The sequence below is a fragment of the Podarcis gaigeae genome, assembly GCF_964106915.1.
Source record: "Podarcis gaigeae genome assembly, chromosome: 13".
NCBI lineage: Eukaryota > Metazoa > Chordata > Lepidosauria > Squamata > Lacertidae > Podarcis > Podarcis gaigeae.
In genome coordinates, this window is record NC_139689.1 from 41,335,610 (window position 1) to 41,406,761 (window position 71,152).

General features: G+C 45.7%; 2 protein-coding genes across 4 annotated transcripts; both read right to left on the minus strand.

Moving 5' to 3' along the window:
* Positions 1 to 22,971: 22,971 nt before the first annotated feature.
* Positions 22,972 to 25,548, minus strand: HEXIM1 (HEXIM P-TEFb complex subunit 1). 2 transcript variants are annotated; one of them, XM_083709772.1, is made up of 2 exons: positions 25,212 to 25,548; positions 22,972 to 24,531 (listed from the first exon to the last, which is right to left on the minus strand). In XM_083709772.1, exon 2 carries the CDS (start codon positions 24,456 to 24,458, stop codon positions 23,532 to 23,534), a length of 927 nt encoding a protein of 308 aa, XP_083565898.1. In that variant the 5' UTR covers positions 24,459 to 24,531; positions 25,212 to 25,548; the 3' UTR covers positions 22,972 to 23,531. The 2 variants fall into 2 exon arrangements, with proteins under 2 accessions (XP_083565898.1, XP_083565897.1); XM_083709771.1 differs by having other exon boundaries at positions 22,972 to 25,004.
* Positions 25,549 to 32,254: 6,706 nt separating this feature from the next.
* ACBD4 (acyl-CoA binding domain containing 4) lies at positions 32,255 to 58,211 on the minus strand. 2 transcript variants are annotated; one of them, XM_083709827.1, is made up of 10 exons: positions 58,085 to 58,211; positions 54,710 to 54,850; positions 52,724 to 52,844; positions 50,238 to 50,322; positions 49,459 to 49,579; positions 42,210 to 42,304; positions 41,032 to 41,128; positions 35,934 to 36,076; positions 33,736 to 33,789; positions 32,255 to 33,279 (listed from the first exon to the last, which is right to left on the minus strand). In XM_083709827.1, the coding sequence occupies exons 2-10, from the start codon at positions 54,789 to 54,791 to the stop codon at positions 33,169 to 33,171; spliced, it is 909 nt and encodes a 302-aa protein (XP_083565953.1). In that variant the 5' UTR covers positions 54,792 to 54,850; positions 58,085 to 58,211; the 3' UTR covers positions 32,255 to 33,168. The 2 variants fall into 2 exon arrangements, with proteins under 2 accessions (XP_083565953.1, XP_083565952.1); XM_083709826.1 differs by having other exon boundaries at positions 35,934 to 36,072; positions 41,013 to 41,128.
* Positions 58,212 to 71,152: the final 12,941 nt, after the last annotated feature.

The window sequence follows — 71,152 nt, forward strand, 5'->3', positions numbered from 1 at the left end:
GCCTGGTTTTCCTTCCCTTAAAATGGAGGACACAAGTACGAAAAGGCCTTATGACAGACAGATCTGAGCATCAAGGCTGAGTCTCATCTGCCACAGGTCCCTTCCCTTCTGGCTTAAGGTAGCTTTTTAGCAGCAGGGCTTCCTCCTGCCTGTGATATTTTTTTATTTGGAGTGCGAGACAGGATTGATCCCAGAGTCTTCTTTCTACATGGGGAACAGGACACCTGAGTTAAATCCCCCCCTTCTTCCATCACCATCAGTCCTGGTTATACCACTTAGGATCACGAACATGCTCTCCCATGTGCTCTATTATTATTATTATTATTTAATTCTGTTTTTATTATATGCATGGTTTATTTTGTGTCGTTTGCAGGCCGATCCCTCCTCCCTGAGGTTTCACTCCGAAGCTTAGCAACATCTACTGCAGCATTTCACAAACCTTTACTATTATTATTATTATTAAAAAGGAAGAAGATACTTTGTATGTGACTGGGATTTCCCTCCTCCTCACCCCATCTCCTCTTCAGGTCGAGCCACCTCCCGCCCAGTTTGGCAGTGCTCCCCTTGTACCTTTCAACACAGCTGCACGACAGGCAAAAGTCCAACAGGTGCAGTTCTTTCCTTTCCCCACCCACTTTTTTTTTTTGCAGTTTGGGAGATGTTGCAATGGGTTAAAAAAATATTCTTTTTTTAAATTCTCAACTGTTGCAAGTTCTCCGTCGTAACAGCTGCTTAAAGGGACAAGGGGGGATTTGCAAAAGCTGCAATCTGATCGGGTGCGTGGAGAGACGGCGCAGGTATCTCAGCAAGCTACAGCCTAAGGCTTATTTGCAAAAACATCAATAAATTAAAATGCAAAAAAATGCAAAATCTGTACAACCTCCAGACTTCCGATCCCTTCGCTTCCCCCCACCCCAGCACACTCGGTCGTCCAATATGGCAGACAATTATTGATCTCGTCTCCTACCTGCACCCCGTTCCCAACATGCAGCTCTCGATGAGCTCAGGAGCGTCGCACTGCATGCTGGGACTTGTAGTCTCTGAATGGGCTGCGGGCTGCAAGGAGGAGAGAGGCGAATTCTCTATAAACACCGCTTAGCTGGCAAGGTGCACGGCGCAGGGTTGGAACGACTTCCCTGGGAAATCAAAAATCACCAACCTCATGAAACAAGGAAAGGTGTTTTGCTGCAAAATGTTTTGCAGATGCGTCATCAAACCATCAACTCTAGCGCCTCAATGGCATCTCAGTGATTGGTATTATTAATTGTATTATAATTTGGCCTTGTTATAATGAAGCTGTTATTGGATTGTTGTAATTTAACACGAATAAAAATTATTATTAAAAAAAAACCCAAAACGTTTTGCAGATGTGTTGCAACAGCAATTTTTTTAAAAGGGTGGGAAGAAACGCCAACATGTTGCCAGAGCAGTAATTGGTTGGTTGATGATCGTTGCTGTCTATATATATATATTATGCATATAGCAATTTTGCATGCTAATTTGGGGGCTTTGCAGAGAACCAGGATTGGAGGTTGGTTTGAAGTGGAATAAATGATAGCATGTTGTCATCGTTTGTACCCGTTTGGCCTCTTGAAGATTTGATGCATCCATCCATCTGCATGAAGGGACGCGGGTGGCGCTGTGGGTTAAACCACAGAGCCTAGGACTTGCCGACCTAATGGTCAGGGGTCCCTTTACCTTTACCTTTATCCATCTGCACAATTGGAATGTCTTCCATTGAGGTTGCTGTTTTGCAGATGACTGAAGCACCCAGAGCAATAATACTTTTTATGTTGGGGAAATGCAATACAGTGGTACCTCTGGTTAAGTACTTAATTTGTTCCGGAGGTCCGTTCTTAACCTGAAACTGTTCTTAACCTGAAGCACCACTTTAGCTAATGGGGCCTCCTGCTGCCGCCACGCCACCGGAGCACAATTTCTCTTCTCATCCTGAAGCAAAGTTCTTCACCTGAAGCACTATTTCCGGGTTAGCAGAGTGTGTAACCTGAAGTGTATGTAATACGAGGTACCACTGTACTGGGGCAAGGCTGTGATTGAGGCAGCAAACCCGTGTCTGGGCTGCACCACTGAAGAGCAGGGCTTATCCCGACAGACTGCTTCTCTATATCAACAACAAATAATTAAATCCTCTCTCTCTATATATATATATATCACTCATACACACACAAACTAGCTGTGAGGGAGAGAAATTCAAATCTAGGCTTACAACCCCTGACATGCTGGTTGAGTTTGTGCGGGGATTTTTTTTTTTTGGCATGGAGGAGCTCTCTTATGTGAGCCACAAATCAATGCAGATAAACCACACACAGATTTATCTCCTAAGAAAAATGCCTTTGGCACAAGTTATTCTTGTTACGGCCATTTCTAGGTGGAGTGTGCTTGTGGATTATCGCTACTTATTGGACTTTCCCGGCAATAGGGTTAGTGACGATACAGCCATGGACCACTACCACCTGCAAGATGGTGTATAATGAACTAACTGTTCTCGGAGGGGCTCGGTGGCTCACTGCAAATCTAGTGCTTGTGTACTCATCTGTTGTCGTCATTGCTATTCATTATTATGATGTACAGTAGCAGTAGTAATAACCAGTGCTGTTTTTCTAGAAGAAGAGGCGCCGGAACTCACCATGAACACCTCCCTCGTTCTCTTATGGTGACCATGGTTCCCACCTGAGAAGAGCCAGCACTGAGTTATTTATTATTATTATTTATTGAATTAATATACCACCCTATACCTGGAGGACTCAGGGCAGTTCACAGAAAAGATCAACATAAAACCCACAATATATATAATTAAAATAAAAAACCACCAATAATACCCCCCCAAAGAGCCACATTTTAAAAAGGTATAGGATGTCATTCAGATCAACCAAAGGCCTGGTTAAAAAGGAACATTTTTGCCTGGTGCCTAAAGGTTTATAATGAAGACGCCAGGCAAACTTCCCTGGGGAGAGCATTCCAAACAGGGAGCCACTGCAGAGAAGGCCCTGTTCTCGTGTTGCCACCCTCTGGACCTCTCGAAGAGGAGGCACAAGAAGAAGGTCCTCAGAAGATGATCTCAGGGTAGGTTCATATGGAAAGAGGTGGTCCTTGAGCTATTGCGGTCCTGAGCCATTCCAGCTGGAAAAAAAAGCCCTGGTACAGTGGTACTTCAGGTTAAGTACTTAATTCGTTCTGGAGGGTCATTCTTAACCTGAAACTGTTCTTAACCTGAAGCACCACTTTAGCTAATGGGGCCTCCTGCTGCCACCGTGCCACCACTGCACGATTTCTGTTCTCACTCTGGAGCAAAGTTCTTAACCTGAGGTACTATTTCTGGGTTAGCGGAGTCTGTAACCTGAAGCATATGTAACCTGAAGCGTATGTAACCCGAGGTACCACTGTAATAACAACTGTGAAACAGCAATGAGCTTAGGAAATATGGCCCAGTGATTTCTGGGAGCTTCCGATTCTGTAGCATGGTTGGATGTGAATTTGATCGACGTCTCATGGATAACTAAACCATAGTGAGCACCATATATGCTGCCTTGAGAGATGTGTGCGTGTTAATTGATTAAGCGGCTGCAAAGTGACTTATCATTTTCTGAAACTTTCATTTAACGTGTTCCAGATCTGCTCTGTTAAAGGCCCCTTTCATTTTATTCATTCGAACGTACACTTGTGCACACTAAGGGTGCAAACCTTAGAGGGAGGTTCACCTGGTGCTGTGGTCTAAACCACTGAGCCTCTTGCGCTTGCTGATCAGAAGGTCGGCGGTTCGAATCCCCGCGACGGAGTGAGCTCCCATTTCTTTGTCCCAGCTCCTGCCAACCTAGCAGCTGGAAAGCACACCAGTGCAAGTAGATAAATAGGTATCGCTGCAGCGGGAAGGTAAACGGTGTTTTCATGCACTCTGGTTTCTGTCACGGTGTCCTGTTGTGCCAGAAGCGGTTTAGTCACGCTGGCCACATGACCCGGAAAGCTGTCTGTGGACAAACGCCGGCTCCCTTAGCCTGAAGTGAGATGAGCGCGCAACCTCATAGTTGCCTTTGACTGGACTTAACTGTCCAGGTGTCCTTTACCTACATTTTATTCCCCAGAGCAGCACTAGCCGTTGAAGACAGAACCAGGCAAGGTGCTCTTGAACTAGGGCCGGCCCAGCCATGAGGCAATGTTGGGCAACTGCCTCAGGTGGTCGAGCCAGAGGGGCGGCAGGTCCTTTCTCCAAGGAATGCCTTGCCTTCTGCTGCAACGGCTCGCTTCTCAGAGGCCAGATCTCCTGCCTCCTTGGCAGAGTTCCTGCAACGCCATCTCTTCAGCAGCCTTGGTGCAAAGAGAAGGCGGTGTGAGGTCTCTTTCCTAGGGAGGAAATGGGGCTGCCCTCCTGTGCTCTGCAGCTGCCTGCTGTGATCCAGAGTGGACCCCTTTCACACCGCAATGGCCTTTGATTCCTGCTTCAACCTTGTTTCCAACGTAGCTCTTCGCTCACACCTTCTCCCCTGGTAGGGAGGGGAAGCGCCATTTTGTGGTTCGCCTCAGGTGCCAAAATATTGTGGGCCGGCCCTCTCTTGAACATTCAGTCCTAAGCAAGGTTGTCTGCCGTTGTCACTGGGTGGCTATTCCTGGACCCCATCTCTTCCAGAACCATGCGGGGTGTCAAAACCCTTTGCTGTCTGCTTCCCCCAGATTTTACCGCAGAAGAAAATGGGGGAAGATTGGTTGGCGGGACTCGGAAGAGGTGACTGTCTGCTGTCCGCTGTTCTGCATATAGTATTGTTATGGGGTTCGGGTGTGGCAGGGCCAGTCTAGATGATATCCTTGGATCCCTTCCAGGCCTGTGATCCTATATCCACTCGGGGTTAGAGAGAGGAAGACATGTCTTGCTCTGAGGTGGACTTTGTAGCATCCCTGGAAGCCTAAAGGGGAAGTGAGATCTGTTGGGAGGGTCAATGTTGTGAGTCCCGCCATTCTATGCTCAGGTCGTATATATGTGTAAGATGCTTTTAAATTATGGTGCTGCAGGAGACTCTTGAGAGTCCCGTGGACTGCAAGAAGATAAAACCTCTCCATTCTGAAGGAAATCAGACATGAGTGCTCCCTGGAAGGACAGATCCTGAAGCTGAGGCTCCAATACTTTGGCCACCTCATGGTTGGATAGTGTTCTCAAAGCTACCAGCATGAGTTTGACCAAACTGCGGAAGGCAGTGGAAGACAGGAGTGCCTGGCGTGCTCTGGTCCATGGGGTCACGAAGAGTCGGACACGACTAAAGAACAACAACAAAGCCATTTATCCTAAAGACCCTGCAGTCTCTGCCAGGGCTGGCCCAAGACATTTTGGCACCTGAGGCCTGCCAAGGAAGAAGAAGTGTGTGAAGATTGACATCAGGAACTAGGGGAGGATAAAGATCTACATTGGGAACTTCATTTCCTGTTTGCCAAGAGGCCGCTGTGGAGGTCTGGCTTCCAAGAAGAGTGCCATAGCTGTCACTGCCACCTCAATAAATGCATTTCTTGCAAGCAGGATCTGCTACCCTGCCAACGTGGCAGTTGCCTCACCTTGCCTTATGGGTGGGCCGGCCCTGTTCTCCACTGACCTTCATTCCAAGGAAACCAAGCCCGGCTTAGCACAGGAACCCCTGGAGCCTCTCACCACATGAAAATTGCATACCCTCCAAGTGTCCCTATTTTCCAGGGACAGTCCTGGATTTACAGAAGCTGTCCTGGTTTCTGAGTTGATCCCGAAATGTCCCACTTTTCCCAAGGATGTCCGTATTTTCATTGGAGAAATATTGGAGGGTTTGGGGTTCTGTAAGGGATGAATCTCATTCCCCACCACCCTGTAGAGCTTGTGGCAGATTCAGGGCCATCTTAAATATATCCGGAGCCATGGTGCAAAGATCCCTCCGGAGCAGCTTGGTGGGGTTGGAGGAGGCGGGCAACGGCTGGAGGACAGCTCCTCCAGCGGGGAAGAAGCGGAGGCTCTGGGTGTGGCGCTGCTTCAATGAGGAGAGCGAGGGCTGTGAGCTGATGCCGGGTGGTGCTGCACCCAGCCTCCATCTCTTCCCTGGCGCCCTCCAGAATAGGCGCCCTGGCACCCCACGCCACTTGCCTCTATGGGCAAGATGCCCCTGGGCAGATTCTTGAGTGGCAGATTTCCCCAGTTTAATTAGTATTTTTGTGTCCCCACTCCAGCTGCTTTGTAAGAAGGGGAGGAGGGAAAGGAAGGAAAATACAGCGGTACCTCAGGTTAAGTACTTAATTCGTTCCGGAGGTCCGTTCTTAACCTGAAACTGTTCTTAACCTGAAGCACCACTTTAGCTAATGGGGCCTCCCGCTGCACCGCCAGAGCACGATTTCTGTTCTCTTCCTGAAGCAAAGTTCTTAACCTGAGGTACTATTTCTGGGTTAGCGGAGTCTGTAACCTGAAGCGTATGTAACATGAAGCGTGTGTAACCTGAGGTACCACTGTATGTTGGAAGATCCCGTCCGAGATCTCCTGTTGGTCCTGCTTACTGAGCTCTCCTGAGCAAACGGAAAACACGAGAAAGTAGTTCCTGCTTCAAGAAATTCCAAAAATTCACTGGAAAGCAGAACCAAAGCCAAAAGGCTGGGGGAATCCCATAAGCCAAAATGCTTCTGACTCAATAACTTTGGCTCCATCAGCCCTCAGGAAAATCCAGCCAGCCAGTACGCAAATCCGCAGGCCTGCTGTGCTGAAAAAGGAGGAAAGAATCCTCCTCCATTCTCCTAGTTATAAATTGGTTTTAATACCGTATTTCTTATTGTTCAATGCCCAGGGACCTTATGGAAAAGGGCAGGCAAGAAATCCAATAAGTAAACAAACCAAACAGATAGGTTCAATCACTGTGATAAATTGGGAGTGAGGAAAGAGGAACCCAAATTAGTCACTTGAAGGAATAAGCGAACTCTACAGTAATAAATTTTATTGCATTGTAACCAGGGCTGTAATTCTGGTAAATGTAGTTTGTTAAGGGGTTGCTGGAAATTGTAGCTCTGTGAGGGATAAACTACAATACCCATAATTTATTTGAGAGCAGGAATGTGCTTTAAATGTATAGTGTGTACACGGTTGAAGAAACTCAGGCTGCATATACACAATGCATTTAAAGCACATGACTTACCCCAAAGAATCATGGGAACTATAGTTTTTCCAGCATCCTTAAAAAGAACTACAATCCCCATGATTCTTTGGGGGAAGTCATGTGCTTTAAATGGGTCTTAAATATATGGTGTGTACACAGCTTGTCAGATTATTTAACTGCACGCAGTAATGATTACACAAACTTGCAGAATGTTGTATTCTTGCTGGTTTCAGGGTTGCCAGCTTTCATAAAACAAAAAAACCCAGACCCTATTCCTGCACAGTTAACAGCTGCCTGGCTTGGAGAAATTAAGTGGGCGATGTTTTCCTCATCTCCATGCCAGGAAAATCTTCCTCTATTACATGTCAGTGTGCTATTTAAAAGCACGAAAACAGAGTCACTTGAGAAAGCTGGCCACAAAAGCTTTTCCCTTTCTTCCTTTTTACCGTGAAAGCTAAACTATTGTGTAAAATTTGGCAGGAATTGGGAGTGGGTGAATCTTCCCGAAGCAGAGGACGAGGCAGTTTGGAAATAAATGTTTAGAGGAAAGAAGTAGGGAGAAACCAGGGTGGGTTGGGGAACCCACCTGTTTGAAATCGGGCTCAAGTAGATCTCATGATTGTGGGATCTACATTTTCTTTCTTTCTAGAACTCCACTAGTTGGCACCAGGAGAAAAAAGTGGCTTTTGGGGTAGGTAAAGGTAAAGGTAAAGGGACCCCTGACCATTAGGTCCAGTTGTGTCCGACTCTGGGGTTGCGGCACTCATCTCGCTTTATTGGCCAAGGGAGCTGGCATACAGCTTCCGGGTCATGTGGCCAGCATGACTAAGCCACTTCTGGCGAACCAGAGCAGCGCACGGAAATGCCGTTTACCTTCCCGCTGGAGCAGTGCCTATTTATCTACTTGCACTTTGACGTGCTTTCGAACTGCTAGGTTGGCAGGAGCAGGGACCGAGCAACGGGAGCTCACCCCTTCATAAGGATTCGAACCGCCAACCTTCTGATTGGCAAGTCCTAAGCTCTGTGGTTTAACCCACAGCGCCACCCGTGCCAGTTACAAAAGGGGCTGGAGTCCTACCGCACCCTATGAGCTATAGGCTGGGATGGCATGAAAATACAACAAACCATTGTTACAGATCAGTGAGGTTTTAACAGCCTAATTGAGTAAAAGAATTGCCAGCCCTTAGACTATGGCTAAATTAACTGTGTATGTAAAAAAGAGACACATAACTTGATTTCAATGGGGGCCTAACCCCATTTCTTCCGACGGGGGTAATTTTCCACAGCTCCCCCTATAAAAATAAACTTGTACAGAAAAGGGGAAAGGCTGGTTCACACATGCATAGGTGCATCTTCATATCTATCTTTAAAAAAATAATAATAATCTATGCTTTTCAGATATATACATTTTACTGATTTTACAATCATTTTGACATTTTAAAAATTCACTTCCCCCTTTTTGCGTTTCCTTAAATTTTTAATATATTCTGCATATCCAAATTCACTTAACTTACTCATTTATTTATCTTCTTTAAATATATACTCTTATGTAACTGCAGGCGATTGCATTAATCCTGCCAGTGTTTTTATCTGTTTACAATTTATCTGTAAATATTAAACAAACCACTTCCACTCTTTTATAAAAAGTTTGATATCTTGATTTCTTATTCTCCCGGCAAGTTTCGCCATTCCTGCATAATCCATACGTTTTTTACACATTCTTCTTTTTCTGGGACTTCTGGTTTTTTCCAGTTTTGGGCAAGTAACATTCTTGCTGCTGTAGTTGCATACATAAATAAATTTCTATACCATCTGTCCCTATAATTCCCAAAAGAAAAGCTTCTGGGTTTTGTTTTGTTTTAATAAAAGTTATTTTGAACATCTTTTTCAATTCATTATATATCATTTCCCAATAAGCTTTAAACTTACTACAAGACCACCACATATGATAAAAAGAACCTTCTTTCTCTTCACATTTCCAGCAATGCATGTGTGCGATCTCTTACCGCTTGATGACTCACAAAGGCATGAGCCGAGGGACTTCATTGATAAATATCGCCTTTGAGGTGACGTGTAACTGTTCTGTCTGTGGTTGCTAATTTACAGGTTCATCCAAGTCATTGACACCGTATCCCCCCCCGAGTGACAAAGGTACTTGTGTGAACCAGCCCAGGAAGAAAGGCAGCAGAGGAGCAGAGATTATCTTTGCTGATTATCTCAGAAAGCTAATTGCTCCTGGGGGACGGCCATAGGGATGTTTTGGTAGTTCTTGCAGAGCAATAAAACTGTACCATGGATGATCCGCTCCAAAGTACACTAGGAGACCCACCCTGATGGGAAAATAGTTCTGACATTAGCTTTAGGGCAGGGGAACCTTTGGGGCAGGGGTCAGCAAACTTTTTCAGCAGGGGGCTGGTCCACTGTCCCTCAGACCATGTGTGGGGCCGGACTATATTTTGAAGAAGAAAAAATGAACGAATTCCTATGCCCTACAAATAACCCAGAGATGCATTTTAAATACAGTGGTACCTCGGGTTACATACACTTCAGGTTACATATGCTTCAGGTTACACGCTCCACTAAGCCAGAAGTAGTGCTTCAGGTTAAGAACTTTGCTTCAGGATAAGAACAGAAATTGGGCTCCGGCAGCGCGGTGGCAGCAGGAGGCCCCATTAGCTAAAGTGGTGCTTCAGGTTAAGAACAGTTTCAGGTTAAGTACGGACCTGCGGAACGAATTAAGTACTTAACCCAAGGTACCACTGTACAGCCATACCTCGGGTTGAAGTAGCTTCGGAATGAATATTTTCGGGTTGTGCTCCACGGTGGCGCGAAAGTAACGGAGTGCGTTACTTCCAGGTTTCGCCACTGGCGCATGCACAGGTGCTCAAAATGACGTCACACGCATGCGCGGAAGTGGCGAAACACGACCTACGCATGCGCAGGCGCGCAGTCACGTCTTACGTTTACTTTAGGATGCGAACGGGGCTCTGGAACAGATCCTGTTTGTATCCAGAGGTACCACTGTAAAAGGACACATTCTGCACATGTAAAAACACCAGGCAGGCCCCACAAATAACCCAGAGATGCATTTTAAATAAAAGCACACATTCTACTCATGTGAAAACATGCTGATTCCTGGACCGTCTGCGGGCTGGATTTAGAAGGCGATTGGGCCAGATCTGGCCCCCGAGCCTTAGTTTGCCTACCCATGCTTTAGGGGGTCTTGAGACCAAGTGCCCTCTCTCAGTCTCTCCCCCCCCCCTTTCTCCCCAAGGCACTGCTACCCCCCTGGCTTGCCCATTCCCTCCTGCTGGGCCCAAACCATGAAAACACCCAGGTGAGCATAAAACAGGTAGAGGATGCTGCTGTTATCTCTGCCTCCTTGCCAATGTCTGCATGCTCAGAGCTGCATATTCAGAGATGACAGGAGAGCATGGGGAGGAACAGTAAACAGGCCTAGAAGCAGGCGTTTCCAGCAAGTTGCAGTGGATTCCTTGCAAGGGATGTGGACTTGGCTGCCGCCCAGTGCTGCCCACACCTGTTGGCAGGTGTAAACCAATGCTAATGCTGCTCTAGGCAGCATCAGCAGAAGTATAGTGTCCAGAACAAGGGAAATCAAAGGACTTCTGCTCTATCCTGCCTTGGTCAGACTACACCTGGAGTCCCGTGTCCAGTTCTGGGCACCACAATTTAAGAAGGAAATGGACTAGTTGGAATATGGGTGACCAAGAGGGACAAGGGTCCAGAAATCAAGCCTGATGAGGAACAGTTAAGGGAGTTGGGTATGATTGGTATGGAAAAGAGGAAACTGAGAGGAGATACAGTGGTACCTCGGGTTACAGACGCTTCAGGTTACAGACTCCACTATCCCAGAAATAGTACCTCGGGTTAAGAACTTTGCTTCAGGATGAGAACAGAAATCACGTGGCAGTTGGCAGCAAGAGGCCCCATTAGCTAAAGTTCAGGTTAAGAACAGTTTCAGGTTAAGAATGGACCTCCAGAACGAATTAAGTTCTTAACCCGAGGTACCACTGTATGATAGCCATCGTCAAATACAGTTGTACCTTGGATCCCAAATGCCCTGCAACTTGGACGTTTGGTCTCCCGAACACCGCAAACCCGGTTTGCGAACATTCTTTAGGAACCCGAATGTCCGGCGGGGCTTCTGCGGCTTCTGATTGGCTTGCAGCAGCTTCCTGCAGCCAATCAGAAGCCTCAATTTGGTTTCTGAACGTTTCGGAAGTCGAACGGACTTCTGGAATGGCTTCCGTTCGACTTCAGAGGTACGACTGTATCTAAAGGGCTGTCACATGGAGCAAGCTCATTTTCTCCTGCTTTGGAGAGTAGGACCCAACCCAAAGGCTCAAGTTACACGACAGGAGGTTCTGACAAAACATCAGGAAGACCATTTTTGACGATAAGAGCTGTCTGACAATGGAAAACGCTCCCTCTGAAGACGGTGGATTCTCCTTCTTAGGTGGTTCTTTTCCGCATTGGTTGGATGGCTCTCTGTCATTGATAATTTCGTTAAGATTCCTGCATTGCCAGGGGTTAGACTAGATAACTCTTGGGGTCCCTTCCAACTGGACAATTCTATGATAAGCAGGAATGACTATCATTTTCATGCCTTCCTTGTAAGATTCCTGCCCTGTATCCAGGGCAGCTGTTTACCAGCTCCATCTGGTACGTAGGCTAAGACCCTATCTGCCTGCAGACTGTCTCGCCAGAGTGGTACATGCTCTGGTTATCTCCCGCTTGGACTACTGCAATGCGCTCTACGTGGGGCTACCTTTGAAGGTGACCCGGAAACTACAACTAATCCAGAATGCGGCAGCTAGACTGGTGACTGGGAGCGGCCGCCGAGACCATATAACACCGGTCTTGAAAGACCAACATTGGCTCCCAGTACGTTTCCGAGCACAATTCAAAGTGTTGGTGCTGACCTTTAAAGCCCTAAATGGCCTCGGTCCAGTATATCTGAAGGAGCGTCTCCTCCCCCATCGTTCTGCCCGGACACTGAGGTCCAGCTCCGAGGGCCTTCTGGCGGTTCCCTCACTGCGAGAAGCCAAGTTACAGGGAACCAGGCAGAGGGCCTTCTCGGTAGTGGCGCCCGCCCTGTGGAATGCCCTCCCATCAGATGTCAAAGCGATAAACAACTACTTGACATTCAGAAGACATCTGAAGGCAGCCCTGTTCAGGGAAGTTTTTAATATGTGACATTTTAGTGTATTTCTCATCTCTGTTGGAAGCCGCCCAGAGTGGCTGGGGAAACCCAGCCAGATGGGCGGGGTACAAATAATAAATTATTATTATTATTATTATTATTATTATTATTATTATTATCATCATTATCATTATCATTATCATTATCATCATCCATTTATCGGCACCCTAATACAACAAAACCAGAATGTACGCTTTCTGTTGCTTGTGTCATGATGTCATCTTTTATTGTCTTAGCTTGCCCAACATTTAAAAATGTATGTTACTTGAAAGGATTTCTGCCAGGTTTATAGAAGCGTTGTTGCCTGAAGAATCTAACTCGCCCAGGTACTGCAAAACCACGAATCGGTTTGCGAAATATTTGTTTGTGCTAGCTTCTGCCATTATTGACCTGTTGCTAACTTCAGAATTGTTGTAAGAGCTACTCTTGTACTGCACCACTTCAAACTTCTGGTAGGGAGCGGTAACCTTATTTTTTATATACGATATCTTTATTGTCATTGTCCCATGCAGAACAATGAAATTGAAAAACTACATAAAACTACATAAAAACTACATAAAACTACATAAAACATTCAAAAACCCCTAAAAACTCTGAATCCCCATTTTAAAATACACTATACTATAGAGACCCCTTATTCTGCGTTTAGAACCAGAATTGCACCCCCTGCATGGAAGATATATATATATTGCCTGTATTTACTAAACCAGATCAGGAAGATGTTTCCTCCCTTAAGAGCTAGTTTACTAGATGCAGGGAGTTGTGCATGTGGATTTTTCTAAAACATACTGGAGCTTTCGGAAATATTTTTTAATTCGTCTTTCTGCAGAATACATTCTAGACAACTTATAAGGAAGGGCTTATCACCAATTGATAAATATTTTTTTTAAAATAAACTGAACTCTCAGCAACTTGGATAACTTAAGATGATGAAGTCATTCATCAAAAGCAGGGGTCAGCAAACTTTTTCAGCAGGGGGCCGGTCCACTGTCCCTCAGACCTTGTGGGGGGGCCGGTCTATATTTTAGAAAAAAAGAAAGAAAAAAGAACGAATTCCTAAGCCCCACAAATAACCCAGAGATGCATTTTAAATAAAAGCACACATTCTACTCATGTGAAAACAGGAGGCAGGTCCTGTAAATAACCTAGAGATACATTTTAAATAAAAGGGCACATTCTACTCATGTAAAAACACGCTGATTCCCGGACCGTCTGCAGGCCGGATTTAGAAGGCGATTGGGCCGGATCCGGCCCCCGGGCCTTAGTTTGCCTACCCATGATCAAAAGCTTAGATCTTATGAAGGCCAAGATACATCTACTTTTAATAACCTAGACATTGCCAGTGTGTGGACAACTGTGGAAAGTGTTTTCTTTTCCCCCGAAGGACACAGCTGGCACCCCAGCGTTTGTACAAAGACACCTGTTTGTGACAGATTGCACGTTGCCATCCATAGTCAAGGCCACAGCAGAAGACTCTCCTCCAACCACGATACAGAATTCTACCCCCTCCTTTTGCATTGTGCGCCGAACAGCTCCATCATACATCTCTAGAGGCGTTGACCCTGTTCCTTCCCAAGCTTCTCCGAAAAAGGGATTAGGAGATAAAGTACCCCCACGCTAAATGCATCCGCTTATTAAGAGATAAAACATTGTGCACTTTGAGAAACCTTGTTTCAAGGATATCTTTCCTCTTCCCATTTCAGCAAAGGATTAGGTGGTTACATTAATTTTTTTTAAGGAATAATAATTTTTTAAAAATGCATAAAACCCATGAACTGTCCATTTTCAAAGACTTTTGCAGAGCTGCAACTTTCCCCTTCTCAAAGTTTATTGCAATTTTAAGAAAGAGGTTGTAAACTGAATCCCGAGGAGGCGCTCTGTAATCTGGGTTATTTCCTGATCATGGGCCCGGATCCAATGAGCTCTGCTTCTTCTATGGCACTTCCTTACAAAATTCCTCTTTCCCCCAGGGAGACCCCATCAAGCTCCACGCTTTCAGGTGACACAGGCAAATATCAAGTTTCTTTTTACTGTTCTTTGGATGTTAGAGCTGGCTGCGGGCTGCTGTGGCCATTTCCCACAGTTAAGTTTTTACATTTGTAATCAGGGTGGATAAAAATCAATTATTATTATTATTATTATTTTAAACCCAGATTATTTAATCAGATTTTTTTTGTTTAAATTGGATTTTTTGTAAATTTAAATTGGATTTTTAAAATAAAATGCTTTTGGAGGAAAAATCTTTCTAAAGTTAGTTTTCTATTTAAGTTACCGTACATCACAGTCCAAAGGCTATTCGCTGGGAAATAAGGATTTGTTTTAAGTTTTTCATGTGTTCTAAAACTCAGTCTAAGTATTTGTTTTTAATCATTTAACCACATCAGTTAACAAACGTGGATGCATATGCTATAATGTCATTGTTTCAGTTAAGTAAATTGTTTAGTTATTAAGGAATGATTATTTTCCCCCTTCCAATAAAGTACAGCAGAAAAGTTGTCCAAACATAAACAGTTAACTTATTAAACCTCACAGTAATTTCATAATTATCGGTCTATGTATTTCTAATAGTATAACCAAATCGGTAATTTTTGATATAACTGTAAAAAAATACTCTGAAAATTTATTATTCCAAAAATGAAACCTTCATCTGGTTGTAAATATTAAGATTATACCAACAAGAATGAGTCTTTCTGTAAAAAACAAGAGATTTAAATCAAGTCTTACTGACTAGTGATTTAAATCGTGATTTAAATCCATTTGATTTAAATCAAATCCATCCTGTTTATAATTACTGTAACTTTGTTTTCTTCTAAAGGCTTCGTTGCAGGCAGTGAACCTTTTGCCCAACATGGGACTCAAACGCACGACCCTGAGCTTAAGAGTCTCACGCTTTATTTACTTACTTTCTATACCATGCTTCATCCAGGGATCACAGGGCTGTTTGCAATATAAAAACAGCAAAAATGCGTAACATAGTAACCACCAAAAACAATAACTTTGCCCCCAGTTTAAAGGGCCATCGTTTGTTGACATAGTCAAAGACCTGGGAGAGGAGGAATGCTTTTGCCTGGCGCCTAAAGGTATGTAACAAAAGTGAGCCTTGCTGTGGAAATGTGGAGCCACCACCGAAAAGGTCCCGCTCTCCTGTTGCCACCCTCCAGACCTCTCATGGAGGAGGCACATAAGGGCCTCAGATGATGATCTCAGGGTCTGGGTTGGTTCATATGGGGAGAGGCGGTCCTTGAGGTATTGCGGTCCTGAGTCATTTTAAGGCTTTATAGGTCAGTTATACCAATTATGCCACAACAGCATAACGAGGAAGGTGAGAGTGCGACAAGGCCGTGTCCTTAGCTAGAGCAGCTCAAGATCTATTCCATCACCCTTCTTCTTTTTACTGTGAGCTAATTCAGGGACAGACGAGGAAGTGGTACCTCAGGTTAAGTACTTAATTCGCTCCGGAGGTCCGTTCTTAACCTGAAACTGTTCTTAACCTGAAGCACCACTTTAGCTAATGGGGCCTCCTGCTGCTGCTGCGCCGCCGGAGCACGATTTCTGTTCTCATCCTGAAGCGAAGTTCTTTACCTGAAGCACTATTTCTGGGTTAGCGGAGTCTGTAACCTGAAGCATATGTAACCTGAAGTGTATGTAACCTGAGGTACCACTGTACCGGGGTAAATATTAACTATACCATTTGCTACATTTTTAGAAGTGGGTGTATGTTTCAATCTGTGCTTCAAAGGTATACATATACGGTGAAGGGGATGGCAGATGCTATCACCTGAGGGAGGCTGGAGGAACTTTGGGGGCATAAGTAGACTGGGTTTTCTATTCCCTTCCACCCCATAAACAGCAGGGCTTTGAAGGGAGAACAGCCTGCATTCACGAAGGAAGCAAGGAACCTACTTCCTTGGGGGTGAAGAATAAAAAGCAAGAACATGTGGTTGTAGGGGAAAATAGGTGCAACTTGTTCCATTTCCCCAACCCAGAAAGGGATGAGGAGGTTATCTCACCAGTGTTTAACATGCCCAATTCTCCTCTTTTTCCTGCCTCCTCCCCGCCTGAGAGAAAAGTAGCACGAATTAACCGACAAGTTAGAAACGTGAAAGCGTTCTGTGTAGCTCAAAACCTTGCTACTCCCTTCACTGCTTGTTGTTTTCCCTCGCTGCCGGCTCTGAAACATTCGCTCCCTCCCCGCTGCAGAAGAGGACAATGCTTTGTCTGTTTTTGTTTTTGTTTATTTTAAAAAAACCTCCCCCGGCTAAAAGGCAGAGAAAACAGATCAAGGCAGACTCAAGAACCAGACACAGAGAGAGCTGCAGTCAAAGTCTTAGAAAGGGAACCCAATTTTCTGCTGGCTTGGAAACAGTATTTTGGGTGACACAGAACTCTTCCATAGCTGCAGCTCAAAAACAGGCTCACACAGCCTCCATCAGAACAAGATGGGGAGCGTAAGAAGGGAATATCATTGCTTTAGTTTATGCGACTCCTGATACCCACAGGTGTATACAAGAAGGAATTAATTTGGGATTTGGTCAACCCAACAGCTTCTGCTGGGGGTTTATTTTCTCAGCAGGTCCAGACCGGGGGGGCGGGGGCGGGCATATTGGCCTGGGTTTCTGATTCCAAAGGGGGCCTCGCCAAAACCACTATTGTATATCTATATTTTCCATTTTGTCTTTATATGCAGATACAGTTCAAGCCTTGAAATAAAATTATTTGTCAGCATAACTTTTGTGAAAATTATTTATATACTTATTTATAAGACTTCAGTTATGCCCAGGGTAAAAAAAAAAAAAGGGGGTACATTATCTACCTGGCCCGGGCCTCTGCCTGGCTCTGTTTATCAGTTTTGCCTAGGCACCATAGCTGTCAACTTTTCCCTTTTCTTGCAAGGAATCCTATTTGGAATAAGGGGATTTCCCTTTTAAAAAGGGAAAAGCTGACAGCTTTGCTAGGCACTTACCAGGTGAGATAAAACACCGACCAACACAAGGCTTTCCTTACTGATGAGCCCCATATTCTATTGCTCTAGAAGCACAGAGGTACTCTTGGCATCTCTTTCCAGATGTATTTTTACGATGCACACAAGTGGTAGTTTAATGAACCTCTTTCTTTTTCTCTGGCAGTCGCAGCTGCAGCACCACCCTCTTTAGCCTTTGGTGATTTCTCTCTCTCTCTCTCTCTCTCTCTCTCTCACACACACACACACACACACACACACACGAAGGCCTCTGCCAACTTCTATTCCCCCCCTCCAAATAATAATTTTGTCTGCTTCTTAACATACTGACATTGCACCCCTATCTATTTGGAGGTTGTTCTTTGTGGGATGTAACATAAGCAGTAAAGTACACCACTTTGCCCAGACTGGATACACAGGGGGATGTTACTCCAGCCAGGAGGACTTCCTGTCACACCTGTTCTGGAGCCTCTTGCCCCTGCGTGTGACCAGGTAGATGGGCACACATGACCTGTGAGACCCCATAAAAGGGCTGGTCACACAGCCATCTTCCTTTCTTCTTTGTTTTATTCCATCTTGATGTACCGCATTTTGTGCTTTATAAGATGCACCAGACCACAAGACGCACCTAGTTTTTGGAGGAGGAAAACAAGAAGAAAAAAATTCTGAATCTCAGAAGCCAGAACAGCAAGAGGGATTGCTGCGCAGTGAAAGCAGCAATCCCTCTTGCTGTTCTGGCTTCTGGGATAGCTGCGCAGCCTGCATTCGCTCCATAAGATGTGCACACATTTCCCCTTACTTTTTAGGAGGGAAAAAGTGAGTCTTAGAGAGCAAAAAATACGGTATTTTGCTGTCTGCTGGCTCTCAGCCAGCAGCCCATGAGCTCAATCCCCAGATGGGATGAACTCAAACTCTATTCTGTAACTCCAAGCTAAAGCCTGCCTTCAGGGAACCTACAGTGAACTGAATGTCAGTAAACGTCTAACTGCTTTTTTATGTCTAACACCTTCCTTTTCCCGTCAGGACAGCCTCTTCTGCAACCTGGAATATTCCCTTCCTTTGGCAGGCAGTAAAGCAGGGGTGAAGAACCCGCAACCCCCCAGATTATTATTTCTGGGGTCTCCAGTTTCCCATTCGCTTCAGCCAGCAAGAAATTAATATGGACGGGCCGGCAGGGTTATTTAAAAACTTGTTGGGGTAACCCAGTCAGATGGGTGGCCTAATAATAATAACAACAATAATTACTGCAGCTGCTGCTATACACACTGAAGTACAGTGGTACCTCGGGTTAAGTAGATGGAGAACTTGTAGCCCTCCCGGGTTTTGATGATTAAATCCTCATCATCCTCAACCATTTGCCAAGTTGTCTGGAGCAAATGGGATCTGGAGTCCACTGGCATTGGAGTAGAACGGAACAGTGTTGCAAAAACAAGATGCATTTTATATTGAAATAATTACTACGAAATAATCCCATTTTGGAAAAGCAGTGTTGGCATAAAATGGGAGAACTAAATACAGTGGCACCTCGGGTTAAGTACTTAATTCATTCTGGAGGTCTGTACTTAACTTGAAACTGTTCTTAACCTGAAGCACCACTTTAGCTAATGGGGCTTTCTGCTGCCGAGGCGCCACCGGAGCACGATTTCTGTTCTCATCCTGAAGCAAAGTTCTTAACCTGAAGAACTATTTCTGGGTTAGCGGAGTCTGTAACCTGAAGCGTATGTAACCTGAGGTACCACTGTACTTAATTCATTCTGGAGATCCATTCTTAACCTGAAACTGTTCTTAACCTGGAGCACCACTTTAGCTAATGGGGCCTCCCACTGCCGCCGGAGCACAATTTCTGTTCCCATCCTGAAGCAAAGTTCTTAACCCAAGGTAATATTTCTGGGTTAGCGGAGTCTGTAACTTGAAGCGTCTGTAACCCGAGTTACCACTGTATTAGAGGAGAAGAGACTGCTCCATTTAGAGCAGGGATGGTCCTACAGATGTAGGTCAGCTGTTCCCAGTGCTAGAAATTAGCTTGGCGCATTTTGCGTCAGGTGTGAGTCCAATTGCGACCATACAGAGATCTCGGGATGCCGGTTTGGCGACTGACATCTCCATCACCCCTCCGGCTTTCTTAAGTAGCCAAGCAGAAGACCTTATTTATTGCATTTTTATCCCCACCTTTTTCTCCAAGGAGTGTTTTGGTTCAGCCCCCCTCCTCAGTTCAACCCTACGACGACCCAGCAAGGTAGGCGAAGAGGCTGTGACTGACTCCAAGGTCCCCCAGTCCGCTTCATGGCTGAGTGGCGATTTGAACCCTGATCTCCCAGGTCCTGGTCCAACACTCTAGCTCAGGAGTAGGCAAGCGAAGGCCCGGGGGCTGGATGCGGTCCAATTGCCTTCACAATCTGGCCCGCGGACGGTCTGGGAATCAGTGTGTTTTTACATTAGTAGAATGTGTCCTTTTATTTAAAACACATCTCTGGGTTCTTTGTGGGGCATAGGAATTCGTTGCTTTTTTTCTTCAAAATATAGTCCAGCCCACCACATGGTCTGAGGGACGGTGGACCAGCCCACAGCTGAAAAAGGTTGCTGACCCCTGCTCTAACCACTATATAATACTGCCTTCTTTGAGCCCTTCTGCTATGAGACAGCTATATAAATTAAGTTGGTAAATAAATATGGGGAAGGCAAAAGTTCACTTAGAGAAAGATCTTAAATATTTTCCTCGAAGCTTGAATTTTAGTCTGGATTGTTTTATCTGCTTTTTTAATATAAACTGTTATATTAAAAGCAGTTATAAACTGCTTTGAGATTTTTTTTCTTTAAAATGAATAAACACAGAAATATAATTAATTAAAATAACAAGAAGAAACTCCACAGGGGGTGGGGGATGTCACCTAGACATACTGTTGTGGTAATTTGTAACCCAGGTTTAAAGTGCCATTTTGAGATTAGCGCTCGCTCGCTCGTGTGTGTGTGTGTGTGTGTACTTTTCTACCCATGACCCCAAACCTTCCCCCACTATTGACCACCTGAAAATTGCCGAAGGTCTTGCTGGACCACTTAAATGATTTTTCTGTCTGTCGTGGAAATTGCAATGCACTGTGCAAGGCTCCATATGATTTTAATTGTATTCTTATTGCTTCTTGTATTTCTTAAACGGCATTTTCTTGGACTAAAAATTAAGTTCTACAGAACTCGTGATCGCATGCAAAGGAAAAAATAAAAGGCTGAAAATGCAATTTTAAAATCAATATGAATATTCCATGTGAACCTGACACAGAACACCTGAAAGACACTTGCAGAGCAGTGGAAGTTGGACTTGATCCTCCCTTGTCGGTTGACCACGCTAGCTAGGGCCGATGGAAATGGAGAGTTGAACTCTATCTAGAGGGCCAATTGCTTCTCACTCCTGCCCTAGATCTACCCAGCCCCATGTCAAAAGAGGCTAAAGTGTTAACCTCTCAAGTCTTCTGCTCAACTCTTTAATTAGGCAATAGCTACACACCACAGAAAAGGGACGCGGGTGGCACTGTGGTCTAAACCACTGAGCCTAGGACTTGCCGATCAGAAGGTCGGCGGTTCAAATCCCCGCGACGGGGTGAGCTCCAATTGCTCGTTCCCTGCTCCTAGCATTTCAAAAGCACGTCAGAGTGCAAGTAGATAAATAGGTACCGTTCCAGCGGGAAGGTAAACGGCGTTTCCGTGCGCTGCTCTGGTTCGCCAGAAGCGGCTTAGTCATGCTGGCCACATGACCCGGAAGCTGTCTGCGGACAAACGCCGGCTCCCTCGGCCTATAGAGCAAGATTAGCGCCGCAACCCCAGAGTCATCCGCAACTGGACCTAATGGTCAGGGGTACCTTTACACACCACAGAGGGCTGTGAGGGGCAGATGGGGCTTAACACCCTAGGAAGGTAGCCCACCTAGGAGAACTGATTCTAAACTGTAAGAAGGGGGTCTTGGCATCCGGGCAGCCCAGGATTACCATACACACTGCCTAGGCTTTCCCAGGTTCCTAAAAGCCTCGATTCTGATCTCACCAGTGCCCTTCCCAGTGTTTGTTTTTGCAAACAGATATCTGGAGTCAACAAACAGGCGCAGATGCGATCCAGAAGTATAGTTATCTTTCCAGAATCAAGGGGAGTGAAAATTCACATACAGGAAGGAAGGGCCACAATTCTGAAGAGCAGCCCAACTGTGGTTTGGAAACTCAACAGGGTTTTGTCTGTGCCAGGTTTATGTCTGCCATGCCAAGGGCCAGAACGAAGTACAGGTAGATGGAGAACCTGTTGCCCTCCCAGGTTTTGATGATTAAATCCTCATCATCCTCAACCATTTGCCAAGTTGTCTGGAGCAAATGGGATCTGGAGTCCACTGGCATTGGAGTAGAACGGAACAGTCTTGCAAAAACAAAATGCATTTTATATTGAAATAATTGCTACAAAATAATCCCATTTCGGAAAAGCAGTGTTGGCATAAAATGGGAGAACTAAATACAGTGGTACCTCGGGTTAAGTACTTAATTCATTCCGGAGGTCCGTTCTTAACCTGAAGCACCACATTAGCTAATGGGGCCTCCTGCTGCCACTGCCGCACGATTTCTGTTCTCATCTTGAAGCAAAGTTCTTACCCCGAGGTACTATTTCTGGGTTAGCGGAGTCTGTAACCTGAAGCATTTGTAATCTGAAGCGTCTGTAACCCGAGGTACCACTGTAATCCCGAACACCACTTCTTGACATAGTCACAACCACAGAAGGGACTTTGCATCCTCCCTGTGTTTATCTAATTCCACCCAAATCGCACTCCCCAAGCAAGTGTGCGTACAATCACATCGGCCGCACGCAACCCTCTAGCTATGGGCGAGAGAGGAACAAACTGGACACCAGGCAATCAAGTTACTGTCCATAGGCTTAAGTGCACTGTGCAGCTGGCTCAAGCAAGTGAGCCAACTTACATGAGCAAGTGCGAGCAAACAACTGAGCATGCACACAAATCCTGGCCTGAGGGGAAAATCCTTTTGTGGCTGAGCATGAAAAGCAAACCAAAACACTTCTGTAATGAAACGTCTCTGACCACACCCAAATTCTCCTATGATCTCTCGGGCCCCAGAAACAGGAGTGATCTTCGGCTTTTGATTTAGCCCAGAATGGGCTGTTTAACCTTTTCAAAAAGGCGACATGTCGTTTCTTCCAGCTCATAATGCCATGACTACTATTAAAGTGGAAGGATGTTGGCTGTATCTCCATAAACAATATTCATAATAAACACTTCCAACATTTGATTCAATATTTGGTTCAGGCAGCCAGTTCTGAGCTCCACCTCCTATCCTGGACTTCTTCTATATTGCCTTGGACAAATCACACCTCCCCTTACCCCAAACCTCTGTTCTCCAATTGTAAAAATTGGAACAATAGTAACCCAACCAAACAGGCGAGAAACAGTTTGCTTTGACAGCACATATGGTAAAGGAAACAATTGTAAGGTACTATGGACAAGTTAAGGGTGATCTAACAACTAATGTGCTTTCCATATTAGGAAGTCAAAACAATGGCTTAAAGCGGGCTGTCCCAATTAATTTCCCATTAAAACTTTAAATAATGGCATCCAAATGTCACCTGGAAAAATGATTCACAATATTCTCCACCTAGGGAGAATATCTTGAATTATTTTTCTAGAAACCACACCAGAATCATTACACTGACATGTCCTTCAGTTTATTAGAACTCTTAGCATGAATCTGTATATATCTTTTTGTCACAATGTGACTGTGTTTTCCTTTTACAACTCCTCGCCACTTCTCCCTCCACCCACAACTAGTCTTCCCTTTAGAAGACACTCAAAATAATAGTTTTAACAAGTCAGATGCAGTTTTGCAAAAAAAGAAGTTCTCCCATGAATGCTGGATATTGTTCCGTTTTGCTTTTTTAAAAAAGAACCCCACTCAGAGACCCCTTTGATTACACATAATTTAAAGAAAGAGCACACACTACATTAGAGCTATCTTCAAAAACAGTATGAGGTTTTGAATTTATTCTGATTAAATCACCGAAAAAAGAAAAGGTCCATTGTCATATATATATATATATATATATATTCATAATCTATATATATATGTATATACATACACACACACCCACACACCCACAAAATGGAAAGAACTTCTTGCATTCTGATTTCGGGGGGGGGGGGGGTTGGGGGTTTCTGTCCCATTCCACATGTCCTTAGGGAAAAAAAATCTCCCCTGTTCTTCCATCACTCTCCCAATTTGGGAAAAGCTTTCTCTTGTTGTCTGCTGAGTTCATTCTCTTTCAAGAGTTTTTGGTTCTCAGCTCTCAACCTGCCCAGTTCCTCCTCTAGCTGACTTACCCGGGGGTCTTCCGTCGAGTCCCCCAAGAATTTCTTGTTCTCCATCCGCAGGCGGTTGTTTTCTTCCTCCATCCTGGAGAGACACTTCTCCAGCTCCAGGTACTCTGTAATCAACTCCTGCTTGCTCATGTTCTGGAGGCTCTCGACATGGTACTTCTCGTAGGTCTCGGAGAAGTCCTTCTGGAGAAACTCGCTGCCGTCGCCTCCCATCCCGTCGCTGCCACCGCCTTCCTCCTCCACGAAGAAGTCTTCCTCGCTGGTGTCCTCCGACTTGGTGGCAGTCTTCTTGGGGAACAGGCCGGTCTTCAAGTCTGGTTCTTCCTGGTCGTGGTCCTCCATCAAGAACTGCGTGGTGTTGTACGGGGCGACGGGCTGGCCCTTCGCAAACATCTCTGCCCGCAGCCTGGAGGCCCGTTGGCTCTGCTTCTCATCAAACTTCTTCTTCTCCTCCCAGCTGAGCTTGTAGTAAGGTTTCCAGTGCCTCTTCTTCTTGGAAGGACGTCTCCTGTGTTTCTTCTTGACCAGCTTTTCCTCCTCCTCGCCTTCAGCTTGCGGCCTGAACCTCTGGCCAACAGGCCCGGAATAGCCTTGGCACTGCAAGCCAAGCTGCTCTCCATCACATGGCTTTTGGACGTCCGCAGGTGCGCCACAGTTCTGGTCCTCAACCTCACCACAGACGGCTCCCTCTGGGGCACCCAAACTTCTCCCAACCGGAGGAACCGCATGTTCTGCATCAAGACAAGCTTCTTCGCCTCCGCTCATCAGGCTGCCATCCTGCTGCTTGGTCTCTCTCGGCTGCCACCTACCGTCCATCGCTTCTCCTTGGAGCAGTTCTCGGCTGGCGGGTGGAGACACCAAAAAGGGCCCCTCTCCACTACTGGCATCCCTGCAGGGGGAGAAGGGAGAAGTTTTGCCATTGGGTTGCTGCTGGCTGGCAGAGAGGGCAGCGTCAGCCATTGTTGGCAAGCCAAAATTTGGATTTCGGGTGCTGTTGTTCTCAGTCCAAAGGGGCTGGTTCCCTCCTCTTCCTCCTTCAAACCTGCAACTGTCTTTAACTCTTTAGGTCCTGCTGTTGTGGCGGCCAGCTTTTAAAGTTCGCAGGAAACAAAGGCCCTTAACCCTTCACGCGCTGGCCTTCATTTATAAACCTTTGCAATCCTCTAGGGCCACTTCAGATCGGGATCTCACAAGTTGCCGCTGTTAACCCTTGCAGAAGGAGATCAGCAGCAGTCTTGTCCTCCGAAGGCCTTTAGGCCTGCATTACCCTCGCAGTGTCGGCCAGGGGCTGAAGAACCAGTTCTCCCCACCAGCTAGCACCCTGTCTCTTCACATCAACAGCTGCATGGCAACTCTGCACATCTGGAAACACAAAAGTTGGGGGTGGAGAGATATATGAGCTAGCACAGGACCCAAGGCAACAAGAATAACTATGCCCCCTTGAGAGCAACTTGCAAACGATAATAATAAGTTGGGGGGAGGGGGACAAAATCCTAGAGATAAAAAAGGAAACTGGGAGGTTAAGCAGCAGGCAACGAAGAGTTAAACTGTCTCAGTCCAGGCACTTACGGGTTAAAGGGGATCCAGTTCCAGCACCGCAGGAGTTAAGAGCTGTCCCGATGCCAAGTGTTATTCCTTCCTCTCACCAGTTCCGATCCAAATAATCAGCTCGAGGAGAAGAAGAAAATCCGGCCCAAGCTTTCAACAATTTAAAAAACTATCCCGGTACAGCATCGAAAGGGTTAAAAGAGAGCTCCACCTTAGACAGCAAATTGCGAAGTCAGCCCGGAAGGGGTTAACTTCTCCACGCACACCCAACGTTCGAACACCCACCCCCTCGCAGTTGGCCCCGCCCCTCCCCAGGCCTCTTTCCTCCCTTACTCGAGCGCCTTCTGCTCTCAACTGCTACTCCCCGCTCGCCGCCTCGCCTTATATAAACGAGCCAGCCCCCACGTCGGAGTGCGCAGCCGCCTCTCAGATCCCTTGTCCCAAGGTATCTCGGGATTTGTGGTTTCCCTTTCCGATCGATTGCACAGTTCGCTCTAGCCACAACGACTACGATTCCCAGAACTGCGGCGTGACGGCGTTCGTCAGCCAATCAACCATTGGGTAGGGTTGGACGAAGAACGAGACGCTCTCTGATAGGGCTGCTAAACAACGAAGGCATGAATGGCTATACTGGACGCCTTTCATTCGTGGCTTAGCCAATTAGAGGTGGATAGTAGGAGGCGGTGGAGGCGGTGGGAAATGGAATATACCATCAGTTTACGCGGGGGTTGAAATCTCCCCCGGGGGCCGAACAGCTTCAAATGGTCCTCACGGAGCACATATTAAGAGGAATATCACCTTATAATATTTATTTTTCGTAATGGGGATGGTGGAAAAAAGATTGGTGATTCTCCCCGCAGGAAAAAAAATGGTACGGCCCAAAAAGTAGTTCGAGGCTATTTTTGAAGATTAAGAGGATTCCGTAACAGCTCAGCGATTTAAGACAGCGGAATTTCAGTAACAGGTCGAGTATTTGGAAAGAGAAGAGATGTCATCGGGTGGCGAAAAGGATCTGGATGAGAAAGGTTGGTAGGAAGCTCCTGCAGGCGGAAGGACACTTCATTGTTTAAAGAAACACACGCTGCGTTAACCTATGACGGTGACTGAGCCGTGTGGAAGGAGTTGTAAACAAACCGAAGTCGGAAACGAGTTCCGTCTTAAAGGGACAACGCCAGCTCTCCCGTTAGATCAAATGATGTAATAGGAGGCCTGGGAAGGCTGTGTGGACTAGTGGTTAAAGACTTGGCAGCCTGGGCTCTTCTTCATGTTGTTGTTGTTGTTGTTGCTGCTGCTGCTTCCTCTGTAGAAGATCTATGTGAGTTGCAGCAGATTAAAGTAGAGGGTATTTATTAGCCAGATTCTCCTATTTCTGACAGCTGAGATGCAAGGGAAGGTGGGGAGGGGTTAACCTCCAGGAAGGTTCAGACCTTCAAGCCTTATTGCATGACGTGGAAGCACGCCCCTAATGTCCCAGATGTTTAGGAGCATGCAAAAGTCGGGATGGTAGTGGGAGAGGCAGCTGCACTCTGCACATGGTCAGAGGCCCCTTCACCTTCCGCGTTGCTTTGTGCATTTCCAAATCCTGCGGGCCTTCGGATTTAAGCAACAGCATTTGCAACTGAGCTAAACCTTGGAAAGCCATCAGCTCTGGCTCCGCCCAGCCCTTTCTTCCACACAAGCCACGATTGTGGTAGCAGAGTACCTGCTTTGCATGCAAAAAGGCCTGGGGTTGTTGTTGTTTTTCCAATCGCTGGCATTTTTCAGGTAGGGCTAGGAAAGGCTGGAACCCTGGAGTGCTGCTGCCAGCTCGAGTAGACAACACTAAGGTAGATGGACCCATATGGCCTGACTCAGAATAAAACAGCTTCCTGTGAGATCTGGACTGAGGGTTCTTCAAGAAAGGGTGTTATGGGTAGAGGTCTTCCTTTATGCACCTCGGCTGCTCAGGCAAAAATGGTATCCGAATGCATAGGAAACAAAACCTTGATAAAACCAAAGTCCCATTTTGATTTAATGTTATTTTAAATGCAGTTTTAACACGCTGACTGTTCTTTACTTTCCCCCATCATCGCAGAACAGTCCTGTGAGCCTGGGATGTTATAATCAAACCCAATTTGAGAGGCCATGCAACAGAATATCAGCCGCTGGGTTTTCCACCACAGGAACTTGCATCAGACAATAGGGATAAACTGAGTAGGAGGTTAGATTCAGCATATTTGATCTTTTAAAAACCGAAGGCTTGCTTCTCCTCTTCAGCTTAAAAACCCAGGCTTTTTAGAAGGCATGTTTTAATTAATTCGCAGGAAAGCTGAGAGCATGCAAAGTACTCTGAATGCAGCTAATACTGCTCTTGCACAAGTTTCTGCCGATTGCCCAAAACATCCCTTGTGCAACCTTACTGAAGATCGCCAGGACAAAGGTGTAGGCAGGAAATAAAATTCCAAACCAGCTGATCAGCCTAAACGCCTATGTTACAGACGGAGAAACTGAGGTTGGATAATTGCAGCTTGCCCGAGGCAATGGCGCCAGGGCAGAAGCAATGCTTCAGTCCAGGTCAGATTTCAGCTCTCTTGTTATTGAACCACATGCGTTTTCCCACACCAAGTCCAGTGAACCAGCAGCCTTGGAGTAACTTTAAAGGAAGTAAGATGTACTGATAGTGCAGTCCTAACTATGCTTACTCAGAAATAAGTCTCAGCTAGTTCAGTGGGACTTAGTGGCTTGTCAGCACATTCAGAACTGCAGCCTAAAACATTGTCAAACCCGCCAATGGCCTTTGACAGTTATTCTGTGTGGCTGTGGCAACCCTTGCTGGCCCAGGACGTATCCTGCACAGAGACAGAGTGGTCCTTCTGGGGCTCAGTAGTTGGATTTAGATCTGGGAGAAGACTTCCCTCTGCTCTGTAGTGGGATTGCTGTGCAGCCTTGGTTATCTTTCTGTAAAATGGGAATAACTGACCAGCCTCCTATGGGCCATGAGATGCAATAAAAACATTAATGCTCTGTAAACATTTTCAGTTGAAGGCTATTAAAATCCACCGCACCGCCCCCCTCCGATTGTTCCAAATAAATTACCGTATTTTTCGCTCTATAAGACGCACCAGACCACAAGACACACCTAGTTTTTGGAGGAGGAAAACAAGGAAAAAAATATTCTGAATCTCAGAAGCCAGAACGGCAAGAGGGATCGCTGCGCAGTGAAAGCAGCAATCCCTCTTGCTGTTCTGGCTTCTGGGATAGCTGCGCAGCCTGCATTCGCTCCTTAAGACGCACACACATTTCCCCTTACTTTTTAGGAGGGAAAAAGTGAGTCTTATAGAGCAAAAAATACGGTACAAAGCAAAATCAGCCCAGGTTTTTTTCCAGAGACAGTTCCTGCTTTTCAAAACTTGCTCCAGGTCTCTGGCTTTCCAAAGGGGCTGTTCTATTGCTATACCTGGCAGCAGAACAGAAAGTCTTTTCCTGATAGGCCGCTACTTTTTGGCTCCCTGAATTTGGCCTGGCTCCTGCTTGGACAGGCTGTTCCCTCTTTGCAGGGCGAAGGAACGCCAAGCAGACGGCTGAACTCTTCTAGGGAACCATTCCCCTCCCTCCTGCCGCTTGCTTTCAGGTCTTTTGTTCCTGAAAGGGAACATGGGGTCTCCGTCTTGCTGTTCCTTCCAAAGAGCCTCTCTTTGGGTTTTCCCAGGGCACTACTAGTTTGGCATCCCCTGTGCCCATCCTCTGCCAAGGATTTCTTGGTTCGTAGCAAGAGTAAAGCCAACTTGGTATACAGGAGCTCAGTCTAGGTCATAGCTGTCAACTTACAGATTTGAAAATAAGGGACCAGCAGCCTTGAAAATAAGGGATTAGCAGCCAAAATAAGGGATTTTAGTCAACCAGCAGCCAAACGAAGCCTGAAGTGGTGGTTCCCACAGCATAGCAACCCGGCAAAGGGGATGCAGCAAGGAAAACTACCGTCACCTCTCTGCTGGGAAGCGCTGAGCAAAGGCGAGTCCCCAGGCAACACGGCCAATTTGATTGGCACAAAGTATGCAAGCTCCATCCCCCAGTCGTTCTTAGACTCCTTATTAGGTGAGCAACGCAGCCAAGCAACACAGTTGGAGCCTCCCTCCTCCCTGGCTGGCAGGCAGGGAGGGAGAGGAGCTGCTTCCTTTGAAACCCGGGAAATTTAAGGGACATCATCAATAAGGGACAGCAGTGGGACACGGCACTGGAATAAGGGACTTTCCTGCCAAATAAGGGACGGTTGACAGCTATGGTCTAGGTAGATTCAGGCAGAGCTGACGGTGGAGAATTTAGTGTTTCGCATCTGGGACCTCTGCAAACACAACTTCACCTAGGGTTACAAACTGCCCAGGGAGAACCAACAGACCGCCTAGGTGTGCCTTGAATATGTGCAGAAATCGCCTGCAAAACTTTTTCATAGCTTGGAGATAATGAGCTGTACTGGGTGCTAAGCGAGCTGCTGTTAAAAGCGCAACTACGGAGGTTGTTTCGAAAAGCTGGCAACCTTGATCTGTTAGGTTTATGCATCCATGTCCAGTGACAGCAACCCATGTGCAGAAATGGGATTCAGCCTATGGACCTGTTGAATCAGGGGAGAGGGTGAAAAATTCCAATTCCTTTATGGCACACAGGTTTTGGATATCTGGATCCTTCTGCTGTGCTCATGGTTCCTTGAAGTGAGGTCTCGCATATAATGGTAAAACGGGAATAATAGATATTATTCCCCCTAATGTTTGTTGTGTGTTTCACCTTTTCCTGAAATCTCTGAAATGTGGCTCTCCTCTCTTAGCCCCTCCAAGTGTCCCTATTGCCCAGGGACAGTCCCAGACTTATAGATGCCATCCCGGTTTCTGATTTGATCCCGGAATATCCTGCTTTTCCTTAGGACGTCCCTATTTTCATTGGAGAAATGTTGGAGGGTATGGAGTTATGCAGCTCCTGAGCCCAGTAGATAAGTAAATCTACAACCTTTAGAAGACATCTGAAGGCAGCCCGGTATAGGGAGGTTTTTTTTTAAAAAATAATGTTTTATTTTGTTTTTATATATATTGGAAGCCACCCAGAGTGGCTGGGGGAACCAAGCCAGATGGAGGGGGTACAAACATATTACATTATTATTATTATTATTATTATTATTATTATTATTATTATTATTATTAAATAAATAGGGACATCCCTATTTTCATTGGAACATCCCAATATTAATATTAAATAAATAGGGACATCCCTATTTTCATTGGGGAAATGTTGGAGGTCTGCCCCTCAGAATTGCTCCCAGGCTGTCGCCCAGCTATGCACCCTGACTCTTTTTGCCTGCCTTGAATATGCTATTGAACTCAGATCATGCCACCTATTTAGTAGGTTTGTTGGGGCCAATTATAATCATGACTGCTGAGGATTAAGGACTTCCTTGTCATGATAAGTTCCAGCACCTTTCCCCCTCCCCTAGAAAAATAGCACTGGTTTTCTCCAATTTCTTTCGATATCTCACTTATTTACTTTTAAAGTTACTTTCCCGTTTATATCCCAGTTTATGAACAACTGTCCTCAAAGTGGCAGCTGTGTGTGTGTGTGTATACAGTGGTAACTTGGGTTACATACGCTTCAGGTTACAGATGCTTCAGGTTACAGACTCTGCTAACCCAGAAATAGTGCTTCAGGTTAAGAACTTTGCTTCCGGATGAGAACAGAAATCGTGCTCCAGCGGCGCGGTGGCAGCAGGAGGCCCCATTAGCTAAAGTGGTGCTGCAGGTTAAGAACAGTTTCAGGTTAAGAACGGACCTCCGGAACAAATTAAGTACTTAACCCGAGGTACCATTGTATGTCTATATATTAGTGTAGTATTATGCAGTTTTTCCTCCACCCGTGCCAGGCTTGTGAGTTTTTCGCTGTCCACTCTTGGAGACAGTGCACTGGGCTCCTTGGGCCTTTGATGTGCTCCAGCAAGCTGGCTTTTTATATTTTTATGGAGGCCACACCTATTGCTCCAAAAGCATACCGGCAGGTGGTGATTCTCAGCGTGGTGTTTCTCACGCAGTGGATCAGGACCCGTCTTGGGCCACTTTCAGGTGGGTCTCAGTGCCTGTTGCCCCCTTGCTTGTCTGCCCTGCCTCTTGCTTGGACCAATGCCAGCGCCAAAAATTCCTTGCATGCTGGTTAAAGGTGGCCAGGAGATGGAGATGTTCGTTGAAGAGGCCAGAAGGAAGGCTTACTTCCTCTGAGGGAAAAGGTCTGGAGGAGGTGTTGAAGGGAATTAGAAAGAGACGGAAAGTTAATATATAATAAGAATAGATGCAAATTAATCGTTACTTAAAACAAACCGGGGATAGAAAGGAAGATGACGAGGCGAAAGCTGTTCTAGGAGGAAGAAGTGAACATAAAAGGACGAGGGAGGAAAGAAACGTAGGCATTTTGTGGGGCGGGGGGGGGGCGGAGACATAATAAGGTAGAGGATGAAAGGAGAATGGGAGAAGAAATCACGGGAGATGAGGGGGGAAAAATCAACTTTGAGAGGCATAGAAGAAGCTTGGGAGGAGAAAATTAGAAAAGATCTCCTCCATTTAGAGCCTCTGGCTCAGCAAATTCTGCTGAGTCACAATGCCCCCAGAGCAAATGTCTGTGCTTAACTTGAGGAAAGCTGAGCTGTGGAACTCCTTGCCACAGGAAAAAAACGTTGCGGCAAAGAATCCGGCTCTTTTGATAGGGGGGATACCATCGGAAAGTGAGACCAGTTATTGCCCAACCCGGCCTCTACCTTCTGCCATATTCTGACTATCTCTGCAGATAAATGTATGATATGGGTTGATTCCTCACGGTCAAAGGCCAGACTCCAGTTTCTGGAGCAGATTGTGGGAGCCTGGCAGAGATAGCCTTAAATTTTATTTCCAGGTGGTAGAACAGACACTGAACGGTCCTGACCAGAGTGTTCCTTTTTCTGATCTCACTTGGTTGAGAATGGAAGGGCACAGGGCACAAAAGCATTTTTTTTTGGGGGGGGGAATCTTTAGTTCTCATCGGAGCTCCCACGCCTTTTGAGCTGAGAAAAAGGAGAAGAGGACTGCATTTTCTTTTATTAGCATCCGACTATTTCCCGCAGCTGGGAATACTTTAGGTACCCTGAGTTCAAAAAAATCCGCCCCCCCTCCTCTCCAGGTAGGGGAATTGCGGCAAAAAAGGCCCACCCCCTGGATTAGTTAATACAAGCCCTGCCTGTCCCCCTGCCACAAACCCCACAGTTCAGAGCCTTGCGAAGTCTCGTTTGAATGCGGGTCGCCTGCTCGAATTGTGAGCGCCAGCCTCGGTTTCTCCTTGCGTGCGACTGAACAAGCCCCGTGACCCTCGGTTTCTTTTTGCAGAGATGACCCCCCCATACTTCCTTTATTTAAAGGTAAAGGCGACCCCTGACCATTAGGTCCAGTCGTGACCGACTCTGGGGTTGCGGCGCTCATCTCGCTTTATCGGCTGAGGGAGCCAGCGTACAGCTTCCGGGTCATGTGGCCAGCATGACTAAGCCGCTTCTGGCGAACCAGAGCAGCGCACGGAAACGCCGTTTACCTTCCCACCGGAGCGGTACCTATTGATCTACTTGCACTTTGACGTGCTTTCGAACTGCTAGGTTGACAGGAGCAGGGACCGAGCAACGGGAGCTCACCCCATTGCGGGGATTTGAACCGCCGACCTTCTGATCGGCAAGTCCTAGGCTCTGTGGTTTAACCCACAGCGCCACCCGCGTTCCCCCCCCCAAAAAGCGTACTGGTTAGCACCACCCAAATTTGATTAAATATCTTCCCCCATCCACTGACCACCCACCCGCACCCCAAGATTGCAGCATTGGGGTTAGGCAAAAACCCTTCAAGGCGTGCCCATCCCTGCGAGGCTGGAAAAGTTGGCAAGCGTCCGAATGTTCAGAGTTCAAAAGTGCCAGGGCTTCTTTTGCTTTTTCCAAGGGGGTTTGTTGTCTTTGCGCAATTCACCTCTTCTTCCTCTGAAAATACCAATGCAGCCATTGGATGATGAAAGGCCAAGCCAGCAGGAAAAACCAGGTGCGAGGAGACAGCTCTGTGGGCCAACCTGGCGGTTCCTGGGGAAAGAGAGAAGAGGGTGGGGGTAAAATCCTGGACTGGATTGAAGGGAAAGCACTGCGGGCGGAATGGCACCTGCTGCTGCTGCTGCTTCCCAGGACGCAATAAGGAGTCCTGCTTTCTCTAACTGGCTTACATTATTCCAATTAACCAGTCAGGCGAGAATGCAAGTTTGAATTGGTTAATAAATGGGAGAAATCGACCGAAGCTTCATTCATTGATCAGCATTTCCTTGCTGATTAACAGGTTGATGGCAAGCGGATCCAGGCAGGTGGGCTGCTATTTAGGGTGGTCAGAAAAAACATTTTACACATGCCCAGAGGCACACTCTTTTTTGTGATTGCTTCCTGTGTTTCTGGTTTGGTTTTCTTTAATTAAGCCAACCCACTTAGATGCCTGGTTGCATCAAAGTGATAAAAGGCAGGGACCGCACTTAAGAAATACTTGCCACACACCTTTCCGTTGTGCGAGGAGGTTGGCCCACAAGGATTCAGCATCGACGTGTGACCCTGAAAGGCAGAAAAATCACAATGAGGATCTAGAAGCCTGTGCACTTTTCCAATCTATGATCTTTTAAAGGGGTTTTCTAAGGCCAAAAAGAGTATTATGTAAATATTTTTTAAACGAAAAATAAAAGGATCCTTGGCAGTTTTGCACAAAGTTTCATAACTCCTGCTGCCTACCATTAATCTCTCCGTTCTTTCTCAGGATTATTGTCCATTTTTATTTTACAAAAAAAAAAGTTGTGAATGGATACATTGCATTGTGAACTTGTTTTTTGGGGGGGGGGATGTGTTTCTGAACTGTTTTCTAATTTTCCACTAGTCTTTTCAGCTTCTTATGGAAATATTTTTCTAATGTTTCCTCCTCCTTATACTATGTTGTCTTGTATTTCAGCAGGGCTGAAGGGGGGACACATACATGGCTGTACAAAAGTTTGACAGGATCAGTGCTTTTTTTCTAGAGGGACGCATACCCCTATACATTTTATGAATCTAAATTTGGCCGCATTGAGGGGCAGTATAGTATTTCAATATGAGTAGGAAAATGAGAGTACCCCTAAACATATATTTTTTTTAGGAAAAAAAGCGCTGGACAGGATCATTACAAGAATGATAACAGCAAAGCAACAAGATTATACTGTGCCCCCCCCCCATGAAAAGAGACAAGCAAAAATGCAAGGTAATCTGGGTATAACGAATAGACTCGGAATAGATTCATCAAAAAACAACAACCCCACAGCTGAACCCCTCTGGACAGTGTCACAGCTAACACCGTCCCAAAGAATTTGTGTGGAACACAGTTAAGGCCATCTTCACGAAACAGCTGCACAATGAAGTTAAACAGATACAGGCCACAAACCATAAAATCCAGAATGGATAAATACAACTCTTGTTTCCTGCAACCGAAATATTTAACTCTTCTTATTGGTTCTAACTGAGTACTACTGCTATAGCACAAAACCTATATGGGTAGTAATGTGTTGCTCAGGGTTAAATAACCGCTTGTCGGAGTTACTATCGCCATAACATGGAACCTTATAGCCAGAAAACCTTTGCCTAAAGATTCTGAAACTTTTACTGGTGGGAAAGTTTCTCTATTAATAAAAGAACCCAGATCTTCTCCACTAGGGGGGCTGTTTGAAGTTTCTAAAACTGGGCAGTCGGCTGCAAATAAGAGAGAATCATTAGCAGTTATTGATCCTATTGGCCAAAGATCATCAGCAAGGGGACAAAGGCAGGAGGTTGCAGAGCAGGGGTCAGCAAACTTTTTCAGCTGTAGGCCGGTCCACCATCCCTCAGACCATGTAGTGGGCCGGACTGACTGTCTGTCTGTCTGTCTGTCTGTCTGTCTGTCTGTCTGTCTGTCTGTCTGTCTGTCTATCTATCTATCTATCTATCTATCTATCTATCTATCTGGGAGAAATGAACAAATTCCTATGCCTCACAAATAGCCCAGAGATGCATTTGAAATAAAAGGACACATTCTACTCATGTAAAAAACACACTGATTCCCGGACCATCTGTGGGCCAGATTTAGAAGGCGATTGGGCCTGATCCGGCCCCTGGGCCTTAGTTTGCCTACCCCTGTTTCAGAGTCTAGCTGCAGAAGAAGAAGAAGAGTTTGGATTTGATATCCCGCCTTTCACTCCCTTTAAGGAGTCCCAAAGCGGCTAACATTCTCCTTTCCCTTCCTCCCCCACAACAAACACTCGGTGAGGTGAGTGGGGCTGAGAGACTTCAGAGAAGTGTGACTGGCCCAAGGTCACCCAGCAGCTGCATGTGGAGGAGCGGGGAATCGAACCTGGTTCCCCAGATTACGAGATTCCGCTCTTAACCACTACACCACACTGGCTCTCTGGCCACTGAGCAGGCCCTGTCATGTGTCCTTGACAGATGCACCTCGGATGCCAGCGCAGCACAGAGGAGAATTTCTCCTAAAGATAATAATGCACAGACACCCTTGTATTGGCAAAAGTGATTTTGGTTTTAGGAAGTTCCTTGTTCCCAGATGTGTAAGAAAGCTAGGGACTGTAAGTTTTTATACAATGCATCTACAATGCTTTGCAGTATCTCAGAAAGTTTCCCCCCCAGCTGTGCTGAAAAATTAATGCATTTATTTATAAAAGAAATGAATGTGTCTCCCGACATGCCTGGAAAGCTGCCTGGGATTCCAGGTAGCCGAGTCTCTCCATCACTTTCTTCATGTCCTCCTGCAAAGCTTGAATGGCGCTCATCACGTGCAGGTCAACGTCTTGCTGGATCACGGCACCCGCACTGCTGCCGAGACCCCTCTCTGGAACATGGGACAGGGAGAAAGAGATCAGAAGAGATATGACTTAAAGGGTAAGGTAAAGCTAAAGGGACCCCTGACTATTAGGTCCAGTCGTGGTTGACTCTGGGGTTGCGGCGCTCATCTCGCTTTATTGGCCGAGGGAGCCGGCGTACAGCTTCCAGATCATGTCGCCAGCATGACCAAGCTGCTTCTGGCGAACCAGAGCAGCGCACGGAAACGGCGTTTACCTTCCCACCGGAGTGGTACTTATTTATCTACTTGCACTTTGACGTGCTTTTGAACTGCTAGGTTGGCAGGAGCAGGGACCGAGTAACGGGAGCTCATCCCGTTGCGGGGATTCAAACCGCCGACCTTCTGATCGGCAAGTCCTAGGCTCTGTGGTTTAACCCACAGCGCCACCCGCGCCCCTGACTTAAAGGGGTGGAACCTTAAAAGGCAGCGGCACTCAAATATAATCCCAGAAGCGGGAGTTGATTTCTAAAGCGAGAGCTCCCAGGCCTCAGAGGTCACACCCATTCCAGATCTACACCTGTGAGTGGGTGGTGGTGGTCGGGCAAAGGATTAAATCCTCTTGTGGATCAGGAATTGCTTAAGCGCTCTGCTCCTGCTTGCAGGTTTCCCATGAGCTTCTGGAAGGCCACTTGTAAGATGGGCCACTGGCCTGATCGGCAGGCTCTCCTTATTATGTTCTTAATCAGGGGTCACCAACCTTTTCCAGCTGTGAGCTGGTCCACCGTCCCTCAGGCCATGCGGTGGACCGGACTATATTTTGAAAGAAAAAAACAACGAATTCCTATGCCCCACAAATCACCCAGAGATGCATTTTAAATAAAAGCACACATTCTACTCATGTAAAAACACCAGGCAGGCCCCACAAGTAGCCTAGAGAGGCATTTTAAATAAAAGGACACATTCTTCTCATGTAAAAACATGCTGATTCGCGGGCCGGATTTAGAAGGCGATTGCGCCACATCTGGCCCCTGGGCCTTAGGTTGCCTACCCCTGTTCTTAATGGTTGTGGTGTCTAGATTAGAGGAAGGAACATGAGATAACTGGGGGGCATCCACTTGATTGTAGCCTTTTTCTCTTATCAGAGTCACTCCCCTCCTCTGAAAGCCACCAGGGCTTTCCATTGCATCAGAACTGATGACAAGCAAGTCTTGGTTTCTAAAATACGAGGTGGTAGCCAACCTGGAAATGGCTCCTTGTGTTTTAAAAGACCCTTGCCCACAGTCCCAAATGTTTGGGATAAACCAAGTAATAATAATAATAATAATAATTTATTATTTATACCCCGCCCATCTGGCTGGGTTTCCCCAACAGAATATTAAAACCAGGATAAAACATCAAGCATTAAAAACTTCCCTAAACAGGGCTGCCTTCAGATGTCTTCTAAAAGTCAGATAGTTGTTTGTTTCCTTGACATCTGATGGGAAGGCGTTCCACGGGGCAGGCGCCACCACCGAGAAGGCCCTCTGCCTGGTTCCCTATAACCTCGTTTCTCACAGGGAGGGAACCTCCAGAACGCCTTTGGAGCTGGACCTCAGTGAATGATGGGGGTGGAGATGCTCCTTCAGGTATACTGGGCCAAGGCCATTTAGGGCAGGCATAGGCAAACTCAGCCCTCCAGATGTTTTGGGATTAAAACTCTCACCATCCCTAGCTAACGGGACCAGTGGCCAGGGATGATGGGAACTGTAGCCTCAAAACATCTGGAGGGTCAAGTTTGCCTATGCCTGGTTTAGGGCTTTAAAGGTCAGCACCAACACTTTGAATTGTGCATGGAAACAGTTGCATGCAGAAGATTTCAGGTTTGGTGCTGCCGCCTCTAGTTAAAAGAATGAGAGCATCCCTATAGATTCACTACCAGTTAGTGCAGGAAGCAGTGTGACTCAGTGTGTGCTTAGTTTGCATATTCACTTCCTCAGAGACCATTCATTAAGGTCAGAAGGTTTTCTCCATTGCCCCAGATCTCCTGGAGCGTTTCTTCATTTTTCACAGGGGGCATCAAGGATTGTCTCATCAGAGACACAACGGTGAATGGCGTCAGGCCGGCACCGCTTGCCGCTCTCCCCTAATTCTTGTTTCTGTAAGCAAGACAACATCTATTCTGAGCATATGCAAAGGCTGGGCAAAAAGGGCCCAGCACAAAACCCCACTGGAAAAGTTAGGCCAAACTTCAGTGAGGAACACAGAAGGAGACGAGGGATTGGGGAATCGGTGGAGGCAAGACGTATGACCCATCCATGCTATGCAGCCTTATCTTCACAGGTATGTTACTAATTAACCTCTGAGCAGATGAGAAGAATATTCCGAGATAGTAGAGTTGCTATGGAGGGGGTGGGTGGGAAAGCACACAGGATATTTCAGCGCTCTCAGAAAAAAAAGATCATGAGGCGAGGCTAGAATCCATGCTGCCTGTCTTAAGTAATTTTATCGTGGGCAGCAAATCTTGGCTCCTGGGCACCAACCTTTCTAGATCCGGCCATTTGCAACGTGGAGAAGCACCCTCAAGATGGGCCATTTAGAGAGGTATAGAAGCACTCCAAGTGAATTTCCTTCAGCGATTATTTTATTAGGGTGGTACAGTCAAACCCCAGTTCCTGAACAGCTCTGTTTTGGAACGTTTCGGCTCCCGAACGCCGAAAACCTGGAAGTAAATGCTCTGGTTTTTGAATGTTTTTTGGAAGCTGAACGTCCAACGCAGCTTCCGCTTGAGTGCTGGAAGCTCCTGCAACCAATCGGAAGCCGCGCCTCGGTTGTCAAATGTTTTGGAAGCCGAACGGGCTCCCGGAACTGATTACGTTCAACAACCGAGGTTTGACTGTACCACGTTGTCCCAAGGTAGTAAATGGCTTGGAACAGCTCTTTCATCCCTCCATACCATGTGTATGCCTGTCACTATTTTGGAGATACTTCCTTTTGTCACTACAGGCATTTTTTATTTTCTGTTTTAAAAGGCCAGATAAATTGTCACTTTATATGGCATTAATCGTGTGAGTGGCCCTTGCGGGTTTCTTTACCAAGAAACAGCCAAAATGCAACACAGGAAGCGTATCAAAACATGGCAAATTTGATGCGACTCCTGTTCCCTTTTATTAGCTAGACCTACAGTAATGAGAAAGGGATGCGGGTGGTGCTGTGGGTTAAACCACAGAGCCTAGGGCTTGCCGATCAAAAGGTCGGTGGTTCGAATCCCCGCGATGGGGTGAGCTCCTGTTGCTTGATCCCTGCTCCTGCCAACCTAGCAGTTTGAAAGCACGTCAAAGTGCAAGTAGATAAATAGGTACAGCTCCAGCGGGAAGGTAAACGGCATTTCCGTGCGCTGCTCTGGTTCGCCAGAAGCGGCTTAGTCATGCTGGCCACATGACCCGGAAGCTGTACACCGGCTCCCTCAGCCAGTAAAGCGAGATGAGCGCCACAACCCCAGAGTTGGCCATGACTGGACCTAATGGTCAGGGGTCCCTTTACCTTTTACCTTATGGTAATGAGACTATGGCTAGGCCCCCACTGGTGTGGATTTATATTCAACTGCATCTTAAGTGACTTCGGCGTGTCCATAACATTTCGTTTGCTATTAAGTGGGCTCCCCATACACCCAACTCCGTAACCTTTTGAATGACTGGCATTTTCAGTTGTGTTTGTTATCATGGTTACATTTTTGGAATCTCAATAAAACTCTTTTTAACAAAATTGCCATGGGGGGAAGGGGCTGGCCTCCATTGGAAGCACAACACTGGGTGAGGTGGCTTTAACCCTTTGTCATAATCCAGATCAAGTCTCTCCTCTATGCCCCCCCCCCTGCAAAATGGAAGCTTCCCTCCTGGGCCAATAGAAGACCCAAGATGCGTGACCAGGCTTTGTATCATGGTAGGAGACAAGTTGATTAAAGTTAGTTAAAACGGTTTTACAGAACCCAATAATGCCCTCCTGGTCAGAGAATGAGATGCCCTTTTCCTGCCTTCTGCTCCCACTGCTTGCCTTTCTCTCAAAAGGTTTGTTTCTGTTATGGTGCCAATTGTACAGCCCCGACTCTCCTGGCACATCTGCCCTTTCTTCATAGCAAGAACTCCTGCTTCCTACCATTGCCTCACAGACTTATCTCAGGATCAAACTGAATTAATTACACTGGGGCTTGTTTGCACTCGCAGATCAGAAAATGGCCTTTCCTTGCCAACAGTGCAAGCTGCAATGATTCTTCAACATCAACTGCGCTGGACTGGTCATGTTGTGTGGATGCCTGATTATCGTCGTCCAAAGCAACTACTCTATTCCAAACTTAAAAATGGAAAGCGTAATGCCAGTGGTCAACAATAGAGCAGGGCTCAGCAAACTTTTTCAGCAGGGGGCCAGTCCACTGTCCCTCAGACCTTGTGGGGGGGCCGGACTGTATTTTGAAAAATAAATAAATGAACGAATTCCTATGCCCCACAAATAACACAGAGATGCATTTTAAATAAAAGGACACATTCTGCTCATGTAAAAACACGCTGATTCCCAGACCGTCCGCGGGCCAGATTTAGAAGGTGATTGGGCCAGATCTGGCCCCCAGGCCTCAGTTTGCCTACCCATGACAATAGAGATTCAAAGACTCAAGTAAAATATAAAAAAATGTAGTATAAACTCTGACAACTGGGAAACACTGGCCTGCGAGTGCTCCAGTTGGAGATCAGCCTTTACCAAAGGTGTCGTGGGCTTTGAAGACGCTCGAACTCAGGTCAAAAGGGAGAAACACGCTAAGAGGAAGGCACGCTTGGCAAACCCTCATTGTGATCAACTCCCGCCCGGAAACCTGTGTCCCCACTGAAGTGTGGATCCAGAATTGGCCTCCACAGTCACTTATGCACTCACTGTTAAAACTGTGTTTATGGAAGACAATCTTACTTGGCTACGAGCGATTGGACCTGTCTCCCCCTGTGTGTTTTTAAGTCAAAACGTTAGTCTCGTGTCTATACCTTCCCTGGTTGAAGATGCTGAAGTCTTATATCCAGTCTTCTCTCCACTCTGAATATTGTTCAGGGGGAGGTTTTGCATGGCTGATAGCCTCCTATCCTGTGGGGAAACGAGAGAGGAATTGAAATTGTATGGGCATGCCTAGACTGCTTTTTTTCCATTCCTGGCTCCGTTCCATTTTAACCGTCATGGCTTCCTCCAACAGATCTTGGGACAGTGGAGGTGCTGGTTGTTCACTGTAACATAATTATCAAGCCTTCCTTCCGCAGAACTACAATTCCCAGGGTTCCCTGGGGAGATGGAAGGATTGTGCCCCGAGGGACTGTTTCTAGTAATAGCTCTGAGCTGGATGTCATAATAGAGTTTCAGAGCTGTTGTGACTTGAATTACGGCAAGGCAAGAAGGCTCAATGGGCAGGGCTGTTCCTGTTTCCTAACAGGGTTGGCAAATGAAAGCCATTTCATTCTTCGCTAGGAAAGTATACCAAAGGTCAGATGTTAAGATGATGCATCGCGTTCCATTATTTTAAGACTAATGGAAAGTATTGCATTGTCTCTTGTTCTTTGCAGATTTGACCTTCCTTAGGTGAATTAATGTATATGTGTGTGAGTTAACCCACTAAGCTATTTATACAAAGCCAGATGGGCCAGTTATATATAATAAAATTGTTGTTGTTGCTGGAGTTTCGTTTCAGTTTTATCAATATTCCCAAGTCTGCAAACTTTGCCTCAATACACATTAATCAGTATATTTTATAAAAGTTTTTTGGGGGCAGGCAAATTTTACCTTTTTTTTTTTAATTAGCTACTTCCTTCAAAGCAGCTCTGGTTTGATTTAGCAGCTCAGTACATTCAGAACTCATCTTAAAACATGATTGCCCATCTCAATGAGGAGATTAAACTCATTTTCTTTTTTAGTATTTTAAGTTGTATGTTTCAAAATAGAGTTGTCAATTCTTCTTGATTTTACTGTTTTAACTTTGGTAAACTGCTTTGAGGCTGGGTTGTGGGTATTTATTTTTTTTTACAACCGTGCAGTGTATATTTTTTATCAAATTAATGTAATCAATTAATTAACAAGAGCATGTTCATAGCAAAAGAAAATCTAGATCTATCAAAAAGTAAGGAGAAGGCTCATAGTTAACTTCACAATTACCTCCCACCCCATTAGTCATCATCACCTCATCGGGTTCCCCGGGTTCCAGGCTGTCAAAGAAGACCTCGCTCTCCGAATCGCTGGGCACATGGATGCTCTTGCTTTCTTTGTCCGCATAGCCTAGCCAGCGAGATAAAGAGTTATGGCTCAGAAACGGAAGTACAGATAGGAGTTTGTGCAAGCCGTCATATATTGCAGTACAGTGGTACCTCGGGATGTGAACGGGATCCGTTCCGGAGCCCAGTTCGCATCCTGAACATAACATAAGATGCGACGACAGCCGTATGCGTGTGCGCGGGTCGCGTTTCGCCGCTTCCGCGCATGTGCGTGGCGTCATTTTGACCGTCTGCACATGTGCAAGCGCCGAAACCCGGAAATAACACGCTCCGTTACTTCCGGGTCGCCGCGGAGCGCAACCCGTATGCGCTCATCCTGAAGCGTATTTATCCTGAGGTATGACTGTATCCGAATGTCCAGATGTTACACACACACACACACACACACACACAATTATTATTATTATTAGCATTAATCTATAAACAAATTCAGTATCTTTATAGGGGTTCTTCTGACCCCTGGACTTCCCCCCACTCCTCTCCCTGGTTTTCAATAATTATCTCTTCTCTTTTCTGTGTCTAAATAGTTTTATACAATCTATTAAATCTCTTTTTTAATACCCTTTATCAAATTATATTACAAGTGCTAATCCAATCCTGCTAACATTTTTAAGTGTTTACGTTTTTAAGTGTTTATTATAAAGTTAATCCATTCTTTTTTACATTTATTGTCCTCTTGGTGTCTAATCTTCCTGGTCAATGTCCAGATGTGAAAAGAGTGTGGCTTGGGAGCCTCCATCCTTTGTTCTCAATATCTGACCCATGATAGATAAAAGGCCAAGAAAACCAGGTGTGCATATTCTGATCACATCCTCAAATGTGTGCTAAATCCAAAAACTAGGTGCTTCGTATTTCTTTCATGCTATAGTGGGTTTCTCTCTCTCTCTCTCTCTCTCTCTCTCTCTCTCTCTCACACACACACACACACACAAAATGAACTGGGTATCTTCTGTAACACGGTCGCAAAAGGTTTTGGATCTGGGCTGCGTAGCAACTTGTATTCAACATTTCATCTGATTTGCAGAAGAGAAGGACAAAGAGCTTAGCTTTGATCCCACTGCTTAGGCTATGCGCAGCTCATGAAGGCTCAAGAATCAAGCTGTCCTTCAGTGAACCAAGGAAATGGCACCAAAACTTAGATCTGGGTTTCCCAAGCATGGGCCTCTAGCTGTTTTTGGACTATCATGATGATAATTTATTATTTATTCCCTGCCCATCTGGCTGGGTTTCCCCAGCCACTCTGGGCTGCTCCCAACAGAATATTAAAAACATGATAAAACATCAAACATTAAAAACCTCCCTAAAGAGGGCTGCCTTCAGATGTCTTCTAAAAGTCAGATACAGTGGTACCTTGGGTTACATATGCTTCAGGTTACACACTCCGCTAACCTACAAATAGTGCTTCAGGTTAAGAACTTTGCTTCAGGATAAGAACAGAAATCAGGCTCCGGCAGCGTGGCAGCACCAGAAGGCCCCATTAGCTAAAGTGGTGCTTCAGATTAAGAACAGTTTCAGGTTAAGTACGGACCTCCGGAACGAATTAAGTCCTTAACCCGAGGTACCACTGTTTATTTCCTTGAAATCTGATGGGAGGGCATTCCACAGGGCGGGTGGCACTACTGAGAAGGCCCTCTGCCTGGTTCCCTATAACCTCACTTCTCGCAGCAAGGGAACCGCCAGAAGGCCCTTGAAGGTGGACCTCAGTGTCTGGGCTGAATGATGGGGGTGGAGACGCTCCTTCAGGTATACTGGGCCGAAGCCATTTAGGGCTTTAAAGCTCAGCACCAACACTTTGATTTGTGCTCGAAAATCTACTGGGAGCCAATGAAGGTCTTTCAGGACCGGTGTTCTGTAGTCTCAACGGCCACTCCCACTCACCATCATCCCTAGCTAGAAGGTCAAGGATGTTGGTGACTGGGAGAAACCCTGACTTAGATGCTGGGTTTTGGCATATCACATTGTGGGAGGAGGGATGGAAGGCTCCCACTCCCAAATCAACCACTTGTTGCTCAAAGTGGGAATATGAACCAACTTGGGCTCTGTCCAAACTTGAAGCTTAAAGAGATTTTAAAACTGGTTTAACCGACATTGCTTCTCTAGACACCTGGGTTTGTTTTCTTTTCTTAAAGCAAATTTGCACATCGAGATCCTCACCGCCACCGTAGGTTATGTCGAAATACACCCACAATAATTAAAAAAAGAGAACCTCTCCTTCCTAATTAAATTAGTTCCCAACGTTTCTGTCCCACTCTAATGTGACCAGGGAACACGATAGCATTGAACCAAAAAGATCAGGCTTAATTCTTAATGGCTGGTCATAAAGAAACCAGAGGTCTTTCTGTTAGGAATACTAGGAAATGAGATAAAAAGAGAGGGCTGTAAATTCTTTCAATATGCAGTAACAGCTGCATATTACTGTTACTGGCCCAAAAATGGAAACAACAGGAAATACCGACAGTGGAAGACTGGAGAATGAAGCTGTTAGACTATGCGGAGTTGGACAAATTGACAGGGAAGATTAGATATTTAAGAGACCGAGGACTGGGGGAAATTTGTGGAATATCTGGAAAATATAAGTGAGGGACAGATAACACTAGAGGGATTTAAAGAAGCACTGTGAAAAATTAAGAAGTATTGTCTAAAGGGAATAGAAAGAAAGATATAAATAATGTCAATATAAACCTAAGGAATGCGTAATTTAAATAATGACTATGGATGATTTACGGAAAAGCTGAAGGAAGTCCAGAAAAAAGAAGAATTTGTGAAAAATTCGATGTGAAATTAATATGTGTTTTTGTTTTTGTTGTAAACCAATAAAAATTATTATATAAAAAAAGAAATGAATAAAAAATAATAATAATAATTCTTAATGGCTGGTACCATGAATAGCAGGAAGCAGGTTAGCTCTCACCTCCAATGGTGTGCCTGAGTGCATCTTTTATTAGCTTCCCTAGAAGAGTGGATTACAAAGTGGGGCTGCTTTGGGGACACCTGAGGTTCCTGCAAACCCTGTCTGCTGGCTCCGACGCTGCACAGCTTGGCCATCACTTACAGGGATGATGCAGTCTGCTCAGAGTTCATAAAGATGCACGGTATCTTGCAGGAATTGCTGCAGGATTAAAACCCTTTCTCTGCACACATCCCACCTGTCATCATGATAGGCATTTGGCTAGAATATCTGTAAATCTTGCCTGTTTGATTGCACTCTCCGTGTTCTGGTGGGATGCTCTCAGCCGGTCCCCTTAAAGAGCCGTTGTGGAGCGGGGCAGAGACTGAGTCTGTTTTTACTAACAAGAGAAGGGAATGTCTATCAAATCCGCCCATAAGGTCTGGATTATCTCCTACGAACCTCTGCGGCTTTTTCAATAACTTTGATGCCATCTTTTCATTTAAACACGAGAGCATCAGCACCTTAAATTTCGCTGGCTACAATGCAAATAACGGCACCCCTGTTCTCTGACCTTAGAAATTTCCAAGGCCATCTCAAGATTTTAAGGTGATGACCACAACAGACCGCTTATAGAGTGTCCACCCAATTATTTCCATCAAAGTAGGGTCACCTAGGGGACGTGGGTGGTGCTGTGGGTTAAACAACAGAGCCTAGGACTTGCCGATCGGAAGGTCGGCGGTTCGAATCCCTGCGACGGGGTGAGCTGCCGTTGCTTGGTCCCTGCTCCTGCCCACCTAGCAGTTCGAAAGCACGTCAATGTGCAAGTAGATAAATAGGTACCGCTCCAGTGGGAAGGTAAACGGCGTTTCCGTGCGCTGCTCTGGTTTGCAAGAAGCGGCTTAGTCATGCTGGCCACATGACCCGGAAGCTGTACGCCGGCTCCCTCGGCCAATAAAGTGAGATGAGCGCCGCAAATCCAGAGTCGGTCATGACTGGACCTAATGGTCAGGGGTCCCTTTACCTTCAGGGTCACCTAACACCAACCACAACCACCTGTCAAAATGGCCTATGGGGTAGGATGGATTAGGTTAAGGTCCAGACCCCAAGAAGCATCTGACCTCAGAGGAGATGACCTCTGCATTTCTGAATGAGTTACTCTCCAGGGTAAACCGCTTCCACTCCAACCAGGACAGGTGATGTTTGTTTGTGACTGAATGAGTCACAATACCTTGATACGGCAGACCTACCCACCCTTGAATTAAAGCCATTTACAGCAGTGGTGCAGAACCTGTAGCCCTCAAGGTGGTCTCGAACTCAACTCCCATCGGCCCCCAGCCAACATGGGCAACAGTCGGGAATATCGGGAGCTGTAGTCCGGAAAGTTCTGGAGGTCCACAGGTACCCCCCCCCCCCGGTTTAAAGGATCAAATGTCCGGAGTAGTGAAGCATTCGAAGATATAGCAAGCAGTCTCTACTGCAGATCATTTTGAACTCATAGGAGCCTTCATTCATTTCCTATGGCACAATCAGCAATGACAAGCACACATAAAAAGTAAAGGGACCCCTGACCATTAGGTCCAGTCGTGGCTGACTCTGGGGTTGCAGTGCTCATCTCGCTTTATTGGCCGAGGGAGCCGGTGTACAGTTTCCAGGTCATGTGGCCAGCATGACTAAGCAGCTTCTGGCAAACCAGAGCAGTGCACGGAAACGCCGTTTACCTTCCCACCAGAGCAGTACCTATTTATCTACTTGACCTTTGACATGCTTTCGAACTGCTAGGTTGGCAGGAGCAGGGACCGAGCAACGGGAGCTCATCCCGTTGCGGGGATTCGAACCGCTGACCTTCTGATCGGCAAGTCCTAGGCTCTGTGGTTTACCCACAGCGCCATACAGTTTTGGAAATATTTCCTGTTCTTTTAGCCATTGTTTGAGCTTGCCCGGCCTCTGCTGAAGTCAGGCTAGCGTAGCTTTTGCACCAAGGGGGGCAAGCTCTCACCAGGGATATCCCCATAAGCATTGACAAGAGAATGAGGATAATTCCACAAAACTACTTCTCTTTCATAGTCTGTGGGTCTGGACACACACTTGTTGTTTCCAAGGGCCTTCTCTAGGAGCTGCCAGTGCCTTCGGTGTGGGGGTGTAACAGGAGGGCAATAAAAAAGGGAATCTGCCTGTTTCTCCCACCATCTTGATTACAATGGACTTTGCAGTCAATGAATATGATCAACTTCCCCTAAGATAAAGGAGCTGAAGTTCAATAAAAACTGGATTAGCATTCCTGGGAGGCTTGTCAACTAAACCGTAACTCGGATTTGAGGGTATTGGCTACAAATCCGGCTAAAATATTTAATCTACCACCAAATGACAGGCTCCATATAAAAGGCCCAGGAAGAGCAAACTGGTTTTTCTGTGAGGCTAGATCAGGGTTTCCCAAACTTGGGCCTCCAACTGCTTTTGGACTACAATTCCCATCATCCATGACCACTGGTCCTGATGATGGGAGTTGTAGTCCAAAAACAGCTGGAGACCCCAATTTGGGAAACCTAGAGCTAGATGAAACTGTTAGTTCAGATGGCCTGTCTGGGGTGCCGTGAATAGGTAGACGGTGCTGATGTTTACGGCACAGTCCATTAGGAAGTTCTCTTGCACAAGCTTTGCTGAAACAAATGGGCGTCCGTTCCAGCATCAGATACCTGAATCCCTGGGCAGCTGCAGTGGTCCCAGAGATGAGGGCGCTGATGACTGTCTCAGGCTCCCTGTACCCGGTAGGTTTGTAAGCCGCCATTTAAATTTCCCACAATGCTCCTGCTGTAAAGTGCCACTCTGGGGCATTGTGGGAAATTTAAAACCGCGGCTTTGAACAGTCTGCTGCTCCATGCAAGCCCACAGCCACGGGTCCACCAACATAGTAGAGGGAGTGTCGATGGGCACTTTTTGACCATGAAGCTAACCCCGTTGGCAGCGCTGTTATCTCCACCGATGACCCAGGCAGCAACAGGGCTTCTGTTTACACTGTAAGAAGAGTGATAACAGCTGGGAGGTGGGCCAGATCTTTTCGATGGGGGTGGGGAAGTCAAAAGTGCTCTACACTTTTGTAGAGTTGCGCATGCCAAGATTTTAGAATGAAACGGGCAAGGGGAGGGGAAGCTCCTGATATACATCTCACACAATATAGACTAAAATCCAAACCCCTTCCACTGTCCCAAGTTTCCCTGCTTTGCCCTTCCCATCTGTTATGTACTGAGTTGAATAGGACCCAAAATGCAGCAGTCTGATTGGTCCTAGAACAATAGGATCCAAAATGCAGCAGGCTGATTGGTCCTAGAACAATGCAGCAGAATGATTGGTCCGCAGGAGCCACCCAATCCAGCTCCAGGTGGAAGTGAATCCGCAACCTGATTGGCCTACAGGAGAATCCCGGAATTAGCCAATCACGTGCAGCCCATTGTGTAAATAATGTATATAAAGCAGATATTTTGGAGGAACATCCATTCCTCCTCACCACTACGAGCTGAATAAAGAGCATGAAATCCACTCTCGACTCCGAGTATATTTCACCAACTTTGAGAGGAAAAAACAAGGCCGGGACGGAAGTTATTCAGAGAAGGAAACCCATAATGCGCTGGATCACAAGTCTTCTTTTTTCCCCTCTCCCTTGCCAACAAAAATCCTGCAACAAAGTTGGGGGTGGGGGCTGTCTATGCTGCCCAATCCCTAAGCAGGTCCAAGCAGGTTGGACTGCTTCACTCCCAGCTGATGAATGCAAATTGGCACCTGAGAAATTTCAGGGAGGGACAAGGATCAGCTGAGATTAGGGATTCCTTTTCCTACAGTTGCACAGCTGGGGGATGACCTGAAAGCAGGTCATCCAGCCAAGTCTCCCTCGCTGCGAGGCTCCACTCTCAAACATGCCGAACAAGCTCTCTGCAGAAAAGACACACTTTATGGAGGCCAGATTAGATGGAAGCACCTGCAAAGCTCGCATAGGTTGTGTCCAAGAGGAGCTGGGGACAGTGGCGTAGCGTGGGGGGGTGCAGGGGGGCCCCGCCGCACCGGGCGCAACATCTGGGGGTTAGGGTTAGGGGGCGCAAATCCACGGGTTAGGGAATGCAAATTACTTGCCTTGCCCCGGGTGCTGACAACCCACGCTATGCCACTGGCTGGGGAGGTGACTTCTACATTCTTATTTTAAAAAACTGTGGTCTTGAAGCACACATCATAAAAGCTGGAGAACCCACGCACCCCTCTGTCACCGCTAATGGACATACCTGTTTTCTTCTTGAAGAAGGAGTCTGGGGGCCTGGGCATATCGTTTATCACTTCGTAGAGGGGTTCAAAGTATACAAACATGTCCTCCGACGACTCATCCAACGGCACGGTGTTGATGACCTGCCAAAAAGTCCTAGAGAGGATCCCGGGTGGTACAAAAACATTCCCTGGGATCCAGCAACCGCTCTGGGTGAACCTAACACTGCAGCAATGTTGAAATCTGGACCTAACTCCCCCCCCCCCCCCGGGTTGTGGACCACCGAGAGTCCCACACAAGGGACCCAAATTTTCTTGCAGAAGTGTAAATCTAACCCCTTCTCACTTGGATTTATTTTACAACATTGCCAGTGGAGTATGCTGTTGCATTTAGATGATTCGAAAGAGAACTCAGCCAATGTCTTACCAGGAAGTCTAAACATCAGGCCTGGTGGTTTGTGCATTTTAAAACATCTCTCAGGGATCTCAGCTGTACTTTCACTTTGAATCTCACAAACGTTTGACACGTTTTAAAACGGCACAAAACTTCGGTTCTGTTCAAAAACCCGCTGGGTTCCTTCATGCTGAACTCCTTCATTTCAGAGCCAAAGGCTCTCTGAAATCCCCCACCCACAGAGATTTGTTCAAGCCCAAACCCTGAGGTGCCTTCCTTGCCATTTCTGCCGTTGAACCGCTGTTAGGGTTGAGCTGCAGCCTACTCATATCTCATTGTAAGGAGTTTCCATGGCGACCCAACCAGGCAGACCAGGCCTGAATGAGGAGGGTGTTCCCCATTTCCTACCTTCTGAGCAGCCTTCTTCATCTCGGCGATATAAGCTGCCATGGCTTCCATTTTGCTCATCTTCCCCAAGCTGTTCCATGCATCCCTGCCAAAAAGCCAAACGTAACTTCTTACCTGGGGGACAGGTGCTTAATTTTGGGAAAGAAAGATGCCAAGAGTTCACACCGGCCTGAAAGTCAGGTCCTCTGAATTAGCAGCCCTCTATTATTCTTGCGATTATTGACAAAGTCTATGCATAACTCAGAGTATTTTTACTTCTCGTTTTGATTAATTTTAAACATTCACTTTCCCATACAGTGGTACCTCGGGTTAAGAACTTAATTCGTTCTGGAGATCCGTTCTTAACCTGAAACTGTTCTTAACCTGAGGTACCACTTTAGCTAATGGGGCCTCCAGCTGCTGCCGCGCCCCCACCACACGATTTCTGTTCTCATCCTGAAGCAAAGTTCTTAACCCGAGGTACTATTTCTGGGTTATCAGAGTCTGTAACCTGAAGCATCTATAACCTGAAGCGTATGTAATCCGAAGTACCACTGTATGTCCCAAACAGCACACACACACACTAGGCATGATAGCTCAGTTGGTAGCGCATAAAACTCTTAATCTCAGGGTTGTGGGTTCGAAGCCCCATGTTGAGTGAAAGATTCCTGCGTTGGAGCCCCGGGTACTCTCTAGCTCTATGATTCTAAGAATTCTATGTCAGTTTGCATTTCTTAGTGCCGAAAGTATTGATCTGATGTGTAGAGATCTTCCCTATTCTAATTAATTCAAGAGGGTTCTGGAAGCTTCTCTTGTGAAAGAAGCAAGCAGAGGGTTCATGATGTTTGGGTTATCCCTTCAGAGAAGCTGACTGCAGCTGATTTTAACTGGTTCTCTTATCTCTTTCTGTCAAGGTCATGCTGACTATAAAAGTAAGTCCAAAAGGAGCCTGAGTTTCACTTTCTCTTTCTATGTCTTTTCCTTCTGGTGTGGTGTTCGGTAAATAGTACAGTGGAACATAGTACAGGAGGCACATTCACAACCCACAGCGTTTGCAACCCACAGTGCTGAGTCTGTGCACGTGCATGACGCGATTCGGCACTTCTGCGCATGCGCAAAGCGTGATTTAGTGCTTCTGCGCATGTGCCAAAACCCGGAAGTAACCCATTTCAGTACTTCCAGGTTTGGTGCGCCCGTAACCCGAAAATGCACAACCCACAGCGTTCGCCAGTGGCGTAGCGTGGGTTATCAGCACCCGGGGCAAGGCAAGTGATTTGCGCCCCCTAACCCATGGATTTGCACCCCCTAACCCGTGGATCTGCGCCCCCTAACCGGTGGATTTCCCTAACCCCCAGATGTTGCGCCCAGTGCAGCCGGCCCCCCCTGCACCCCCACGCTACGCCACTGGCGTTCGCAACCCGAGGTATGACTGTAAGCTTAGTGTTAAGGTTTAGACTTACTGTTTAGACTTATTTAGACTTAAGTTATTGTAAGTTTAAGTTAAATCTGCTGCAACTGGATTTCCTATGGACAGTGCCAATCCTGAATGTATTGGATTTGTGACCATTATGCTCATTTGCCTTCAGTTGCAGTAAAGCTCTGCTGGATGAAATACAATTGCCTCTGGTCTATTTTTTGGGAATCCTGCAACGTGTTTTAAGTTTTGACTCTGCTAACGATACATTGGAATCTACTCTTGATCAATACTGAATAAAATTCAATGCCATTCTATGATTTGCACTACAGTGGTACCTCGGGTTACATACGCTTCAGGTTACACACTCCGCTAACCCAGAAATAGTGCTTCAGGTTAAGAACTTTGCTTCAGGATAAGAACAGAAATCGGGCTCCGGCAGCGCGGTGGCAGCAGGAGGCCCCATTAGTTAAAGTGGTGCTTCAGGTTAATAACAGTTTCAGGTTAAGAATGGACCTCCGGAACGAATTGAGTACTTAACCTGAGGTACCACTGTATTTAAAAACGGCATGGTTATATTATTAATAAATAACAACTGGCAGGTGGCCATTGTAAGAATAAGAGGCCACCAAATCAAATGATTGCTTGCAGTTCTTAAGGGAAATGGCTCGGTATTCGCTCCTGCTCAGAACAAAAGGCGGGGCATTCCAAAAGTAGGGGGCCACTGCAATGAAAGCCCTGCTTCTCATTCTTACAGTTTTAATCTCTTGCAATAAGGGCGTTTTTGTTTTGTTTTTCTTTCAAAGGCAGTGCTTGATCACCCGACTGCAACTTGACACCGGCCAAATACAAGGAGACATAAGCCTTTGTGGATCAAAGCCAGCGTCTAAAATTAAGCCCATAACTGCAACAGTTGCCCATGCAATTGAAGCAATACTAGCTTATCCCCATGCCCATCAGATAAGCAGCAGTACTTTGCACCAGCGTTGCAAGACTGGGTCCATTTGTTGAAAACAGGATCAGGGGCTAAGTTCAAACAAAGTCAGTGCCTCACTGGGTTCTGAAAGGAGATGTTGGTCCTTGCCTTTCTTACCATTTATATCTGCCAATAGGGTCCCAAAACCCTGGCCTGGGGATCTGGCACCGACCCACCGTGGCTTGCTTGTAGTAGCTGTAGAAGCGCAGCATTTCTTCGTAGGATGGTCTGTAGGAACCTGAGAAAAGTGGGGAAGGTCAGAATCATCCGGAAGGTGGCAACATAAGAACGGGGCCTTCTCTGCAGTGGCTCCCCATCTGTGTAATGCTCTCCCCAGGGAAGTTTGCCTGGTGCCTTCATTGTACACCTTTAGACACCAGGCAAAAACATTCCTTTTTAACCAGGCCTTTGGCTGATTCAATTTACATCCTATGCCCTTTTAAAATGTGGTGTTTTTTTCCCCGGGGGGGGGGGGGAGCTATTGGGTTGTTGTTTGTATTTTTATTATGTATTTTGTGGGTTTATATCTTGATTTTAGTCTGTGAACTGCCCTGAGATCGCTGGGTATAGGGCGGTATATAAATTCAATAATAATAATAATAATGATGATGATGATGATGATGATGTCTCTCCCTCTATGGCAGTGATGGCCAAACTTGGCCCTCCAGCTGTTTTGGGACTACAATTCCCATCATCCCTGACCACTGGTCCTGTTAGCTAGGGATGATGGGAGTTGTAGTCCAAAAACAGCTGGAGGGCCAAGTTTGGACATTACTGCCCTATGGCTTCTGCCTGCAGCCTGCTTCTACCCACGTCTCTTTCACAGAGACCTAAACTCTGGCTTTTGTCTTTCTAACTAACAGACAGGGGTTTTTTTTGGGGGGGGGGAGAGAGACCCACCCATTTGTCTTCTGGCACAGAGCCACTCCCTTTGTTTCTCTTAATGACCCATTGCCCAGGCTCATCTACCGATTCCAGTAATTGAATCCAGGAATTAGAAGATGAACCTAACCCCCTCCCCCTAAAATAAAACTCACAACATTCTTCTTTACAAGACACATGCCAGAATAGCTTCTAAGTGGCCTACACTTACAACTATAATTTTATAAAATCTCTGCTCACTAAAACAGTTCCATCAAAACGTTTAAAACCCCACATTTAAAACACACATTCAATCATGCCTGTTAAAAACCAAAACAGTCAAAACAATTAAATTAAATTAAAACAGATTGATCAGGAAGTTCAAATTCAGTACATGCAACTCTCAATTTAGGCGCGTCCGAATGACGCATCATCGTGCACCGCACCAAACCCGATAGTAGCCCCAAAATGTCATGAAAAGGACTGGAGTTGGGACAGAGCAGGCTGTATTGTTATTTATTAATTATTAATTAAAAGACTGAGCTTCAACTTCCTGATCTGTTTTAATTTCTCAATTAATTATGTTTTTAATGGGCTTGGTAGTAGTGTGCATTTTAAATACGGCTTTCAAAAACGTTTTGATGGAATCGTTATAGTTTGTGTGTATGGATTCTGTAATTGATTTTATACTTGTAACTTGCTTAGAAGCTGTTCTGGCATGTAAGCAGCATGTTGCAGTGGTAGTAAGTAGTAGTAATTTATTTATATGCCAAATAATAATAATAATAATAATAATAATAATAATAATAATAATAATAGTAATAATTTATATGCTGCCAAACAACAACAATTTATATGCCACCCATCTGACAACAACAACAACAATTTATATGCTACCTAACAACAATTTATATGTCACTCATATAACTAGGTTCCCCAGCCACTTTGGGCGGCTTCCGGAACATTAACATTTCAAACACAGTAAATTGGAATATAACCCATTCTGGTGAGGATAGGGAATCAGGGAGTATAACACAGCAGTAAGGGAACTATGCAAGCTTCAAACTAAGAATCTAAGTTCCAGCTCTTGAGAATCCCAGCTTCTTTTGGGGGTTTTCAAAAGTTGTTGTTGTTGTTGTTATCTCCTTATGGCTGTACAGACAAGCTTGGAGAACTTGACGTTAGAGGTCTGTGGAGCAGGTACAGCAAGTAACCATAGAGCATCCCCAAATGGGCTCTCACCATTTTTGGGCAAGCCTTGAATGACACGGACAGCAGCGTCAAACTGCTTCTGGTAATCGGGTTCTTCTTCCTTCATCCCCATTGCCGCCACCACCGCCAATCCTGGAGGAAAAGCAGAGGTGCTGAGGAAAACCGAGGGCTCTGGAGGGAGAAAGGTAAAGAGATTTGTTTGCTGCCGGTTCTCACAGGGACAGCGCAAGAGTGATGAAACCAGCATTTGAAATTCGCCAGGTTGGCACCTGGCAATCCGCCACTTGCAACCAAGTAAAGATACCAGGAAGCCAGGATGACGCCCGATGTCTGCACCTTTTGACAGGCTGGCACACAGCAACTTTTTTTTTTCCTGTGGTGCTGAGACACGAGCCTGATTTTAGCTGGAGCTTTCAGCTTTGTAATCTTGTGTGTGTTTATATATATCTATATCTATAGATATATCTATAGATATATAGATATATATCCTAAACATTCTGGATGAAATCTAAATACAGTGGTGCCTCAGGTTACAGACGCTTCAGGTTACATACACTTCAGGTTACAGACTCCGCTAACCCAGAAATAGTACCTCGGGTTAAGAACTTTACCTCAGGATGAGAACAGAAATCGTGCTGCGGCAGCACAGCGGCAGTGGGAGGCCCCATTAGCTAAAGTGGTACCTCAGGCTAAGAACAGTTTCAGGTTAAGAACGGACCTCCGGAATGAATTAAGTTCTTAACCTGAGGAACCACTGTAGTTCTTTCAAAGCCTACCAACTCCCCCGCCAGCCCCTATCTAAAGTACAAAAACAGTGCCCAAGTACAATCTTCTTAATCCCCGCCTCCACAGAGAATTACAGACTCTCCCAGCTCTCACTGGGAGTTTTCCTTTGCTCTTCCAGTTTGGAGAACTCTGGGAGAATTTCACTTTCCTGTCTCTCAGTCAAGATACTTCTGCCATTCCTCTGCCTCTCTCATGTGCAAGTGGTCCTTGTTCCCCAGGGGCATCCCAGAAGGAGGGACTCCAAAGGGCTAAAACCCTTTGTATTATATAGGGGACCGGGTGGCGCTGTGGTCTAAACCACCGAGCCTCTTGGCCTTGCCGATCAGAAGGTCGGCAGTTCGAATCCCCACAACAGAGTGAGCTCCTGTTGCTCAGTCCCTGCTCCTGCCAACCTAGCAGTTTGAAAGCATGCCAGTGCAAGTAGATAAATAGGTACCGCTGCAGCGGGAAGGTAAATGGCGTTTCCGTGCGCTCTGGTTTCCATCACAGTGTTCCATTGCACCAAAAGCGATTTAGTCATGCTGGCCACATTACCCGCAAAGCTGTCTGCTGACAAATGCCGGCTCCCTCGGCCTGAAAGTGAGATGAGTGCTGCAACCCCATAGTCGCCTTTGACTGGACTTAACCATCCAGGGGTCCTTTAACTTTTTTTACCTCATACATTCAAACCTTGACTACCGAACGCCTCCGTTTTGGAACGTTTCGGCTCCTGAATGCTGAAAACCCGGAAGTAAATGCTCTGGTTTTCAAACGTTTTTTGGGAGCTGAACGTCTGGCTTGTGTGCAGGAAGTTCTTGCAACCAATCGGAAACTGCGCCTTGGTTGTCAAAAATTTCGGAAGCCAAACAGGATTATGTTTGACAACTGATGTTTGACTGGACCCTGTAGTGTCTTCTCTTCAATGTAGCATTGGCCCACTTCTGGGCAGCCTGCTGCCTGGAGTATAGCTCTCTCGTGCAACGTCTACACCTCCTTACCTTACTGGCACTTTTCAAACTACACATCACATCCTGAAAATCTGGTTTCTGTTGCCAATGCCAAGCTGATGCCGCCTGCTTGCCTTAGCCATGCAAACAGCACTCTGGCGCTCTGTATCTAATACACTTTGCTGCCTTCTTCTGATAAGAAACTCCCATTCTTCTGGTCCAATGTCCATGATTTCCATCAATCTACCTCAGTGTCTAATGGGCACCTTGCTTTCCTACCTTGACCAATTCATTGAATCATAGAACCATAGAATTGTAAAGTTGGAAGGATCATCTAAGTCCAACTCCTGTAATGGAGGAATATGCAGCTGTCCCATATGGGGATCAAACTTGCAGCCTCAGTGTTATCAGCACCATGCTCTAAGCCAGGGGTCAGCAGCCTTTTTCAGCTGTGGGCCGGTCCACCGTCCCTCAGACCATGTGGTGGGCCGGACTATATTTTGAAAAAAAATATGAACGAACACCTATGCCCCACAGATAACCCAGAGATGCATTTTAAATAAAAGCACACATTCTCCTTATGTAAAAACACCAGGCAGACCACACAGATCACCCAGAGATGCATTTTAAATAAAAGGACACATTCTCCTCAGGTAAAAACACGCTGATTCCCGGACCGTCCGCGGGCCGGATTGAGAAGGCGATTGGGCCGCATCCGGCCCCGGGGCCTTAGGTTGCCTGCCCCTGCTCTAAGTAACTGAGTCCTTTGAGCTGAACACCCTATACATCTAAAGCATATTCAAAACACGTCCTGCCCCCCCCCCCCCGGAAACTGTAGTTTACTCATCACAGATATACAACTAGCACACTCAACAAACTACACTTGTCAGGATACTTGGGGAGGAGGAAACGCGCTTTAAATATATATGATGTGTACACAGGCTAAGGCTGAGACCCATCACAAGTGTGGACCTCATATGTCCTGCTTTTTGCTGCCACAATGCACGAAGCATTAATCTCTCCTGCATAGCTCAGTCAGTAGAGCACGGGGTTCTTAATCTCAGGGTGGTGGGTTTGAGCCCCACCTTGGGCAAAAGACTCCCGCACTGCTTGGGGTTGGGGGTAATGGTCCCTTTCCAACCCTACAATTCTGTCATTCTCCCCGTGCAGCCCATCTTCTGCCAGCCGGACGACAAATTGCTCCCACACTGCAATCCTTTTGCTTGTCCTTGTGGCTTGGAGCCCACTCACCCCAGTGCCAATCGCAGCCCACCACCACCTTGCCCACAGCCCCTTGTTCCCTGGCGCCGCTCTGCTTTTGCTTTCTGACACCTCCTCCTTCCACCTCTTGTACGATAACGTGGCTGCCCCTTACCTTTCCCTGCCCTGTCTCCCGACTGCCAACTTCCTACTTTTGATCACAAACCCAACCCAGCACCTTGTGCCCCTTTGGGGAATCACAGAACCATCAAACTGCAGAGTTGGGAAGGATCCTGAGGCTCATCTAGTCCAACCCCCTAATGCAGGAATCTTCTGCCTCTCCGCAGAACTCGAACCCACGACCCTGAGATTAACTGTCTCATGCTCCACCGACTGAGCTATCCCAGGCCTATCCGACCACTTGCCCCCAGTGCCCACCCCCCAGCACCCGTGATCCCACGCCCTTTGCACAAAAGTCCGCTTCCAGACTCACCTTGCTCCGCTCAACTTCGCTCTTTGCCCGGGCACTGCGCTTTCCCGGCGCCTGGCTTGTGTTTTTTAGCTGCTTGTTACTTTTGACCTCCTAAAGCCAGCCCACGGCTGCCGGGTTCAGGTTGAAGCGCGTCTCAGCCAACCACCGCGCTGCATCGCGTTCCACGCTTCGCGCCTCGGCCAATAGGCAGCAGTCCAGCCATCCGCCGCCCCCTGCCTTGCAGCTTGAGAAATACTGTGCTCGTGTTTTTGCTGTGATGTAGAAAAGCCTCTCCTGTTTGTACGCCAGCGCCGCCCGCAGGAGAAGGAAATGGCCTTGGCTAGCAAATATTCATGCGATATTCATTGTCTGATATCGCCATCGTCGGGCGGAAGAGAAGATAGCAAGCTGATTCCTTTATCCGTGCAGTTATTCAGAGGGATTTAAATTGTGCCAGGAAGATGCAGACCGATAGCCTTAGGCTTCAGTCCAAATTCCAATTTACCCCATTGCGAGGGTGCTAAGACAGCATCTTAAAAAACAGAGACATCACCTTGCCAACAAAGGTCCGTATAGTTAAAGCTCTGGTTTTCCCAGTGGTGATGTATGGAAGTGAGAGCTGGACCATAAAGAAGGCTGAACGCCGAAGAATTGATGCTTTTGAATTCTGGTGCCGGAGGAGACTCTTGAGAGTCCCATGGACTGCAAGAAGATCAAACCTCTCCATTCTTAAGGAAATCAGCCCTGAGTGTTCACTGGAAGGACAGATCCTGAAGCTGAGGCTCCAATACTTCATGAGAAGAGAAGACTCCCTGGAAAAGACCCCGATGTTGGGAAAAATGGAGGGCACAAGGAGAAGGGGACGACAGAGGACGAGATGGTTGGACAGTGTTCTCGAAGCTACCAATGTGAGTTTGACCAAACTGCTGGAGACAGTGGGAGAAAGAAGTGCCTGGCGTGCTCTGGTCCATGGGGTCACGAAGAGTCGGACATGACTAAACGACTTAACAACAAATTCATACTGTATTTATTTGCTCCAGAGGTTAAATTCTGAGACCAGAGGGATTTAAATTATGCCAGGAAGATGCAGACCGACAGCCTTCGGCTTCAGTCCAAATTCCAATTTACCCCATTGCAGGGGTGCCGACTTGAATAAAATCATCTTCTTCTTTGGTGATCACTCATAGCCGAGTAAGATTATTCTTCCATAAACACACGTCCTTCCACAGTGGGGACATTCCTCCAATGCAGGAATCTCAGCTAAAGCATCCATGGCAGATGGCCATCCAACCTCTTCTCAAAAACCTCCCAGAAACGAGAATCTACCACCTTCTGAGGGATTCCTTCTCACAGTCAAGCAGCTCTTCCTGTCAGAAAGTTCTTCCTGAAGTTGAGTCGGAATCTCCTTTCCATGGCTTCAGGTCCTGAGGGCCTCTGGAGCAGGAGAAAACAAGCTTCTTCCCTCCTCCTGGTGACGGCCCTTGAGGGCTGCATGGTGTGGCTCTCATATCCATGTCCTGAGAGAGAGAGCAAAACCTTTCTCTCTCCCCTTTCTCCACCCCATGCAGAATTGCAATCCCAACTTTAATGGAGTGGCAGACAAAAATGTTTGAATACACAGAATTGGCGAAATTGACTTATAAGATTCGGAATCAAAAAGATGCAAAGTTCGAAAAGGATTGGAGTAAATTTGTTGAATATATACGGAGTAATTGTAAGAATTTAAAAACTGTAGCAGGATTAATGTAAATCTGTGATGTGGGTGGGGTGTACGGTAAATAAGAAACTGCAAGAAAAGACTTGAGACATGAAAACTGTTGAAGGGATGGAAGGAAGTCTGGGTGCAATAAGGCGCAGGGTAAATAAGAGGATGCGGGTGGCGCTGTAAGGGACGCGGGTGGTGCTGTGGGTAAAAGCCTCAGCGCCTAGGACTTGCTGATCGAAAGGTCGGCGGTTCGAATCCCCTGCAAACCTAGCAGTTAGAAAGCACCCCCGGGTGCAAGTAGATAAATAGGGACCGCTTACTAGCGGGAAGGTAAACGGCGTTCCGTGTGCTGCGCTGGCTCGCCAGATGCAGCTTGTCATGCTGGCCACGTGACCCGGAGGTGTCTACGGACAGTGCTGGCTCCCGGCCTATAGAGTGAGATGAGCGCACAACCCTAGAGTCTGGCAAGACTGGCCTGTTCGGGCAAGGGTACCTTTACCTTTACCTTTACTATAAATTTTTGAATGTAAGAGTATTTGTTTTATTTGTTGTTGTTACAAAAAAGCAATTAAAAGTATTGGCAGAATTGCAAGGGGTCAGTGCATCTGGCTGGGAAGAAGAAGGTCGGAGTTTGGAGCCCGGTCAGGACTGGCTGTGGGCAGGATCCTGGCATTGCCGGGGGTTGGACTAGATGACCCTAGGGATCCCTTCCAACTCTGCCATGCTATGATTCTAACCAGCAGCTAAAGGAAGGGGCAGGGGAGCAAGATGCGGAATAAGGGGAGGCACAACCACACACCGCAGCAGCACACTATGGCCAGACCCACGGTGGCCTCTTTCCAGCACACTTTGACCCCCCTGATTTTATTTGTATTACTTCAGCTGCCTGGCAACTCATCTGCCTGGCCCCTGTTTGTCATCTGATGTCACAAAGTGCCACTTTGCAAGCAAGCCTTATTTTACCCTGCAAGAGGGATGCCTGTCAGATGATGGTGAGAGACTTGGCAAGATCCTTGCCCATCACTGATCATGAATAGGAACTGTGAAGGTAGGAGGAGCACGAGGCCCAGAGGAGAGGAGTGGCATAGAATTATTATTATTATTATTATTATTATTATCCTCATCATCATCATGATTATTAGCATCACCCATCACTGGTGCATGTGGCTTGGCTCCCTGGCTTGACTTGTTGACAGCTGTAGATAGCTTGCCAGGTCCCTGCCTCTCAGCGATGCAGCTCTGTGGACCTAGCCCCTTTGCATGCTGCAGGGGCCCCCAATGGATCCTTTGGTTTTAAGGGAAAGGTGTCTTGTGGGCTTCATCTTGTATGGGGCAGGAGCGTAGCGAGATTTATTTTGTGTTATTTGTTTGCACCACCACTGCGTGTGACCCTTGAGAAAGAGGTTCCTGCCCCGAGGGGCTTACAATCTTAAATTTGACACACGGTGGGAACAGGGAAAGGTGGAGGTTCAAGGTGAATCCTGAGTCCTCCTGCGAGACAGAAGTCAGGGTCTGTGAGTTTAGATTTTGGGATTCCTGGACATTTCCCATCTGTAACCTCTTCCTCTGTTTTCGCAATAGGGTAATTAAGGTGATTCTATTAGAATTCCCAGGTGTATGTCAAGCAAGGAGGGAGGGGGAAGAGAGAGACAGAAGGTTGCAGGAGGCTTAGAAAGGGAGAATTAATGTTGGGGGGAGGCTGGTTAGAGTCGGTTGAGAGTGGTGGGTTCTAGAAGGGGGGCACTTGGTGGGGGACCTGAAGCTGGGCTGGGCAGCTCTTCAGGATCAGAAGTCTAGTAGTAGGATCAAGTGTGCCCATCAGTGACCATTGAGAAGGAAAAAACAAAAAAAAATTCCTTCCAGTAGCACCTTAAAGACCAACTAAGTTAGTTCTTGGTATGAGCTTTCGTGTGCATGTTTTGACTATGGCAGACCAACACGGCTACCTATCTGTCATGAGAAGGAACTCTGAAGGTAGGAGGAGATCCGAGGCTCAGAGGAAATGAGTGGCATATTATTATTATTATTATTATTATTATTATTATTATTATTATTATTGTCACTGGTGAATGTGGCTTGGCTCCCTGGCTGGACTTGTCCACAGATGTTGAAAGCTTGGCGGATCCTCAGCTGTGGTCCCCAGATTATATTTTCTGATGTGAATATCTGGTTGCTTACAAGGTTGAACCATATGGCCTCTCCATGCCTCTACAGTGGTACCTCTGGTTACGTACTTAATTCGTTCTGGAAGTCCATTCTTAACCTGAAACTGTTCTTAACCTGAAGCACCACTTTAGCTAATGGGGCCTCCTGCTGCCGCCGCATCACCGGAGCATGATTTCTGTTCTCATTCCTGATGGGTTTGGCCTAGAGTTGGTTAATTGCTTAATTGGTGAGCTATGAAATGAAGGGGAGGGTCAGATGCCTTGTCAATCCCAGAAAGCCTTGTCAACCAATCAGAGGCAGCTTTGTCAACCCCAATAGCAGGTATAAAAGTGGACGGCCAGGCCTTCCCAGGCCCACTTTGCACAATCTTGAAGAGAGTGAAAGATGGAAAGAGTGGCAAAGGAATTAACAAAACAACAACCCAAAACCTGAGAATAGGTGTGCAGCCCTATGGAAGGAGTTGGAAGGATTTGGAAGTTTTTTGAAAAAATCCCTAAGCCTCGGGGTCACAATTTCAGCAAAAATCTGACCCTTGCAAATACTCCCCTGAAAGTTTTGACGATGGAAACAGAAGGCTTTTTATCACAACTTAACCGGTGGAAAAAGATGTTTTTGAAAAAATCCCTGAGGTCACAATTTCAGCAAAAATCCGACTTTTGACAATTCACTCAAAAATGGTGCCAACCGGTTTCAAATGCTCCCCTGAAAGTTTTGGCGATGGAAACAAAAGGCTTTTTATCACAGGACAAGAAATCAGCCGTCGACAACTTAACCAACAACTTAACCAGCGGAAAAAGATTTCTTTCAAAAAAATCCCTAAGCCCCGGGGTCACAATTTCAGAAAAAAAAACTGACATTCAGCCATTCACTCAAAAATGGTGCCAAACACTTGCAAATGCTCCCCTGAAATGTTTGGCGGTCGAAACAGAAGGCTTTTTATCACAGGACAAGAAATCAGCCCTCAGCAACTTAACCGGCAGAAAAAGATTTTTTTTGAAAAAAATCCCTAAGCCCGGGGTCACAATTTCAGCAAAAATCTGACTTTTGACCATTCATTCAAAAATGGTGCCAACTGGTTGCAAATGCTCCCCTGAAAGCTTTGGTGATGGAAACAGAAGGCTTTTTATCACAGGACAAGAAATCAGCCCTCAGCAACTTAACCGGCAGAAAAAGATTTTTTTGAAAAATCCCTAAGCCCCGGGGTCACAATTTCGGCAAAAATCTGACTTTCGGCAATTCACTCAAAAATGGTGCCAACCGGTTGCAAATGCTCCCCTGAAAGCTTTGGCGATGGAAACAGAAGGCTTCTTATCACAGGACAAGAAATCAGGCCTCCGAAAGTTAACCGGAGGAAAAAGGTTTTTTTGAAAAATCCCTAACCCCCGGGGTCACAATTTCAGCAAACATCTGACTTTTGGCAATTCACTCAAAAATGATGCCAAACGCTTGCAAATGCTCCCCTTGAAGCTTCGGTGATGGAAACGGAAGGCTTTATATCACAGGACAAGAAATCATCCCTCAGCAACTTAACCGGCAGAAAAACATTTTTTTAAAAAATCCCTAAGCCTCGGGGTCACAATTTCAGCAAAAATCTGACTTTTGGCAATTCACTCAAAAATGGTGCCAAACGCTTGCAAAAACTCGGCTGAAATGTTTGGCAGTCGAAACAGAAGATTTTTTATCAAAGGACAAGAAATCAGCCCTCAGCAACTTAACCGGCGATAAAAGATTTTTTTGAAAAAATCCCTAATCCCGGGGTCACAATTTCAGCAAAAATCTGACTTTTGGCAATTCCCTCAAAAATGGTGCCAACCGGTTGCAAATGCTCCCCTGAAAGCTTTGGCTGTCAAAACAGAAGGCTTTTTATCACATTACAAGAAAACAGCCCTCAGCAAGTTAACCGGCGGAAAAAGATTTTTTTGAAAAAATCCCTAAGCCCCGGGGTCACAATTTCAGCAAAAATCTGACTTTTGGCAATTCACTCAAAAATGGTGCCAACCGGTAGCAAATGCTCCCCTGAAAGCTTTGGCGGTCGAAACAGAAGGCTTTTTATCACAGGACAAGAAATCAGGCCTCCGAAAGTTAACCGGCGGAAAAAGATTTTTTTGAAAAAATCCCTAACCCCCAGGGTCACAATTTCAGCAAACATCTGACTTTTGGCAATTCACTCAAAAATGATGCCAAACGCTTGCAAATGCTCCCCTTGAAGCTTCGGTGATGGAAATGGAAGGCTTTATATCACAGGACAAGAAATCATCCCTCAGCAACATAACCGGCAGAAAAAGATTTTTTTGAAAACTCCCTAACCCCCAGGGTCACAATTTCAGCAAAAATCTGACTTTTGGCAATTCACTCAAAAATGGTGCCAAACGCTTGCAAATGCTCCCCTGAAAGCTTTGGCTGTCGAAACAGAAGGCTTTTTATCACAGGACAAGAAATCAGGCCTCAACAACCTAACCGGCGGGAAAATATTTTTTTGAAAAAACCCTAACCCCCGGGGTCACAATTTCAGCAAAAATCTGACTTTTGGCAATTCACTCAAAAATGGTGCCAAATGCTTGCAAATAGTCGCCTGAAATGTTTGGCAGTCGAAACAGAAGATTTTTTATCAAAAGACAAGAAATAAGCCCTCAGCAACTTAACCGGCGATAAAGGATTTTTTTGAAAAAATCCCTAAGCCCCAGGGTCACAATTTCGGCAAAAATCTGACTTTCGGCAATTCACTCAAAAATGGTGCCAACCGGTTGCAAATGCTCCCCTGAAAGCTTTGGCGATGGAAACAGAAGGCTTCTTATCACAGGACAAGAAATCAGGCCTCCGAAAGTTAACCGGAGGAAAAAGGTTTTTTTGAAAAATCCCTAACCCCCGGGGTCACAATTTCAGCAAACATCTGACTTTTGGCAATTCACTCAAAAATGATGCCAAACGCTTGCAAATGCTCCCCTTGAAGCTTCGGTGATGGAAACGGAAGGCTTTATATCACAGGACAAGAAATCATCCCTCAGCAACTTAACCGGCAGAAAAACATTTTTTTAAAAAATCCCTAAGCCTCGGGGTCACAATTTCAGCAAAAATCTGACTTTTGGCAATTCACTCAAAAATGGTGCCAAACGCTTGCAAAAACTCGGCTGAAATGTTTGGCAGTCGAAACAGAAGATTTTTTATCAAAGGACAAGAAATCAGCCCTCAGCAACTTAACCGGCGATAAAAGATTTTTTTGAAAAAATCCCTAATCCCGGGGTCACAATTTCAGCAAAAATCTGACTTTTGGCAATTCCCTCAAAAATGGTGCCAACCGGTTGCAAATGCTCCCCTGAAAGCTTTGGCTGTCAAAACAGAAGGCTTTTTATCACATTACAAGAAAACAGCCCTCAGCAAGTTAACCGGCGGAAAAAGATTTTTTTGAAAAAATCCCTAACCCCCAGGGTCACAATTTCAGCAAACATCTGACTTTTGGCAATTCACTCAAAAATGATGCCAAACGCTTGCAAATGCTCCCCTTGAAGCTTCGGTGATGGAAATGGAAGGCTTTATATCACAGGACAAGAAATCATCCCTCAGCAACATAACCGGCAGAAAAAGATTTTTTTGAAAACTCCCTAACCCCCAGGGTCACAATTTCAGCAAAAATCTGACTTTTGGCAATTCACTCAAAAATGGTGCCAAACGCTTGCAAATGCTCCCCTGAAAGCTTTGGCTGTCGAAACAGAAGGCTTTTTATCACAGGACAAGAAATCAGGCCTCAACAACCTAACCGGCGGGAAAATATTTTTTTGAAAAAACCCTAACCCCCGGGGTCACAATTTCAGCAAAAATCTGACTTTTGGCAATTCACTCAAAAATGGTGCCAAATGCTTGCAAATAGTCGCCTGAAATGTTTGGCAGTCGAAACAGAAGATTTTTTATCAAAAGACAAGAAATAAGCCCTCAGCAACTTAACCGGCGATAAAGGATTTTTTTGAAAAAATCCCTAAGCCCCAGGGTCACAATTTCAGCAAAAATCTGATTTTTTGCAATTCACTCAAAAATGGTGCCAAACGCTTGCAAATGCTCCCCTGAAAGGTTTGGCTGTCGAAACAGAAGGCTTTTTATCACAGGACAAGAAATCAGGCCTCAACAACCTAACCGGCGGGAAAATATTTTTTTGAAAAAATCCCTAAGTCCCGGGGTCACAATTTCAGAAAAAATCTGACTTTTGGCAATTCACTCAAAAATGGTGCCAAATGCTTGCAAATAGTCGCCTGAAATGTTTGGCGGTCGAAACAGAAGGCTTTTTATCAAAGGACAAGAAATCAGCTATCAGAAAGTTAACCGGCGGAAAAAGATTTTTTTGAAAAATCCCTAAGCCCCGGGGTCACAATTTCAGTAAAAATCTGACCTTTGGCAATTCACTCAAAAATGGTGCCAAATGCTTGCAAATAGTCGCCTGAAATGTTTGGCGGCCGAAACAGAAGGCTTTTTATCAAAGGACAAGAAATCAGCGCACAGAAACTTAACCGGCGGAAAAAGATTTTTTTGAAAAATCCCTAACCCCCTGGGTCACAATTTCAGCAAAAATCTGACTTTTGGCAATTCACTAAAAAAAATGGTGCCAAACGCTTTTTATCACAGGACAAGAAATCAGCCCTCAGAAACTTAACCAGCGGAAAAAGATTCTTTTGAAAAAATCCCTAAGCCCCGGGATTTGCAAATGCTCCCCTGAAAGGTTTGGCTGTCAAAACAGAAAGCTTTTTATCAAAGGACAAGAAATCAGCCCTCAGCAACCTAACCGGCGGAAAAATATTTTTTTTAAAAAATCCCTAAACCTCGGGGTCACAATTTCAGAAAAAAATCTGACTTTTGGCAATTCACTCAAAAATGGTGCCAACCGGTTGCAAATGCTCCCCCCCAAAGAATGGAGATGGAAACAGAAGGCTTTTTATCACAGGACAAGAAATAAGGTCTCAGAAAGTTAACCGGCGGAAAAAGTTTTTTTCTGAAAAATCCCTAAGCCCCGGGGTCACAATTTCAGCAAAAATCTGACTTTTACCAATTCACTCAAAAATGGTGCCAAACAATTGTAAATGCTCCCCTGAAAGGTTTGGCTGTTTGAAACAGAAGGCTTTTTATCACAGGACAAGAAATCAGCCCTCAGCAATTTAACCGGCGGAAAAAAATTCTTTTGAAAAATACTTAAGCCCCGGGGTCACAATTTCAGCAAAAATCTGACTTTTACCAATTCACTCAAAAATGGTGCCAAACAATTGTAAATGCTCCCCTGAAATGTTTGGCAGTCGAAAAAGAAGGCTTTTATCACATTACAATAAATCAGTCCTCAGAAAGTTAACTGGCGGGAAAAGATTTTTTTTAAAAAAATCCCTAAGACCTGGGGTCACAATTTCAGCAAAAAATTGACTTTCGGCAATTCACTCAAAAATGGGGCCAAACTCTTGCAAATGCTCCCCTGAATGGTTTGGCAGTCGAAACAGAAGACTTTTTATCACAGGACAAGAAATAGGCCCTCAGCAACTTAATCGGCGGAAAAAGATTTTTTTGAAAATATCCCTAAGCCCCGGGGTCACATTTTCAGAAATAATCTGACTGGGCAATTCACTCAAAAATGGTGCCAATCACTTGCAAGTGCTCCCCTGAAATGTTTGGCAGTCGAAAGAGAAGCCTTTTAATCACATTACAAGAAAACAGCCCTCAGCAAGTTAATAGGCGGAATTTTTTTTTTTTGAAAAAATCCCTAAGCCCCGGGGGCACAATTTCACCAAAAATCTGACTGTTGACAATTCACTCAAAAATGGTGCCAATCGCTTGCAAATGCTCCCCTGAAAGGTTTGGCAGTTGAAACAGAAGTTTTTTTCTAACAGGACAAGAAATCAGCCCTCAGCAACTTAATCGGCGGAAAAATATTTTTTTGAAAACTTCCCTAAGCCCCGGGGTCACAATTTCAGAAATAATCTGACTTTGGGCAATTCACTCAAAAATGGTGCCAATCGCTTGCAAATGCTCCCCTGAAAGGTTTGGTGGTCGAAACAGAAGGCTTTTTATCACAGGACAAGAAATCAGTCGTCGACAACTTAACCGGCAGAAAAAGTTTTTTTTTAAAAAATCCCAAGCCCCAAGGTCACAATTTCAGCAAAAATCTGAATTTTGACCCTTCATTCAAAAATGGTGCCAACCGATTGCAAATGCTCCCCTGAAAGGTTTGGCTGTCGAAACAGAAGGCTTTTTATCACAGGACAAGAAATCAGCCCTCAGCAATTTAACCGGCGGAAAAAAAATCTTTTAAAAAAATCCCTAAGCCCCGGGGTCACAATTTCAGCAAAAATCTGACTTTTGGCAATTCAGGCAAAAATGGTGCCAAACGCTTGCAAATGCTCCCCTGAAAGCTTTGGCTGTCGAAACAGAAGGCTTTTTATCACAGGACAAGAAATCAGGCCTCAACAACCTAACCGGCGGGAAAATATTTTTTTGAAAAAATCCCTAACCCCCGGGGTCACAATTTCAGAAAAAATCTGACTTTTGGCAATTCACTCAAAAATGGTGCCAAATGCTTGCAAAAAGTCGCCTGAAATGTTTGGCGGTCGAAACAGAAGGCTTTTTATCAAAGGACAAGAAATCAGACATCAGAAAGTTAACCGGCGGAAAAAGAGTTTTTTGAAAAATCCCTAACCCCCGGGGTCACAATTTCAGAAAAAATCTGACTTTTGGCAATTCACTCAAAAATGGTGCCAAATGCTTGCAAATAGTCGCCTGAAATGTTTGGCAGTCGAAACAGAAGATTTTTTATCAAAAGGCAAGAAATAAGCCCTCAGCAACTTAACCGGCGATAAAGGATTTTTTTGAAAAAATCCCTAAGCCCCGGGGTCACAATTTCAGCAAAAATCTGATTTTTTGCAATTCACTCAAAAATGGTGCCAAACGCTTGCAAATGCTCCCCTGAAAGGTTTGGCTGTCGAAACAGAAGGCTTTTTATCACAGGACAAGAAATCAGGCCTCAACAACCTAACCGGCGGGAAAATATTTTTTTGAAAAAATCCCTAAGTCCCGGGGTCACAATTTCAGAAAAAATCTGACTTTTGGCAATTCACTCAAAAATGGTGCCAAATGCTTGCAAATAGTCGCCTGAAATGTTTGGCGGTCGAAACAGAAGGCTTTTTATCAAAGGACAAGAAATCAGCTATCAGAAAGTTAACCGGCGGAAAAAGATTTTTTTGAAAAATCCCTAAGCCCCGGGGTCACAATTTCAGTAAAAATCTGACTTTTGGCAATTCACTCAAAAATGGTGCCAAATGCTTGCAAATAGTCGCCTGAAATGTTTGGCGGCCGAAACAGAAGGCTTTTTTCAAAGGACAAGAAATCAGCCCACACAAAGTTAACCGGCGGAAAAAGATTTTTTTGAAAACTCCCTAAGCCCCGGCCGGGGTCACAATTTCAGCAAAAATCTGACTTTTGGCAATTCACTCAAAAATGGTGCCAACCGGTTGCAAATGCTCCCCTGAAAGCTTTGGCGATGGAAACAGAAGGCTTTTTATCACATTGCAAGAAAACAGCCCTCAACAAGTTAACCGGCAGAAGAAGATTTTTTTGAAAAATCCCTAAGCCCCGGGGTCACAATTTCAGCAAAAATCTGACTTTTACCAATTCACTCAAAAATGGTGCCAAACAATTGTAAATGCTCCCCTGAAAGGTTTGGCTGTTTGAAACAGAAGGCTTTTTATCACAGGACAAGAAATCAGCCCTCAGCAATTTAACCGGCAGAAAAAGATTTTTTTGAAAAAATCCCTTACCCCCGGGGTCACAATTTCAGCAAAAATCTGACTTTTACCAATTCACTCAAAAATGGTGCCAAACAATTGTAAATGCTCCCCTGAAATGTTTGGCAGTCGAAAAAGAAGGCTTTTATCACATTACAATAAATCAGCCCTCAGAAAGTTAACTGGCGGGAAAAGATTTTTTTTGAAAAAATCCCTAAGACCTGGGGTCACAATTTCAGCAAAAAATTGACTTTCGGCAATTCACTCAAAAATGGGGCCAAACTCTTGCAAATGCTCCCCTGAATGGTTTGGCAGTCGAAACAGAAGACTTTTTATCACAGGACAAGAAATCAGCCCTCAGCAACTTAATCGGCGGAAAAAGATTTTTTTGAAAATATCCCTAAGCCCCGGGGTCACATTTTCAGAAATAATCTGACTGGGCAATTCACTCAAAAATGGTGCCAATCGCTTGCAAGTGCTCCCCTGAAATGTTTGGCAGTCGAAAGAGAAGCCTTTTAATCACATTACAAGAAAACAGCCCTCAGCAAGTTAATAGGCGGAATTTTTTTTTTTTGAAAAAATCCCTAAGCCCCGGGGGCACAATTTCACTAAAAATCTGACTGTTGACAATTCACTCAAAAATGGTGCCAATCGCTTGCAAATGCTCCCCTGAAAGGTTTGGCAGTTGAAACAGAAGTTTTTTTATAACAGGACAAGAAATCAGCCCTCAGCAACTTAATCGGCGGAAAAATATTTTTTTGAAAACATCCCTAAGCCCCGGGGTCACAATTTCAGAAATAATCTGACTTTGGGCAATTCACTCAAAAATGGTGCCAATCGCTTGCAAATGCTCCCCTGAAAGGTTTGGCTGTCGAAACAGAAGGCTTTTTATCACAGGACAAGAAATCAGCCGTCGACAACTTAACCGGCAGAAAAAGTTTTTTTTGAAAAAATCCCAAGCCCCGAGGTCACAATTTCAGCAAAAATCTGAATTTTGACCCTTCATTCAAAAATGGTGCCAACCGATTGCAAATGCTCCCCTGAAAGGTTTGGCTGTCGAAACAGAAGGCTTTTTATCACAGGACAAGAAATCAGCCCTCAGCAATTTAACCGGCGGAAAAAAAATCTTTTAAAAAAATCCCTAAGCCCCGGGGTCACAATTTCAGCCAAAATCTGACTTTTGACAATTCACTCAAAAATGATGCCAAACAATTGTAAATGCTCCCCTGAAATGTTTGGCAGTCGAAAGAGAAGGCTTTTTATCACATTACAAGAAATCAGCCCTCAGAAAGTTAACCGGCGGGAAAAGATTTTTTTAAAAAAATCCCTAAGACCTGGGGTCACAATTTCAGCAAAAATTTGACTTTCGGCAATTCACTCAAAAATGGTGCCAAACGCTTGCAAATGCTCCCCTTGAAGCTTCGGTGATGGAAACGGAAGGCTTTATATCACAGGACAAGAAATCATCCCTCG

Excerpts from the sequence above, each read along its gene's own strand:
- HEXIM1 (XM_083709771.1), bottom strand. The coding sequence starts at position 24,602 with ATGGCTGACGCTGCCCTCTCTGCCAGCCAGCAGCAACCCAATGGCAAA.
- ACBD4 (XM_083709826.1), bottom strand. The coding sequence starts at position 54,791 with ATGGGGATGAAGGAAGAAGAACCCGATTACCAGAAGCAGTTTGACGCT. Across the intron at positions 52,845-54,709 it reads TCAAGGCTTGCCCAAAAATG|GTTCCTACAGACCATCCTAC; the intron begins GTGAGAGCCCAT and ends CACTTTTCTCAG. Across the intron at positions 33,280-33,735 it reads CCTCCTCGCACAACGGAAAG|GAACCGCCAGGTTGGCCCAC; the intron begins GTGTGTGGCAAG and ends CTCTTTCCCCAG.